Source organism: Lathyrus oleraceus, chromosome 1 (assembly GCF_024323335.1).
Source record: "Lathyrus oleraceus cultivar Zhongwan6 chromosome 1, CAAS_Psat_ZW6_1.0, whole genome shotgun sequence".
NCBI classification, from domain to species: domain Eukaryota; kingdom Viridiplantae; phylum Streptophyta; class Magnoliopsida; order Fabales; family Fabaceae; genus Lathyrus; species Lathyrus oleraceus.
Window position 1 is genome coordinate 93,679,169 of NC_066579.1, and position 60,948 is coordinate 93,740,116.

At 39.1% G+C, this 60,948-nt stretch overlaps 1 protein-coding gene across 1 annotated transcript; it reads right to left on the reverse strand.

The window, feature by feature from the left end:
- Nucleotides 1-42,549: 42,549 nt before the first annotated feature.
- On the reverse strand, nt 42,550-56,594 carry LOC127118617 (chloroplast envelope membrane protein). The gene is made up of 7 exons (XM_051048844.1): nt 55,887-56,594; nt 55,699-55,784; nt 55,313-55,486; nt 54,433-54,547; nt 51,206-51,303; nt 50,598-50,733; nt 42,550-43,074 (listed from the first exon to the last, which is right to left on the reverse strand). The coding sequence occupies exons 1-7, from the start codon at nt 56,442-56,444 to the stop codon at nt 43,006-43,008; spliced, it is 1,236 nt and encodes a 411-aa protein (XP_050904801.1). The 5' UTR covers nt 56,445-56,594; the 3' UTR covers nt 42,550-43,005.
- Nucleotides 56,595-60,948: the final 4,354 nt, after the last annotated feature.

Here is a 60,948-nt window from a genome sequence, read left to right on the forward strand (position 1 = left end):
TTCCAGTGTGTGTGTGTTTAGGTTCGGATGCTGATGTAAGTCCAGCAATTGGCATTCAGGCTCCATGTTTGCCTTTTTGTGTGTGTTTTGGTTCGGATGCTGATGTAAGTCCAGTGATTGGCATTCGGGCTCCACGTTTGCCTGTGTCTTGTTTGTTTGTGTGCGTGTCAGCCGAGCTACGAATGCTCTGATTCTTCTCTCGTCCGAGAAGATACGTATGCATAGGATGCGATATCCTAGCGAGCATGTGTCGTTTCCCCAGTCCGAACTACTTCGACTCTGATGTCTATGCCTGATAGACTAAGTAGGCCCAGGATGCGATATCCTGCCGAGTCAGTTTCAGTCAGTCTCTTGTGTCTCTTTCAGCCAGTGTGTGTGTGTGTTTGAGCAGTGTTTAGCAACCAATTTCCTTTCTAGTGTGCGTGGATCCCGTAGAGTACTACGGATGCGTAGGGGTGCTAATACCTTCCCTTCGCATAACCGACTCCCGAACCCATTCTCTTTGGTCGCGAGACCATGTTCTTTCCTAGGTTTACTTCGAGCGTTTCCTTTCCCTCTTTTGGGATAAATAACGCACGGTGGCGGCTCTGTTGTTTCTTTCTTTTCCCGCCGGTTTTTCGCGCGATGCGACACCCGGCAACGTCAATTATTCCCCAGAAGAGAGTGGCATTACTAGACAAATGGGTCATCTTTTCTGTCCCCAGCCAGGCTCTGTCAAGTGTTTCTACCATCAGACAGAAGTCAAATCCCCCAGTTAAGGGAGGGTCTTCCCTATAACTATCTCCGACCAGCAGACTGAGATTTATTTCCCCAGTAGAGTCCCCTGGAAGAACATTTCAGACGCATAGTGCACTCATTACATCATTTCACATCACATACTTACATACAGTTTTCATTCCGCATCATATGCATTACATCATTTCATGACATATGCATGCATACAATGCTCGCATTTATTCCAGATGCATAATTCACCCATCACATCATTTCACAGCACACGCATGCATATAACATTTGCATCTCATGCATCATGACATTGCATGAAACTAACTTTATTTTTTCAGGCTGATTATCCTTCTGTCAACATTCATTCTGACATCCTCCCAACGATGGCATCTATAAGCCCATCCCAGATATTCATTGCAAATACAGCATACACAAATACTATCAGATATAGCCTAGCGTACGGTTCATCCTGATTCAGCTCAACATCTGACCTTCAACAACTCAGATACGATCTAACGTATGATCCGCTCTGACCTTCAACAACTCCAAGACAGTCTAATGTACGACCAAGTTAGACCTTCAAGCCAGATTCTGCTCAGTGACAGTCTAATGTACGACCAAGTTAGACCGTCAAGTCCTCGGATTCTGCCCGAATACAGTCTAATGTACGACCAAGTTAGACCTTCATCTCCTCAGATGCTACCTTCGGACAGGTACGTTTCTGAATAGTAGTCTAGTATACGGCTACTCCCTTGCTCAGGTGCTACCTTCGGACAGGTACATTCCTGAATGGTAGTCTGGTATACGGCTACTCCCTTGCTCAGGTGCTACCTTCGGACAGGTACATTCCTGAATGGTAGTCTGGTATACGGCTACTCCCTTGCTCAGGTGCTACCTTCGGACAGGTACATTCCTGAATGGTAGTCTGGTATACGGCTACTCCCTTGCTCAGGTGCTACCTTCGGACAGGTACATTCCTGAATGGTAGTCTGGTATACGGCTACTCCCTTGCTCAGGTGCTACCTTCGGACAGGTACATTCCTGAATGGTAGTCTGGTATACGGCTACTCCCTTGCTCAGGGGCTACCTTCGGACAGGTACATTCCTGAATGGTAGTCTGGTATACGGCTACTCCCTTGCTCAGGGGCTACCTTCGGACAGGTACATTCCTGAATGGTAGTCTGGTATACGGCTACTCCCTTGCTCAGGTGCTACCTTCGGACAGGTACATTCCTGAATGGTAGTCTGGTATACGACTACCCCCTTTTATCATCAGATTCAGCCTAATGGACGGCTCATTCTGCTCAGATACGGTCTAATGTACGACCCAATTAGACCTTCGTCTCCTCAGATGCTACCTAGTGTACGGTACATTTCTGAAGTGTAGTCTAGTGTACGACTACCCCCTTTTATCATCAGATTCAGCCTAATGGACGGCTCATTCTGCTCAGATACGGTCTAATTTACGACCCAATTAGACCTTCGTCTCCTCAGATGCTACCTAGTGTACGGTACATTTCTGAAGTGTAGTCTAGTGTACGACTACCCCCTTTTATCATCAGATTCAGCCTAATGAACGGCTCATCCTGCAACTCCAATACAGTCTATCATAAGACCCATTTGGATCTTCAACTCAGAGACGATCTAGCGTACGATCCATTCTGATTTTTCATCCTCGGCAAAGTCATCTGCCTAACGAACAGCTCACTCTGGTATTCAGATACGGTCCAGTGTACGATCCATTCTGATCCCTTATCCCCAGCAGTATATAGCATACTCTGACTCCCCAGCGAAGTCGACAGCATAATGGATGACTCACTATACGGCCTAGCGTATGACCCGGTGTGACACCCATGTCTCCAGATATCGTCTAACGTACGACACAATCTGGAAATCTCGTCATCGAACCTCCTGGATGGCATCTTTAAGCCCATCTCCATCAAGACTAATGGACAAGCGCAAATTTTTGGGGCATTCTAGTGTTCAATAATCTTTCACCTCCAGACCACGAACGGCATACTCGCCATTCTAACTCTCTCGGTTCAAGAATATTGAACAGGGGCAGCTGTCATACCCCAAAATTTGCCCATTGATATTACAAAGCATTTTCCAAGACCCTCCGACTTGTTCCACAAGGCACTGACATCCCAAAGGAACGAAGGCCCAGCTCACGAATGGCCCAATCCAGAAAATGGCCCAAAACTGGCTTGTTCGCTACACGCTCGCCTAGCGAACGTTACGTTCGCTACACGCTCACCTAGCGAACGTTCGCTACACGCTCGCCTAGCGAAGTAAACGTTCGCTACCAGCTCGCCTAGCGAGGTTGACAGACAACAAAAAATTTCGGGCTTCATTCTGAGCCCATTAGGTCATGAAAAAGGGCATTATAAATACCAGCGCTTCAGTAATGAAAAGAAAAACGAAAAAAGGAGAGAGGAGAACCCTAGCAAGCAAACCCTAGCGCTCACAGACGGGAAACCCTAAAGGAAGCCCTGAAGGAAAAGCCGGCGGCAGCAAGGTCACTTCCGCTCAATTCGATCCGATCGGCCAACTCAAGGTTACAATTCGATTACAAACAGGTTGGCATAGCTATTACTACCTTATGTTCTTAATTTGCATATGATATCATGATTGAATTTATGAAACTATCTTAAGTTTTACATATGAATTTAAGTATGCATGAACACTTGAATGTCTAACCACATAATCTCTGTAATGAATGCTATAAAGTGTGAAGCTTGCTGCCATTATGTCGTTATTAAAACCGAAATCCGCAGCCGCTCGCTAGCACATCGCTAAGCGAGCATGCAGCGAGTATTCGCTAAGCCTTCGCTAGGCGAGGCAGGCGCGAACCTGACGGTAGCCAACTTTTCTGTTCTGATTTTTCATCCATGTTTTATCATAGCCAGGCATTGTTTATCTGATCCCATTATCGTTGTGATTTCTTTTGCGGTGTAATCTTCGATTACACCCCGATTTGGTATTCTAACCCGTTTGCTGAATTTTGCCAAGGTTCACATGTCCCAGGAAAAGATTGCCGTTAGGTCTTCCACTTTATTTGTGGGATACCCTTGTGGAGACTCACCCTAAATTACTTAATTAATTTTAATGTGTTAATTTTAATGTATTAATTTTACTGTATTAATTTTAATGTATTGATTTTAATATGGAGGCTCGTCCTAATTACCTAATTGACTTTAAAATATTGCCTTTAAATAAGTGATCTTGGACCTCTCTTTTGCCTTATGATATTACGGTATTACGGTCATGTCCCGCGAATGTGGGGATACACTTAGCAATGGCCCTTCGATTAAATCATCATAAAATAAATCATGGTCCCTCGGATGTTGCCTTCGAAAATACAATTTTGTCCCTCGATGACCCTTCGGTGTAGCCTACGGTTAAATGATGACCGTCCCTTCGAATGCTAAGGTATCCTTACAACTGTTGCCTTCAATGACCTATCGATGACCCTACGGTGACCCTTAAACATCCAAAGGGTAAAATTACCTACTTCTCAATAGTAAGGACAGTTTTACCCTCATAAGGATAGGAAACGTTCATAACGACCTTAGGAAGGTATAACTCTCAATTACTGGATCCTAACCTAAAACATTTTCCACCCCTCACACTTTACACTTTACAAATCCTAGAAAATCACCACTTGGTATACATTCATACTAGAATCATTACCGAGTTATATTTTTCTAAACCATTTTCAAAATCAAATGAGATAAATACTTTGTATACATTCATACGAGAATCATTACAAAGTTAAACTCTCTTTCAAACATTTTTTAAGCAATTCACCGACACTTTTCAGACAAAAATATAAGTGATCCAGTAATTAAGAGCCCATGGATAACCATGGATACAAAGGGTGCTAACACCTTCCCTTTGTATAATGTACCTCCCGAACCCAAAATCTATTGAGGTCTTTCCTGTTCTTTTCCACCTTTCCTTATTGGATAAAAGAAAAGTCGGTGGCGACTCTTGCTATCCGCGACATTGCGATAAAAAGCAAAATACCCCAAGTCAGTTCACCGTATGACACCTTTGCAGGAGTATCAATCACCATACTACCATGCATCTCAGATATCTCTAACTTAAGTTTCACAGCACAATCCAAAGATATAAAGGAATGAGTAGCACCGGTGTCAATAATAGCTACAAGAGGAAAGCCATTAATATAACACGTACCTCGGATCAAACGATCATCTGCAGAAGTCTCAGAACCCGATAAAGCAAAGACCTTGCCTCCTGACTGATTCTCTTTCTTCGGCTTAGGACACTGTGGACTGATATGACCCAACTCTCCACAGTTGAAACAAGTTACAGTCTTCAACCGACACTCTGCAGCCAAATGACCACCTTTTCCACACTTGAAACACTTCATCTCAGCACTGGTACACTCATGGACACGATGTCCAGCCCGACCACATCTATAACACTTAACAGGAGCACTAGAGTCTCCCCCACTAGGCCTCTTCATCACACCCTGCTTCTGAAAACCTTTGCCAACTGCATACGGTTTTCCACGATCATTTTGATTCTTGCCTTTCCTATCAACCCTCTGCTGATAGCTCTCTGCTCTGGCCTTGGAATCCTGTTCAAAAATCCTGCAACAGTCAACCAAGTCAGAAAACACTCTGATCCGCTGATATCCAATAGCCTGTTTGATCTCGGGACGCAACCCGTTCTCAAACTTCACACATTTCGAAAATTCTCCAGCAGCCTCATTATAGGGAGTGTAATACTTCGACAGTTCTGTGAACTTAGCAGCATACTCAGTAACAGACCTGTTACCCTGCTTCAATTCCAAAAACTCTATCTCTTTCTTTCCTCTGACATCCTCTGGAAAGTACTTCCTCAGAAATCTCTCTCTGAACACAGCCCAAGTGATCTCAGTATTCCCAGCAGATTCCAACTCAGTGCGGGTAGCAACCCACCAATCATCAGCTTCTTCTGACAGCATATGCGTACCGAACCTGACCTTCTGGTTATCGGCACACTCAGTCACTCGGAAGATTCTCTCTATCTCCTTCAACCACTTCTGAGCGCCATCTGGATCGTATGCTCCTTTGAACATTGGAGGATTGTTCTTCTGGAACTCACTCAGTTGACGAGCAGCTCCCATTCCCACCACATTCGGATTTCCTCCAAGTACTCCAGCTAGCATACCCAGAGCCTCAGCAATTGCAGCATCATCTCTACCTCTTCCAGCCATCTCTATTCTGAAAACCCAACAAGCTAAACAATAAGTACTGATAGGGTTACACAACACCTATCCCGTACAGGGGAAACAGAATAATTACGACTCGACTCGACCGACTATGCTCTGATACCACTAATGTAACACCCTTCTAAAATACCCCAAATATTTAATTAAAAATAATAAACATATAACAATTCAGAGTAATTATGCCATTCAAGGGTGTCACACATAATATTCACACCATTCAACAATATAACGGTCATGCTCTTTTATTAATTCAAAACATAAACATTTGCATAAAACGCAGCGGATAGAGATCTCCTCAATCATGTAAAACATGTAACATTCACATGTAAATTATTCAACAACATAAAACAACATAATTAAAAGGTTCCCTCCCGATGTTACATCTATCAGAGCACGACCCACTAAGGAGACTACACTAGACTCCAAGCATTCGCTTCTACTCAACTCATTTCTGGTTACCTGAAAAATAGTTGTAAGGGTGAGTTCCTCAATCAATATAATAAGCATTATAGAATATAATGTCATGTTAAGCAATTTAACACATTAATCACCCTTATCGCAACATACAATCAGTAACAGCACATCAGCTCAACATCATACTCAACACCAACATAAAGCACAAGTATAATCTCAAATCATACTCCACAACAACACAAACACACGTATAATATTGGAATACATCCATTCATATTATACGCCATACATACATTATGCAATGAGACTCCACACATGCGGTACCGACTATTCTTGAACATCTAGTTCAAGCTCACCGATCAAATCCAGATACGGCTACTAAGCTCACTAGTCCCCTCATTTGAGATCTAATGACTCACTCACTAATTCCTCACCATGGGAATTAGCTACAGCCCCGAAGGCTATGCTATGCACACTAATCATCTAGCATGCAAACATCAACAACAAATCCACAATGATTCACTCACTAATTCCTCACCATGGGAATTAGCTACAGCCCCAGAGGCTATGCCATGCACGCTAATCATCTAGCAATGCAACATCAACAACAATTCAAGAATAGACATATGCTCACACTCTAAGCCATACAACAGTCCATTCACACATACATGCATAATATATACATTCACGTCAGTATGCATATCATCATACATCATCAACACATGTATCAACACATCATTATCATGTAAATCAATTAAACACAGTATTAGCACACTCTACTAATACCGATACTGCTCAAAACAGCGGGATATAATCCCTATTACATCATACGCCAACATAGGCCAACTCTCAATTATGTACACAACATTAAAAAGCCAATTTTCCACTCTGCAACAGTGTTAACCGGTTAACGCCCTGGGTTAACCGGTTAACGCAGGCAAAAACACATTTTCTGGCAAAACGTAACAGTGTTAACCGATTAACGCCCTGGGTTAACCGGTTAACGCAGGCAAAACAACACATTTTCACAAATTATAACAGTGTTAACCGGTTAACGCCCTGGGTTAACCGGTTAACGCAGACAAAACAGCAGTTCCTGCGCTAACACAAGGCAGAATGCAGAATTCTCCGCATTTTCCGCCGTTGGAGGACTTCCGGACCTCCGATTCCGATTCCGTAAAAAGCTATACGTCCGGAATTTCACCACTAACCCAAACACAGATTCAATTACAGTCTAAATACAACTTGTCCAACATAATTCTTCAGCATCAATAATCCCAATTAGGGTCAAATCAACGGCTTATCACTACCCATTACATATTATCCCATAATACCCATTAATCGACGATAAACCCCCCTTACCTGATTAATCCGGCGAATCTCAAGCTCCAAGCTCTTCTCTTCTCCAACCTTCTTCCTCTTGCTCTGCCTCTTGCCCTTTTCCTCTTTCACGATCGCTTCTCTGCTTTTTCACGTAAAAACCTTTTTACTCAAAATGGGCTCTTTTCTTTATTTCCAACTTATATATATTTTCCAATAATAATAATAATCCAATAATAATAATAAATTTTCCAATTATTTAATTAAATTAATAATTATATTATTAACTCAATTTAAATAATTATTTTATTATTATCGGGGTGTTACAACTCTCCCCCACTAAAAGAGTTTTCGTCCTCGAAAACATACCTCAAGCGAACAACTCTGGGTAAGACTCCTTCATCTTACTTTCCAGTTCCCAAGTTACATTGCCACCTGCTGGTCCTCCCCAAGCTACCTTCACCAAGGCAATCTCTTTACCCCGCAACTGCTTCAACTCTCGATCCTCGATCCTCATAGGTGATGTTTCAACAGTCAGGTTATCTCTCACCTGTACATCATCTACTTGGACGACATGCGACGGATCATGAATGTACCTCCTCAACTGAGACACATGAAAAACCTCATGCAAATTCGCAAGCGACGGCGGTAAAGCGACACGATAGGCTACCTCCCCTATCCTCTCCAAAATCTGATAAGGACCAATAAATCGAGGTGTCAACTTCTTCGACTTCAAAGCTCGACCAACACCAGTTATCGGAGTAACACGAAGAAACACATGATCTCCCTCTTGGAACTCGAGTGACTTCCTCCTCTTATCATGATAACTCTTCTGACGACTCTGAGCAATTCTCATCTTCTCCTGAATCATCTTAATCTTTTCTGTAGTATGTTGAACAATCTCCGGTCCCACCACAGCACTCTCACCGGACTCATACCAACATAAAGGCGTCCGACATCTCCTACCATACAAAGCTTCAAACGGTGCCATACCAATGCTCGAATGAAAACTATTGTTGTAGGTAAACTCAATCAAAGGCAAATAACAATCCCAAGCGCCTCCCTTTTCCAAAACACAAGCTCTCAAAAGATCCTCTAATGACTGAATCGTCCTCTCAGTCTGACCATCAGTCTGCGGATGATATGCAGAACTCAATCTCAGCTTAGTTCCCAAAGCCCTCTGCAAACCTTCCCAGAACTTCGATGTAAATCTAGGATCTCTGTCCGAAACAATACTCGACGGAATACCATGCAAACTTACAATTTTCTCAATATACAACTCGGCTAATCTCTCTAACGGATAATCCATTCTGATCGGAATGAAATGAGCCGATTTCGTCAATCTATCAACAATCACCCAAATAGCTTCCAAATTCTTATTTGTCCTCGGTAAACCAGAAACAAAATCCATACTGATACTATCCCATTTCCACTCTGGAATAGCCAACGGTTGCATTAGCCCAGACGGCTTCTGATGCTCAATCTTCGACTTCTGACAAGTCAAGCAAGAATAAACAAAACTCGCAATTTCTCTTTTCATTCCCGGCCACCAAAATAACTTTTTCAAATCATGATACATCTTTGTAGCTCCAGGATGAATACTCAAGCCACTACGATGTCCTTCCTCCAGAATACTCTTTTTAAGTTCGGTAACATCCGGAATACACACCCGATTACCAAATTCCAAAATACCATTCTCATCAACTATGAATTCACCACCTTGGCCTTGATTCACTAAAGTCAACTTATCAACCAAAAGCACATCGGATTTCTGACCCTCTCTGATCTCATCCAGAATACCACTCGTTAATTTCAACATTCCCAATTTAACACTATTGTGAGTACTCTCGCACACCAAACTCAAATCTCTAAACTGCTCAATTAAATCCAATTCTCTAACCATTAACATAGACATATGTAATGATTTCCGACTCAATGCATCAGCCACTACATTTGCTTTACCCGGATGGTAATTCAAACCAAAGTCATAATCCTTCAGAAATTTTAACCATCTCCTCTGTCTCATATTCAGCTCTTTCTGATCAAACAAATACTTTAAACTTTTATGGTCACTGAAAACCTCAAATCTCGACCCGTACAAGTAATGCCTCCATAACTTCAGAACAAATACCACAGCTGCCAACTCTAAATCATGTGTCGGATAGTTCCTCTCATGAACCCTCAGTTGTCTCGAAGCATAAGCTATAACCTGCTTATTCTGCATCAACACACCACCCAAACCCAAAAATGAAGCATCACAGTAAACCTCAAATGATTCCGACGAACTCGGTAATATCAGAATAGGAGCACTAGTTAACCTTCTCTTTAACTCTTGGAAACCTTCTTCACATTTGGAGTCCCAAACAAACGCTTGTCCCTTTCTAGTCAACATCGTCAACGGTAACGCCAACTTAGAAAATCCCTCAATGAACTTCCTATAATAACCTGCAAGTCCAAGAAAACTCCTTATCTCAGAAACTGACTTCGGAGCTTCCCACTTAGATACCGCTTCTATCTTAGAAGGATCAACAGCAACACCACCTCTTGAAATCACATGACCAAGAAAACTAACCTCTTCTAACCAAAATTCACATTTAGAGAGTTTAGCAAATAACTTCTTTTCTCGTAGAACTTCTAAAACCACTCTCAAATGCTCAGCATGCTCTTCTTCAGATTTCGAATACACCAAAATGTCATCAATAAACACCACAACAAACTGGTCTAGGTACGGATGGAAAATTCTATTCATATACTCCATGAATACTCCAGGCGCATTAGTCACCCCAAAAGGCATTACAGAATACTCATAATGTCCATACCTTGTTCTGAAAGCAGTCTTCTGAATATCCTTAGTTTTTACACGTATCTGATGATACCCAGATCTCAAATCTATCTTGCTGAACACACTTGCACCAACCAACTGATCCATCAAATCATCAATCCTCGGCAAAGGATACCGATTCTTGATCGTCACTTTATTCAGTTGCCTGTAGTCCACACACAACCTCATAGTACCTTCTTTCTTCTTAACCAATAACACTGGTGCACCCCACGGTGACACACTCGGACGAATAAACTTCTTATCCAACAAATCTTCCAGCTGACTCTTCAATTCAGCTAACTCAACAGCAGACATACGATACGGAGCCATCGATATCGGCCTAGTACCAGGTACCAAATCAATCGAGAACTCAACTTCACGCTCTGGCGGCAATTCATTCACTTCTCCTGGAAACACATCAGGAAAATCACACACCACGGCTAGATCGCCAATCACCAGTTTATCTTTAGCCTCTAAAGTCGCTAACAGCATAAACAACTCTGCCCCATCTGCTACTTCCTCATTCACCTGCCTTGCTGATAGAAACAAACTCTTTCCTTCCTCACTCTCAGGAAATATCACAGTCTTATCAAAACAGTTGATAGAAACTCGGTTAAACACCAACCAGTTCATACCCAAGATAACATCAATCTGCACTAGGGGAAGACACACAAGGTCTATCCCAAAGTCTCTACCAAAAATACTCAAAGGACAATTCAAACAAACTGAAGTAGTAGTCACTGAACCCTTTGCAGGAGTATCAATCACCATACTACCATGCATCTCAGATATCTCTAACTTAAGTTTCACAGCACAATCCAAAGATATAAAGGAATGAGTAGCACCGGTGTCAATAATAGCTACAAGAGGAAAGCCATTAATATAACACGTACCTCGGATCAAACGATCATCTGCAGAAGTCTCAGAACCCGATAAAGCAAAGACCTTGCCTCCTGACTGATTCTCTTTCTTCGGCTTAGGACACTGTGGACTGATATGACCCAACTCTCCACAGTTGAAACAAGTTACAGTCTTCAACCGACACTCTGCAGCCAAATGACCACCTTTTCCACACTTGAAACACTTCATCTCAGCACTGGTACACTCATGGACACGATGTCCAGCCCGACCACATCTATAACACTTAACAGGAGCACTAGAGTCTCCCCCACTAGGCCTCTTCATCACACCCTGCTTCTGAAAACCTTTGCCAACTGCATACGGTTTTCCACGATCATTTTGATTCTTGCCTTTCCTATCAACCCTCTGCTGATAGCTCTCTGCTCTGGCCTTGGAATCCTGTTCAAAAATCCTGCAACAGTCAACCAAGTCAGAAAACACTCTGATCCGCTGATATCCAATAGCCTGTTTGATCTCGGGACGCAACCCGTTCTCAAACTTCACACATTTCGAAAATTCTCCAGCAGCCTCATTATAGGGAGTGTAATACTTCGACAGTTCTGTGAACTTAGCAGCATACTCAGTAACAGACCTGTTACCCTGCTTCAATTCCAAAAACTCTATCTCTTTCTTTCCTCTGACATCCTCTGGAAAGTACTTCCTCAGAAATCTCTCTCTGAACACAGCCCAAGTGATCTCAGTATTCCCAGCAGATTCCAACTCAGTGCGGGTAGCAACCCACCAATCATCAGCTTCTTCTGACAGCATATGCGTACCGAACCTGACCTTCTGGTTATCGGCACACTTAGTCACTCGGAAGATTCTCTCTATCTCCTTCAACCACTTCTGAGCGCCATCTGGATCGTATGCTCCTTTGAACATTGGAGGATTGTTCTTCTGGAACTCACTCAGTTGACGAGCAGCTCCCATTCCCACCACATTCGGATTTCCTCCAAGTACTCCAGCTAGCATACCCAGAGCCTCAGCAATCGCAGCATCATCTCTACCTCTTCCAGCCATCTCTATTCTGAAAACCCAACAAGCTAAACAATAAGTATTGATAGGGTTACACAACACCTATCCCGTACAGGGGAAACAGAATAATTACGACTCGACTCGACCGACTATGCTCTGATACCACTAATGTAACACCCTTCTAAAATACCCCAAATATTTAATTAAAAATAATAAACATATAACAATTCAGAGTAATTATGCCATTCAAGGGTGTCACACATAATATTCACACCATTCAACAATATAACGGTCATGCTCTTTTATTAATTCAAAACATAAACATTTGCATAAAACGCAGCGGATAGAGATCTCCTCAATTATGTAAAACATGTAACATTCACATGTAAATTATTCAACAACATAAAACAACATAATTAAAAGGTTCCCTCCCGATGTTACATCTATCAGAGCACGACCCACTAAGGAGACTACACTAGACTCCAAGCATTCGCTTCTACTCAACTCATTTCTCGTTACCTGAAAAATAGTTGTAAGGGTGAGTTCCTCAATCAATATAATAAGCATTATAGAATATAATGTCATGTTAAGCAATTTAACACATTAATCACCCTTATCGCAACATACAATCAGTAACAGCACATCAGCTCAACATCATACTCAACACCAACATAAAGCACAAGTATAATCTCAAATCATACTCCACAACAACACAAACACACGTATAATATTGGAATACATCCATTCATATTATACGCCATACATACATTATGCAATGAGACTCCACACATGCGGTACCGACTATTCTTGAACATCTAGTTCAAGCTCACCGATCAAATCCAGATACGGCTACTAAGCTCACTAGTCCCCCTCATTTGAGATCTAATGACTCACTCACTAATTCCTCACCATGGGAATTAGCTACAGCCCCGAAGGCTATGCTATGCACACTAATCATCTAGCATGCAAACATCAACAACAAATCCACAATGATTCACTCACTAATTCCTCACCATGGGAATTAGCTACAGCCCCAGAGGCTATGCCATGCACGCTAATCATCTAGCAATGCAACATCAACAACAATTCAAGAATAGACATATGCTCACACTCTAAGCCATACAACAGTCCATTCACACATACATGCATAATATATACATTCACGTCAGTATGCATATCATCATACATCATCAACACATGTATCAACACATCATTATCATGTAAATCAATTAAACACAGTATTAGCACACTATACTAATACCGATACTGCTCAAAACAGCGGGATATAATCCCTATTACATCATACGCCAACATAGGCCAACTCTCAATTATGTACACAACATTAAAAAGCCAATTTTCCACTCTGCAACAGTGTTAACCGGTTAACGCCCTGGGTTAACCGGTTAACGCAGGCAAAAACACATTTTCTGGCAAAACGTAACAGTGTTAACCGGTTAACGCCCTGGGTTAACCGGTTAACGCAGGCAAAACAACACATTTTCACAAATTATAACAGTGTTAACCGGTTAACGCCCTGGGTTAACCGGTTAACGCAGACAAAACAGCAGTTCCTGCGCTAACACAAGGCAGAATGCAGAATTCTCCGCATTTTCCGCCGTTGGAGGACTTCCGGACCTCCGATTCCGATTCCGTAAAAAGCTATACGTCCGGAATTTCACCACTAACCCAAATACAGATTCAATTACAGTCTAAATACAACTTGTCCAACATAATTCTTCAGCATCAATAATCCCAATTAGGGTCAAATCAACGGCTTATCACTACCCATTACATATTATCCCATAATACCCATTAATCGACGATAAACCCCCCCTTACCTGATTAATCCGGCGAATCTCAAGCTCCAAGCTCTTCTCTTCTCCAACCTTCTTCCTCTTGCTCTGCCTCTTGCCCTTTTCCTCTTTCACGATCGCTTCTCTGCTTTTTCACGTAAAAACCTTTTTACTCAAAATGGGCTCTTTTCTTTATTTCCAACTTATATATATTTTCCAATAATAATAATAATCCAATAATAATAATAAATTTTCCAATTATTTAATTAAATTAATAATTATATTATTAACTCAATTTAAATAATTATTTTATTATTATCGGGGTGTTACATATGTCGTCTTCCATAATCATAATGTTTTTTCTCTCAGCTTTTATAACCTCATGCCATCATGGAGGCGTTTCATAATCGTCCATTGTGAATGCTCACATGACCTCCTAGCATTGCTCATAGGAATGGAGTCGACTTGTTCCTCTGTCAGAGTTTACTACAAGGTCGACCTACTTGTATTGTCGGTATGTGAACCTTAACTGGATTTTGATTTGTGCAAGATTTGTGCTTATCTGACTTATCGGATTCCGGGATATACATAAGCCCCCTGATCACAAGGTTCTATTGGATTGAAGTGTTCGGTCAAGATAATCTTGGAATTCCATTTCCCTAAACCGGCCTCCTACTTGGAGAATCACTGAGGTCTCAGTCATATTAATGATGACAAATCTTTCTCTTTTCTCATCATGATGGTTTTTATGTAAACTCTCATTTGTCATCATTATTCTTTTCGATAGGATTTCTTGATCGTTACAAACTTGTTTTTAAAAAGAGTTTTTTTTTTTCATTTTGTTTATTACCAAAACTAGTGATCTTCTCCCCAAGTGTTGAGGATAAATTTTTACTTCATCCCTCACTCGATTCTTCTTCTATCTCAAGCCTCGTGTATCATTTTCTTTCCCTTTTTCTCTCTTTTTGTTCTTTTATTATGTCTTCAATACGAAGTTATAGTTACTCGGGAGAATGTTTGATTTCCCTTACTACTATTGGTAAAAATGGGGTTTGGAATGCTTGCATGCAAGAGTGTTAGGATTATTTGAGTCAAGTGGATTTTGATTAGATTATTAGAGAAGTTTATGGTGAAATCCGTTCAGCTATTAGTAACACTGACTCAGAGTCTTCGTCCCCGGGTTTTTTGGACATTCAAATGGAAGCTACGAGATCCTTGATAAATAAAGAAGTTCTAAGTTACAACCATAGTACCATTGGTAAAAGCTATATCTCGAAGTTTCATTCTAATACCCTAGTCTTTTCAACCGAAAATGAATAAGATGTTATATCAGCACCTTGTGCAGATGGTGAGAGTGTTTGCATTACTCGACCCAAAGGAGTGTCTGATGAATACTTCTATTTTTATTCATGAGTGATTGAAAACTTTAAAATTCGCATCCCGTTTATTGATTTTGAGTCTGATCTCTTCAAACCCCTAAATATATCCCATTCTCAATTATGCGCAAATGGTTGGGGTTTTATCAAGGCTTTTGAAATTGTTTGTGCCGCAATGGGTATAACGCCTACCCTAGGATTGTTTTTCTCATTTCTCAGGTTGAAAGGAGCGGAAAAAGGAGGTTGGGTTTCCCTCATTGGGATTCCAAGGAAGAGCTTCCTACAAGCTTATACTACTAATTATAAGGGTTTTAAGGATAAATTCCTTCGACTGAAGAGCAGGGAAAGGTGTCCCCGGGTCATGTATGTGTTGGACGGGAACCATTATTTCCCGATTTATTGGTCGGACAGTCCATTGTTGGTCTCCGGTTTCGACTATGACAATTTGAGCGCTTTGGAAGTCTGGTTTGGTCGTTTTGGATGCCTTTTGGGTAGTGAAAGTTAAGGATTTACTACAGATGGGTGAAGACCCGGGACAAATTTGTTTTTAATAACCTTATTAATCCTCATGTTTTTTTATTTCTGCTTGGTCCTTTTCTTTTCAACAAAAATGACAAACCTCAAGCTGTCAGAATAAAATAAATTGATGGTCAAAGCCAGAGCGAGGCGTGGAGATCAGTTTGCTTCTAAAAGTGATATGAAGAGTATTTAAACTCGGGCCCTTAAAAGGAGGAAAATGGATACCACCAAGGCAGCCCACGTTGTGTTAGAGCCCTAACCTACCTCTGTTCCTCCTCCTGGGAATTCCAAACCAGGTTCCCTAAGAAAATGAAGACCCTGATGAGTGACGATGTGAGCCAAGCCGATGTAACACTTACCACTTTGATGCAATATTCAGGTAGTAGTCATCCAACTAACAAATCTTCGGAATTCAAGTTTTGGTCCAACAACTTCAATGGTTTGAGATATCTTTATGATCATTTGAATGCGATCGAAGATGTTGAGAAGGTGAAGTCAATAGGCTTTCAGCAATTGAACTAAAATCTTAGGGCCTACTTGATGAGGTGCGCGGTCATGACTCGGTGTTTATTTTAAATAGGCGACACCTACGAATAGAGCGAGACTCTTCTTAATAAAGATATAACCCAGTTGAAAAACGACTTGACGGATCGGATCGTACAGATGTAGGAATTGACCAAGCAACTTTCGGAGATGAAAAAACAGAAGGAGACGTCAGAGTCCCACCTATCGAAACTGAATAAGTAGAAGGAAACTATTGAACCCAAATACTCAGAACTAGAAGTGACCACTGCCGGTTTGATCCAGGAAGTAGAACAAGCTCGGGTTCTTAGTGAGACTTTAAAAAATTCCTTTCAAGATGCCCGAGTAGATTTTCTCTCTGTTGGAGATGAAGCCTTTGAGAGAGCTCAAACTCAAGCTTTATGCATTTTTCCAGACCTAGACGTGTCAAAGATGTATTTTTTTCAAGGTTGTGGTGGATGGGTTGTTGGTCGACATAGAGGAGGCTTCCCCTGAGACAGAGGGTTCGAAGGATGTGATGGTGGATGCTCCAACACCTGAAACTCAGGTAGACGACCATCATGAAGTTTTAATTTGTTTATGTCTTATTGTTGGCCATCAGTGGTGATGTTCCTTTTTGTATCTTTGAACAATACTTTGTTTTTCTGTTAGATGTTTAGGCCCTTTCAGGGTCCTTTTTTATTAATGTTATCTCATTACCCTTCTATTTGTGTTTTAAAATCTTGACTATTTTAGCCATTTATGTGATTGATTGATTAAGTCCAAGACTTTAATTTCTGGCCATAAGTTCTTCTTACTTAGCCAACTTTATTGAACATAACTTGACCAGCGATTTATTGTTTACATAACATGTTTCATTATGTCGGAGGTTTCAATTGACTTAGCCCAGCCACGATTGATTATGTCAGAGGTTTCAATTAACTTCGACTTCAGTTATGCCAGAGGTTTCAATTCACTTAGCCTGGTTGCAGTCGATTATGCTAGAGGTATCAATTAACTTGGACTTCAATTAGGCCAAAGGTTTCAATTGACTTAGCCTGGCCGCAGCTGATTACGTGGAAAGTTTTGGCCTTCGGATGACTACTCACCTGCTCCGGGCTTAATCCTGAATCATGTTCTAGGACCGATTTGCCCACTTTATAAGTTTACTATACAATTGTTTTGATTGTGGGTGCCTCATTAAAAACCTTTCCCTTTCAAGGGAAAAGACTGCATTCCCAAATTTTATTCATGATGTTTATTACACAATTTAACTAAAATAAAACTTAAGGTTGGTTACATTCCAAGCCCTAGGTATTTATACACCCTCTAAACTTTCTAACTTATAAGCCCCATTAATCAACTTTTGACGGATACGGAAAGGTCCTTCCCAATTCGGAGCTAGCTTGCCCTTCTTCTTAGGGCCAGTCACCTTCTTCAACATTAGACCTCCTTTGTGAAATCTTCTCTGCCTTACTTTAATATTAAATCTCTTGAAAATCATTTATTTGTCTGCGAACTCCATTATGTGGGTTGTTTCCCTGACTTCATCCAATAGATCTGCAGAATTATCCAGACCTTCTAGGTTGGCGTTCTCATCAAAAGCAATACATCTCCAAATCGGAGTATTGATTCATATCGGTATCATTGCATCAGCTCCATAAACCATCCTTAAAAGTGTTTCCCTAATAAGGTGTAGTATGATAAGACCATAAGATCTCGTGCAAGTAATCGACCCATAACCCCTTAGCTTCACCCAGTAGATTTGCATAACTGTCCAGACCTTCTAGTTTAGCATTCTCATCAAAAGCAATATGTCTCCAAGTCGTAAAATTGATTTCTAGTGGTATCATTGCACTAGCTCCATAAATCATCCTGAAAATAGTTTCATGAGTAGTCGAATGAGATGTAGTATGATAAGACCATATGATCTCGTGCAAGTACTCGGACCATAACCCCTTAGCTTCATCCAATTTCTTTTTCATCCTGGATAGAACGATCTTGTTTGCTGCCTCCGCCTGACCATTCGCTTGAGGATGCTCTACCGAAATAAATCTATTATGTATCCCCAAATCCTTACAAAACTCTACTACTGACGAACTAGAAAATTGTATGCCTTTGTCTGGAAAAATGACTCTGGGAAAGCCGGATGACATATTATGTTTCTCTAATAAATTCGTTGTACCATTTCTTTTGTGATTCAGACCACTTCTTATGTTCCCCGGCTGGTCAACATAAACCTTATGAATTTCCCGGCTTGTACCATGAAAGTGCACTTGTCCGGGTTAAGCCTCGTGTTGTAACTTCTGATTAACGCAAATGTTTCTTCTAAATCTTTGACGTGTTTCCAGTTTTCCGGGGTTTTACTCACCATATCATCCAAATATACCTCCAAGTTATGTCCTATCTCATAATAACTATTCTTGTTCATTGTGAATGTCTTCTTATGAGCATCCCACAGATTGATTTGTATTTGATTATAACCTGAGTAAGCATCCATGAAGCTAAGAATATGAAAGTCGGAAACCCCATCAATGAGTCAATCAATGTGAGGAATCAGATAATGATCTTAGGGACATGCCTTATTCAAGTCAGTGAAACCCACGCACATTCTCTACTTTGTTGATTTATTTTTTACCATGATTATATTAGCCGACCAGGTAAGGTACTTAATCTCTTGAATAAAACCGGACTTTAAAAGCTTTCCGACTTCATCTTCTATCACTCTTCTCCTCTCCTCGCCATCTTTTCAATTTCTCTTAGACACCGACTTGATGGTTGGATCCAAATCCAGATGGTGGAAAATTATTGTCATACGGTGAACTGACTTTTTGTATTTTTGCTTTTAATCGCAATGTCGCGGATAGCAAGAGTCGCCACCGACTTTTCTTTGATCCAATAAGGAAAGGTGGAAAAGAACAGGAAAAGACCTTAATTGGATTTTGGGTTCGGGAGGTACATTATACAAAGGGAAGGTGTTAGCACCCTTTGTATCCATGGTTATCCATGGGCTCTTAATTGCTTGATCACTTATATTATTTTTCTTGTCTGAAAAAGGGGTTCGTGAATTGTTTAGAAAATGTTTTGAAAAGGAGAATTTAACTTTGTAATGATTCTCGTATGAATGTATACAAAGTGGTTATCTCGTTTAGTTTTGAAAATGGTTTAGAAAAATATAACTCGGTAATGATTCTAGTATGAATGTATACCAAGTGGTGATTTTCTAGTATTTATGAAGTGTGAAAAATATTTTTAAATTGTGGGTAAGCAATTAAGAGTTATACCTACCCAAGGTCTTGATGGGCATTTCCTATCCTTGTGAGGGTAAAACTGTCCTTACTATTGAGAAGTAAGTAGTTTTATCCTTTGGATATAAAAGGGTCATCGTAGGGTCATCGATTGGTCATTGAAGGCAACATTTGTAAGGATACCTTAACATTCGGAGGGACGATCATCATTTAACCATAAGCTACACCGAAGGGTCATCGAGGGACAAAAATCATATATTCGAAGGCAACATCCGAGGGACTATGATTTATTTTATAGGGACATGATGATTTAATCGAAGGGTCTTTGCTAAGTGTATCCCCACATTCGCGGGACATGACCATAATACCGTAAGGCAACAAAGAGAGGTCCGAGATCACATATTCAAAGGCAATATTTTGCAATTAAGTATTTAAGATGAATTTCCATATTATGATCAATTAGGATGACTCTCCACATTAAAATTAATTAAGATCAATTAAGCAATTTAGGGCGGATCTTCGCCATAAAATTAATACATTAAAATCAATTGAGTAATTCAGGGTGAACCTCCACAAGGGTATCCCACAAATAAAGTGGAATACCTACCAAGCAATCTTTTCCTGGGATATGTGAACCTTTACAAAACTCAACAAAACATGTCAGAACACCAAATCAGGGTGCAATCGAGGATTACACCACAAAAAAAAAAGATCACAACAGTAAATAGGGTCGGTTAAATGATGCATGGCTATGATAAAACATGAGTGAAAAATCAGAACAGAAAAATCAGCTACTGTCACGTTCGCTCCTGCCTCGCCTAGCGAAGGCTTAGCGAATACTCGCTGCCTGCTCGCTTAGCGATGTGCTAGCGAGCGGCTGCGGGTTCTGGTTTTGATATCAGTACAATTTCAACCAATTTTATGCCTTATGGCTTTCATTACAGCAACTATATGGTTAATCATTTAAGGTATTTAAGTACACATTAAAATTCACATGCCAAACTTAAGATGTTTTGATAAATTTAATCATAATGCCATATGCAAATTAAGAACATAAGGCGGTAATAGCAATGCAAACCTGTTTGCAAATTGAATTGCGACCTTGGATTGGCAAATCGGATTGAATTGGGCAGAGGTAAACCTTGATGCCGCCGAGTTCCTTCAGGGTTTGCCTCCCGTGAGTGTTAGGGTTTGCTTGCTAGGGTTCTCCTTTCTCCGTTTTCGTCCTTCTTTGTCTGTCCATTTTCGTGACTGAAGCGTCGGTATTTATAGTGATTGTGGTGACCTAATGGGCTCAGAATGAAGCCCAAAAATTCTGATATTCGCAAGCTTCGCTAGGCGAGCGTGTAGCGAAGGGTTCGCTAGGCGAAGGAGTTGCTCGCCTAGCGAGCAAGCCAGTTTGGGCCATTTTCTGGATTGGGCCACTCGTGAGCTGGGCCTTGGTTATTTTAAGGCCAGTTCCTTGCAGAATGAGTTGGAGTGCTTCGAAAAATGCCTTGTAATATTAGCGGGCAAATTTTGGGGTATGACAGCTGCCCCTGTTCAAGATTCTTGAACCGAGAGAGTTAGAATGGTAAATGCGCCATTCGTGGTCTGGAGGTGGAAGATTATTGAACATTAGAATGCCCAAAATTTTGCACCTGTTCATGGAGATGGGCTTAAAAGATGCCATCCAGGTAGTTTGATGATGAGAGCTTCAGAGTGCGTCGTACATTAGACGATATCTGAAGACATGGGTGTCATACCGGGTCATACGCTAGACCGTATAGTGAGTCATCCATTAGGCTGTCGACTTCGCTGGGGAGTCAGAGTGTGTCATACACTGCTGGGGATAAAGGATCAGAATAGATCATACGCTAGACCATATCTGAATAGCAGAGTGATGTGTTCATTAGGCGGATGACTTCACTGGGGATGAGAGATCAGAATGGATCGTACGCTAGATCATATTTGAGGGAATGAACATCCCAATGGGTCGTACGCTAGGCCGTATTGGAGTTGCAAAAGGAGCCGTCTATTAGGCTGTATCCGAAGGAATAAGGATCAGAATGGATCGTATGCCAGATCGTATCTGAATCGTAGAATGAGCCGTCCATTAGGCTGTATCTGAAGAGGTAAAGGTCAGAATGGATCGTACGTTAGATCGTGTCTGAGTAGCAGAATGAGTTGTCCATCAGGCCGGTGACTCCGCTGGGGATGAAATACCAGCCTGGATCATACGCTAGACTGTATCCGAGTTGCATAATGGGCCGTCCATTAGGCAGTATCTGAGAGGGGTAGTCGTATGCTAGGCTACACGTCAGAATGTACCGTACGCTAGGTAGTCTCTGAGAAATGAAAGGCCCAACTGGGTCGTAAATTAGACCGTATTGGAGTAGTTGAAGGTCAGGATGGATCATCCGTTAGATCGTATCTGAATGGAAGGAGTCATATGTTGAGCTGAATCAGAATGAACCGTACGTTAGACTGTATCTGATCGTATTTGTAGATGTTGTATTTGCAATAAATGGCCGGGACGGGCTTAAAGATACCATCCTTAGGAGGATAATTAACCTGAAAAATAAAGTTAGCTTCATGCCATGTCATGATGCATGAGATGTTTTATGCTTTCGACAATAAATGCGAACAATGTATGCATGCGTATGCTGTGAAATGATGTAATGAATGAATTATGCATCTGAAAAGTTCTTCCCGAGGACTCTACTGGGGAAATAAATCTCAGTCTTCTGGTTGGAGATACTGGTATCGGTGATCCTTTCTTAGCTGGGGATACTTGATTCTTGTCTGATGGTAGAAATATTCGACAGAGCCTGGCTGGGGATGGATGAGATGATCCGTCAGTCTAGTGATACCAATTTCTTCTGGGGAATAACTGGTTTTGTTGAGGAATAGAATTATCACCCGGATTCATTGAAACGCATGGTTAGACCTTCTCCTCGATCCTGAAGTCTCGTAGTAATTGTTATTTCCATTTTATGCGCACATTTTTGGTAAACATTGATCATATTCAAATGCACATATTAATTCGAATTAAATCAATGGACGTTTATGCAAACAAAACAGAAAAAAGTAAAACAAAAGCATCTTTTGAAATAACATTGTATGGATTTTGAAAGAGGGCCTATGAACAGGCAATTTGTGTACAAGGAGACAGAAATCCTAGTAAGAGGAAATCGTCAAGAAAACAAAGGAAAGCTATGAAGAAAAAGTCCTATTGATTTTAATTCTGCCACTGTCACTATGTCTTCAAGTATCTCATCTCCTACTGTCGGATAGAAGTGACTGGCTTGTTCAGTCCCTTGAACTTGGATGAAGCTGTCTGAGAACGGGACATAGTCATACGCTTTTAATCCCTAATTTTTGCCTGGACCGCCTTTTCAGGTTTTCAGTCCACCAGGATACCCTTTTTTGCCCAAGCCGCCTTTTCAGGTTTTCGACTTGCCGGGTGTACGTTTTATATGTTAATCCCTAATTTTTGCCCGAACCCTTTTAGTTCGCCGGGATGCCCTTACTTTTGCCTAGATACGTCGACCTAGCGGGTCTCGTTTATGCATAGTATTTTTTAACTATGTCTGCGTTCACGGGATGCGGGAAGTCTTCGCCATCCATTGTAGTAAGCATCATGGCTCCACCAGAGAATGCCTTCTTAACTACAAATGGCCCTTCGTATGTGGGAGTCCATTTGCCTCTGGGGTCACCTTGTGGTAGAATGATACGCTTGATCACCAAGTCGCCAATTTGATACACCTGTCTCTTGACCTTTTTGTTAAATGCCTGGGTCATGCGCTTCTGATATATCTGCCCATGACAAACAGCCGCAAGTCTCTTCTCATCAATCAAATTTATCTGATCGAGTCGAGTCTGAATCCATTCATCTTCATCTAAGCCTGCATCTTTCATAATTCTTAGAGAGGGAATCTGAACTTCCACTGGTAAATCGGCTTCCGTTCCGTAGACTAAAGAGAAAGGAGTTGCCCCTGTCGAAGTTCGTATTGAAGTGCGATAACCATGAAGAGCAAAGGGTAACATTTCATGCCAGTCTCTGTATGTTACCGTCATCTTTTGTATGATCTTCTTAATATTCTTATTAGCAGCTTCTACGGTGCCATTCATCTTTGGCCGGTACGGAGAAGAGTTATGGTGCTTTATCTCGAACTGCGTGCAGAGTTCAGTAATCATTTTGTTGTTCAAATTGGTGCCATTGTCAGTGATAACTCTTTCAGGGATGCCATATCGACAAATGAGGTTATTCTTGATGAATCGTGCCACCACATTCTTAGTGACAGAAGCAAATGAGGCTGCCTCTACCCACTTTGTAAAGTAGTCAATAGCCACAAGGATGAAACGATGTCCATTAGAAGCAGTAGGTTTAATCTCCCCAATCATATCAATGCCCCACATTCCAAAGGGCCAAGGAGCTGTCAACACGTTTAATGGAGCAGGAGGCACATGTACTTTATCCGCATAGATCTGGCACTTGTGACAGGTTCTGGAGTGATGGTGGCAATCAGCTTCCATGGTAGACCAATAATACCCTGATCTCAGAATCTTCTTGGCCATTGTATGTCCACTAGAGTGAGTCCCAAAAATACCGTCATGCATGTCTTCCATAATCTTTTCTGCTTCTTTTTTATCCACACAACGAAGCAAAGTCGAATCATGATTACGTTTGTATAATATTCCATTACTCAAAAAGAATTTAGCGGAGAACTTCCTCAGGAATTTTCTGTCATTGATGGATGCCCCTTCAGGGTATTTCTGAGCTTCTAAATATCTTTTTACTTCGTGGAACCAAGGTTTCTCTTCTACTTCAGCAGCGTTAAGTTCGTAACAATATGCTGGTTCATCTAATCGTTCAATGGTGATCCTGGGAGCTTCATTGTCCCATTTGACTCTGAACATAGATGACATGGTGGCCAAGGCGTCGGCCAACTGATTCTCCTCTCGTGGAATATGTTCGAATGCAATCTCTTCAAAGTATGGGATTAATGTCAACACCCGCTCTCGATAAGGGATGAGATTCGGATGTTTAGTGTCCCATGCTCCTTTGATCTGACTGATTACCAAAGCTGAGTCTCCGTACACACTCAAAAACTTGATTCTCAGGTCTATAGCAGCTTTGAGTCCCAAAATACATGCTTCATACTCGGCCATATTGTTGGTACAATCGAAACATAGTCTAGCAGTGAAAGGCGTATGGCAACCCTTGGGAGAAATAATTACAACACCAACACCGTTACCCAACGCATTAGAAGATCCATCGAAAACCATAGTCCATCGGGATCCTAGTTCGGGTCCTTCATCCGGTCCAGGTTCTTCATAATCAGTAACAAGCATGACATCCTCATCTGGGAACTCAAAATTCATAGATTGGTAATCATGCACTGCTTGATGAGCCAAATGATCGGCCATCACGCTTCCTTTGATTGCTTTCTGGGTAGTATACTGGATATCATACTCTGTTAAAATCATTTGCCATCTCGCTATTCTTCCGGAGAGGGCAGGTTTCTCAAATATGTATTTGATGGGATCCATCTTAGAAATCAACAAAGTGGTATGATTCAACATATACTGTCTTAGTCGGCGAGCAGCCCAGGCCAAAGCACCGCAAGTTCTCTCGAGCAGTGAGTATCTTGTTTCACCGTCAGTAAACTTTTTGCTAAGGTAGTATATGGCATGCTCTTTTCGACCAGACTCGTCATGTTGGCCCAACACACACCCCATTGAATTTTCTAACACGGTCAAATACATGATTAGAGGTCTTCCTTCAACTGGTGGTATCAGGATCGGAGGTTCCTGGAGATACTTCTTGATTTTGTCAAAAGCTTCTTGACATTCGTCATTCCATATCATCTCTTGATTTTTCCTCAGTAGTTTGAAGATGGGTTTGCAGGTAGCGGTTAAATGGGAGATAAACCGGGCGATGTAATTCAAACGTCCCAAGAAACCTCTGACTTCCTTATCTGTACGGGGCACTGGCATTTCTTGAATAGCTCTTACTTTAGCCGGGTCAACCTCGATTCCTTTACTACTGACAATAAATCCCAAGAGTTTACCGGATCTTACTCCAAAGGTGCATTTGTTCGGGTTCAATCTCAGCTTGTATTTCTTCAACCTCTCAAACAATTTGTACAAATGATCGAGATGTTCTTCTTCAGTATGAGATCTGGCTATCATGTCATCCACATATACTTCTATTTCATGATGAATCATATCATGGAACAAAACCACCATAGCACGCTGGTACGTTGCCCCAGCGTTCTTTAAACCGAATGGCATTACTTTGTAACAGAAAGTGCCCCATTACGTCACAAACGTAGTTTTCTCCATGTCTTCAGGTGCCATCTTAATCTGGTTATAACCCGAGAATCCATCCATGAAGGAGAATACTTTGTGTTGAGCGGTATTGTCTACCAGAACATCAATGTGCGGGAGTGGAAAGTCATCTTTGGGACTCGCTTTATTCAAATCTCTGTAATCGACGCACATTCGCACCTTACCATCCTTCTTCGGTACCGGTACCACATTAGCAACCCATTGAGGATAAGAAGTAACAGCCAGAAAACCTGCATCAAATTGTTTCATAACCTCGGCTTTGATTTTCTCAGACATTTCAGGACGCATGCGGCGGACCTTTTGCTTAACAGGACGACAATCTTCCTTCGTTGGCAAACGATGCACTACTATATCAGCATCCAATCCTGGCATGTCTTCATAAGACCAAGCAAAAATCTCTACATAGTCATGTAACATCTGAATCCATCTTTCTTTGATACTGTTTTCCAAGCCTGCTCCTATTTTGACTTCTTTCTTGTCTACTTCAGTACCCAGGTTTACAATTTCGATGGACTCTTCATGCGGCTGTATAGTCTTCTCTTCTTGCAGTACCAGTCTGGCAAGTTCTCCAGGTACTTCACAATCTTCCTCACTTCCATCCTCGGCTTGGTAGATCGGATTTTCAAAGTCATAATGAACAGTAGTAGAACTATTATCAACAGGATCCAGAGTGGGTATGGATCTGCAATTCGTTACGTGAGTATGTGTAAGAAAACATAGCTTTTTTGGAAGATGACAGGAAAGATAAAGAGCGCAATATTTGAATGCAAAAAGTCCATTGATTTATTGAACATGAATATGCTTATGAAAATGACAAAACCCTTAACAAATTAGCTATTGTGCCCCGGGCATAGACACAATGCTTTAAGAAGTTCAATTGTAAACATTAAAATTAAAAAAAAATTGCAACACTAAAATAGACAATAACAATTACTCCTGACTAAAGGAAATCGGGATAGTGTCTTCAGCCGTCCAATTATTGAGTCTGTCACCAATTGTTGGGAAAATCCAGCTATCCAGGTCGCAGTCGCTATCAGCATCTTCTACAGCATTAATCTGATCTTTGACTATCCTTTCAGAGTTAAATCCTAGACCAGACTTGTCAGACTTGTATGGTACGTTGATCAGTTGACCCCAACCAGTACGACCACCATTTTCAACCACGGCTTGGGCGTCCTTTAGAGAAATCATGGCAGGAGGAGCACGGATAACCTTGGGCACACAGGAAGTCGGCTTAAGGACAGGATTAGTCGGAGGGACTACTTCAAATGACTGAGTGGGAGTCTCAAAGAATTCGCCATCCATCTCGACGTATCTGAAGGACTGCACACTACTGACAATGTACTCTTCTTCTCCACACACAGTGACAATCTTACCCTCTATTGGATACTTCAGCTTTTGATGGAGAGATGAAGCTACGGCACTTGCCTCATGAATCCAAGGGCGTCCCAGCAAGCATGAATAGGCAGGACGGATGTTCATCACGTGAAAGGTAGTGTTGAAGACTTGAGGTCCTATCTTGATAGGGAGAACCACTTCACCATGGACAACACTTTTCGCACCATCGTAAGCACGCACCACAATGTCACTAGGCTTCAGTTCAATGCTTTTACAGTCAAGTTTATCGAGCACAGCTGTCGGCAGCACATTCAAAGAAGAGTCGTTATCGATCAACACATGAGACAAAGTGATCCCCTTACACTCAATGGAGATATGCAGAGCTTTATTATGATTCTTTTCGGCTGGTGTCAGGTCAGTATCAGAAAAGCCTAGGCCATTGTCAACAGTCAGGTTGGCAACATAGTTTTCAAACTGATCGACGGATGTCTCCTGAGGTACATGAGCAGTCTTCAAGAATTTTATCAATGCATTGGCATGAGATTCAGAAGATAATAACAAGGATAACATCGAGATCTTAGACGGAGTATGCCCCAGCTGTTCTACCACATCAAAATCACTCTTACGGATGATTTTCAGCATTTCTTCCATTTCTTGTTTGGCAACATCTTCAGTAGTAACTTCGACGGGTGTCCCTGACTGAGAAGGGTTAACTGGTTCCTTTCCTCGGGTTTCAGGGGCGGGAGGCGAGATTTCTAGAGAGAAGATCCTTCCACTTCGAGTAATTTTACTAGTCCCAACAATGTCATTAGGATTAGCAGAATTACCAACTTGCTTCACACCATGGATGTAAATATCACCTCCATAATTCCACGGAATGGCTTTGCTTGAGGAATACGGTACTGGGCCAGGTGCAGTAATGATTAGGGGAGCAACCTTGGGCTCGGAAGTAATCTTCACAGGTACTCTAGTAGCGGTAATCTTCACTGGAACTTTGGACCTAACAATCACAGATATTTCTTCAGTAGGGTTTTCCACCTTAGGAACCTTTTCAAAGAGAATTGTGCGATCCTCCATCAGCCGTTGAATACCATTCCTCAACTTCAAGCACTCGTTGGGTCGAAGTATGCAGCGATCGCAATTTTCAGCACAACCTGGAAATAAACCAGCTTGCAATAAATTCTTCTTGATGATCAGGAGAGGAGATGTTAACTCAGCTACATTAGAAATGTGAGAATTGTTATCCACAGCATTAACAGCCTTGTCATGGTTAGGCATAGGTGCAGTGATGACGTTAGGAGTCTCCGGAGGCTCAAATTCAATTTCTCCAGCTTCGATCATATCCTGAACCTTATTCTTCAATGACCAGCAATCGTTTGTATCATGCCCGGGGCTATCGGAGTGATATGCACACCTGGCATTGGGATTATAACGAGAAGAAGCAGTGTTGGGTTTCGTAGGAGGATCTCTGAGGGCGATCAGATTTGCCTTTAGCATTCCCTGCAGTGCCTGTGCCAAGGTCATATTGATCCTGGTAAACTGCCTTCTTGGCTTGTCTTGTTTGGGCTGGAAGTTTTGAGATAGCGGTGCTGCAATCGTAACCGCTCCAATGGTGTGGTCACGATTTTTCTTGTTACGACCCTTTTGACCGTACACTGCATTTGATTCATTCCTCCCCTGATAGGACCTTTTGGTGCTTGCAGAGGTAGCCGCCTGTATCTTTCCACTTCGGATGCCGCTTTCAACACGCTCACCTGTCAATATAAGTTCAGTGAAACCTGATGAAGAACTTCTTAGTAGATGGCTGTAGAATGGGCCAGTCAGTGTGCCCATGAACATGTCCACTAATTCTCGGTCAGTCATAGGGGGTTTGACTCTTCCAGCCAAATCTCTCCATTTCTGAGCATATTCTTTGAAACTTTCTTTGGATCCCATAGTCATATTCTGCAACTGTAGCCGAGTAGGCGCTAGTTCAGAGTTATACTGGTACTGTTTATAGAAAGTTGTTGCTAAATCAGTCCAGGTGCGGATGTTAGAGCTCTCGAGCTGATAATACCATTCCAACTGTGTGCCAGACAGACTCTCTTGGAAGAAATGGATCCATAGCTTCCTATCAGTGGTATGCGGCTGAATCTTCCTCACATAAGCTCTCAGATGCATCTGAGGACAAGACACACCATCGTACTTAGTGAAAGTGGGGATCTTGAATTTGCGAGGAATGGTCACATCGGAGACCAGACCCAAACTTTCGAAATCCAGACCGGGCGCCTTCTGACCCTCCATGGCTAGCATACGTTCTTCCAGCAACTTGTACTTATCATCTCTTGGAGAGTACTGTTCCTTTTCATAATCTTCATCGTCATCCTCAGGGTTGGAGAAATCAACATTCTCCTCCTCTGAATCATTCTCCGTCTCTTCTTCTGGACCATTCGGAATTCCAAACTTGACTCCCGCGGCCTGTCTTTTAAGCCTTCTTCCCGTGTTGATGTAACTCACAACTTTCTTGTCTTTCTTCTTTTCGAGCAGAAGAGCCTTCAGTTCCTCCTGCCCTTTGGATAAGCTCAAGATCAACTCCTGGAATTGAGCATTCTGAGTCTAGAGATCTTTGACAGTTTGTTCGAGGTCCATTTTTCTGTTTGCAATGAAGACCGTGAGAACATTGATTTTTTTTTATAATACCTGTTATGCAATGTTATGTCATGCTATGCAATGTATGAAATGTTTTCAAGGACTTTTGGATTTTAACTTTGCGTAAACCACCAAAAAGAGAGGAACTTTTTATTAATAATTTCTTTAATCAATGTTCATTACAAAAAGGAAAAATAAAAATACGATGAAAGCTCAGGTCTCCCAGGGACGGCTTCTTTTTGGGCGAAGATATGTATTGAGTCTTCGTTCCTCATTAAGCTGGCTGGTGAGCTCTAACACTTTCTTCCTTTCTGCAACAAACTGAGTCTCAAAAGTATCCCTTTCCTCTCTCAACTGGATCCAGGATCTCTTTAATTCTTCAACATCGGTAGGCATATCAGGATAAGGAATGATCTGAGGAGTACCTCCTTCAACTTCTGGTTCAACAATCAGCGGTCCGACTGCAAGGTATGGCATGACAAGTTCACGAGCTCTGGCTCGTACCCATCTGAGATAAGGTTCCATAGGAATAGAATTTTTCTGTCCTAAAGTGCTTCTTTTCATCATGCCCCAGGCTCGTACAAACCTTTGACGAAGGCCTTGGGAATCGCTGTCATAGTCAAACACAATGCCTTGGATGATTATTTCATGTGGACCATCTCTTCGAGCATAACCAAACTGACGTAGGGCTAAGGCCGGGTTACAAGTGATACCTCCTCTTATTCCTAGGAGTGGCACATTGGGGAACTCGCCACAACGGTCAATGGTGGTAACATTTTCCTTGAACTGAGGACACCAACAGATGTCTGAATGGGAGAGCGACATTATCCTTTGAGACCATTTCAAATTCTGCTCGTTCTTCAAGACTGATTGAGGAAGGTGCGAAACAAACCACCTAGACAACAACGGTATGCAGCACATGAGAGTCCCTTGCCTTTTCATAGTACGAGTGTGAAGGGAATGCAAAATGTCTCCAAGCAAGGTAGGCACAGGATTATGAGTGAGAAATATCTTAATAGCATTCATGTCTATGAATTGGTCTGGATTAGGAAATAACACCAAACCATAAATTAGTAATACTAGGACATCTTCGAAAGCATGGACATCCATAACCTTTAAGAATTCTCGGGCCTTATTTATCAGAAATTTGGCAAGTAAACCCTTAACTCCACTTCTTGTTACCCAATTAGCTTCAATGTCGGACTTTGTCATGTGTAAAGCTGCGGCAACTTCTTCAGACTTCGGAATCTTTTCTAAACCACCGAAAGGTATTTGATCAAGGATAGGTATCCCAAGCAGTCTGGAGAATTCTTCTAATGTGGGTACCAACTGATAATCTGGGAAGGCGAAGCAATGATGTTTAGGATCGAAGAACTGGAATAGAACTCTCATCATATCTTCTTTGAAACCAGTGGTAACCAAATTGAGAAGAGAACCATGTTTCTGGATGAACGGAGCATGATCGGGAAGTTCTGACACTAAATTCTTGAGTTGAGGAGAGATTGCTACAAGATTAATCCGGATAGTCTTCCTGGGAGCCATAGCCTTACAAAACAGAGCAAAGTTAAATCCTAAGTCCTTGAAATGGTTAGTACAATGCCACATGTTATGATGTTATGATGTTATGATGTTATGATGTTAAGTAAATAACAAGCACAAGCAAGTCACACAACAATCATTCCTAAGTTTTGAGGCTTGCATGAGTTCCATAGGTAAGTACCCTCCCCACTGAAGTTTGGTTGGTTCAACCTGTCCTAGAATAGTAACCGGGTTCTAGAAGGATCTCAAATCATCGACCTTTCTTTATGTCCACTTCAGTGCACCACCAAGTGGTTGACCAAAGCTTCCCTAAAGTCCAATCTCAAAGAGTGTAGTATCGAGTATCAACCAACCCCAGTCGGAACCGAAGTCAGTTATCTCACTACTTTCTAATGGCTAGGATGAGTCAATTAGGGTTCTAAAGGTCTGGTTAATGCTTTGATGACACCACGCGGAAGCCAAATTTTTCCTCAAGTAAACATGAGGAACATCAAGACATCCAAAGTGTCACATTAACCGTAGCCATCATTTTGACCATTCCAGTATACGCCGGATAGTCGCGATGATCTATTGCTACTTACCTAAGGTACATTAGATCCGGGTGTAGAATCTTTCACTCAAGCATAAAATACCCAAGCAATCCCTCAAAAGTAAATCAGACAATTTGAATAAGTGATCTTGTTTTTAAGGTAACCTCTCTTTTTAAGGTTCCCCAGCAGAGTCGCCAGTTCTGTCATACGGTGAACTGACTTTTTGTATTTTTGCTTTTAATCGCAATGTCGCGGATAGCAAGAGTCGCCACCGACTTTTCTTTTATCCAATAAGGAAAGGTGGAAAAGAACAGGAAAAGACCTTAATTGGATTTTGGGTTCGGGAGGTACATTATACAAAGGGAAGGTGTTAGCACCCTTTGTATCCATGGTTATCCATGGGCTCTTAATTGCTTGATCACTTATATTATTTTTCTTGTCTGAAAAAGGGGTTCGTGAATTGTTTAGAAAATGTTTTGAAAAAGAGAATTTAACTTTGTAATGATTCTCGTATGAATGTATACAAAGTGGTTATCTCGTTTAGTTTTGAAAATGGTTTAGAAAAATATAACTCGGTAATGATTCTAGTATGAATGTATACCAAGTGGTGATTTTCTAGTATTTATGAAGTGTGAAAAATATTTTTAAATTGTGGGTAAGCAATTAAGAGTTATACCTACCCAAGGTCTTGATGGGCATTTCCTATCCTTGTGAGGGTAAAACTGTCCTTACTATTGAGAAGTAAGTAGTTTTATCCTTTGGATATAAAAGGGTCATCGTAGGGTCATCGATTGGTCATTGAAGGCAACATTTGTAAGGATACCTTAACATTCGGAGGGACGATCATCATTTAACCGTAAGCTACACCGAAGGGTCATCGAGGGACAAAAATCATATATTCGAAGGCAACATCCGAGGGACTATGATTTATTTTATAGGGACATGATGATTTAATCGAAGGGTCTTTGCTAAGTGTATCCCCACATTCGCGGGACATGACCATAATACCGTAAGGCAACAAAGAGAGGTCCGAGATCACATATTCAAAGGCAATATTTTGCAATTAAGTATTTAAGATGAATTTCCATATTATGATCAATTAGGATGACTCTCCACATTAAAATTAATTAAGATCAATTAAGCAATTTAGGGTGGATCTTCGCCATAAAATTAACACATTAAAATCAATTGAGTAATTCAGGGTGAACCTCCACAAGGGTATCCCACAAATAAAGTGGAATACCTACCAAGCAATCTTTTCCTGGGATATGTGAACCTTTACAAAACTCAACAAAACATGTCAGAACACCAAATCAGGGTGCAATCGAGGATTATACCACAAAAAAAAAAGATCACAACAGTAAATAGGGTCGGGTAAATGATGCATGGCTATGATAAAACATGAGTGAAAAATCAGAACAGAAAAATCAGCTACTGTCACGTTCGCTCCTGCCTCGCCTAGCGAAGGCTTAGCGAATACTCGCTGCCTGCTCGCTTAGCGATGTGCTAGCGAGCGGCTGCGGGTTCTGGTTTTGATATCAGTACAATTTCAACCAATTTTATGCCTTATGGCTTTCATTACAGCAACTATATGGTTAATCATTTAAGGTATTTAAGTACACATTAAAATTCACATGCCAAACTTAAGATGTTTTGATAAATTTAATCATAATGCCATATGCAAATTAAGAACATAAGGCGGTAATAGCAATGCAAACCTGTTTGCAAATTGAATTGCGACCTTGGATTGGCAAATCGGATTGAATTGGGCAGAGGTAAACCTTGATGCCGCCGAGTTCCTTCAGGGTTTGCCTCCCGTGAGTGTTAGGGTTTGCTTGCTAGGGTTCTCCTTTCTCCGTTTTCGTCCTTCTTTGTCTGTCCATTTTCGTGACTGAAGCGTCGGTATTTATAGTGATTGTGGTGACCTAATGGGCTCAGAATGAAGCCCAAAAATTCTGATATTCGCAAGCTTCGCTAGGCGAGCGTGTAGCGAAGGGTTCGCTAGGCGAAGGAGTTGCTCGCCTAGCGAGCAAGCCAGTTTGGGCCATTTTCTGGATTGGGCCACTCGTGAGCTGGGCCTTGGTTCTTTTAAGGCCAGTGCCTTGCAGAATGAGTTGGAGTGCTTCGAAAAATGCCTTGTAATATTAGAGGGCAAATTTTGGGGTATGACAATTATGTTCCCCTTTAATATAATTATGATCTCGGTTTCCTCCTCTGGAGAGAAATTAGAACCAATCTGAGTTGTCTGAGATATTTGGTCACCAATATGCAACTTCTTCACATCCTCGATGGGCATCAGACCATCCTCCTTTGGGTCCTCTCCTTGATCAATATCAACTAGATTCACCTTTAAATGATCATTTTTTATTGGCTTATCACCTTGAGCTTTCTTTTTGAGCTTCAAATGTATTTATAATATTTCATTGCTAATCCTTGATCACATTTTATCACCCCTACATGGCCATCTTCAAGATGGTACTTTAGTGTGAGGCATAAAGTGGATAATGTCGTGTCCAAAGCATTGAATGATGGTTTTCCAATAATAATATTGTAAGGAGATGCATCATTGACAATCAAGTACCTGACCTTGACATTTTTTGTGTTGTCTCCATTATCAAAAGTTATTATCATCGGCAGATGTCCTAGAACTTGCACCTGTTCTCCAGAGAAACCGACCAAGGTACCTTTGGAAGATAACAACTCGGTGATATCAAAATTATACCCTTAAATGCATCCCAATACAAAACATCTATTGAACTTCCTAGATCTACCAAGACTCACTTTACACTCCAGTAATGAATTTGTACTTTAATTACCATTGGGTCGTTCTCATAAGCCAATACTCCTTCGGCATCTTTTCTAGAAAACTTATTACAGTTGGTTTTTTATCTTCTTCTGAAAGCGGCTTCTATCTAACATGCGTCACTGCCTAAGCATATCTTTTCCTGGATGAATTGGTTTCTCCTTCTCCTGTGAATCCTCCACTGATGGTATTTAATGTATGACGGGTCACTCGGGCTTCGCGAACCTCATATGTGTTCTTCCCCTTGTTTTGCAGAGGATTTTCCAAGTTGAAATCCTCCCTAGGAGGACTTCTCTTTCCTGGTTGTCCTCCGGAATCTTTCACATAGGGCAACAAGCGACCTCTTTGAATTAAGATCTCGATTTATCTTTTGAGTTAATGATAATCTTCCGTGTGATGACCACTAAGTCTGTGGTATGCACACCATGCATTCCCTTCTTTTCCCATAGCTACGTGGACTCCTTTTGGATGCCCCGGGATGGGGAGTAATTTGAGAAGATAGACTTCTTTCAAAATATCCTCACGTTTGGAATTCAGTGGTGTATACTCGACATCTTTGTCAAACGGTCGCCGAGATAGTCTCATCGTGGTCTGGTGTCTAGGTCCAGGCTTATGGTACTCCTTCCTATGTCCGACTCCCTCTTTTTTAGCTTGCATTTTTCCTTGGCGTCTCAAGATCTTCACTCCATGTTGCTTTACTCCCCTTTGATATATCATTCTGCTTTGATAATAACCTCATCCATGCTGGATGTTGGCTTTTATGCTAGGGATTCGTTGAATTGTCCGGCTTTGAGGCCATGTTGAAATTCCCCCACGAACATCTCCTGGTTTGGGTGAGTCGCCTTAATTATTTCTTCGTTGAAACTCACCAGATACTCTTTGAGAGGCTCCAAGTACCCTTGTTGGATGTTGAATAAATTGGTAGTCTACACTCTTCTATGCTTTCTTACTGAAAAATGTTGTACCATCTTTTTAGTTAGGTATTGGTAGCTGACGATTGAGGATCTGGGTAAGCACATATACCATTGCAAATCCCCTTCCTTAAAGGTACATGCCACGAGTTTACACTTAAGGGAGTCAGAATCCCCTACTATTTCCATCTGATTATTGATTGCAATAATATGCTCATGTGAGTTGATTTTACCATAAAAAGATACCAACAATGGTGGTTTAAAATTCTCTGGAACTTTATCATCCCATATCGCCTCATACAATGGTTGGGAATCTATAAGCTCCTCATTCGTATCCTCATCTTGTTGACTTTGTGTTTGTAAAACGTGGACATTATCTTGCAGTGTTTCATTCTGCTGACAAAGAGCATCCACCACTGCAAGCAATTGGGTTAAATATGGTGGCAGAGGTGGATCACTTCGGATGGGATATGATCCATACATCATACAACTGGGCCATTATATATTTTGATGATGATTCTTTGTGTGGCCTGGGAAACTTTTACCAAGGTCCCACGGTAGGCGCCAAATGTTCTTGCTAAAAACACTAAAAGGTTGATTTCCCTGATGCAAGTCAGGGAGAGTCTCAAATGATTGGTTAAGTGTCTGTAAATGTTTATCTCAGGTGGTCAATGTCTTTAAATTCCTCATGGAGGAAGTACCCCTTTTATACTCATTCAACCATTAATGCCCTCTTAAAGGAGATCTTCTTCATATTCCTCATTAAGGCAACTTAGAATAACGTTTGTCGTCTTCCATAATCATAAATTTTTTTCTCTAAGCTTCTGTAACCCCTTGCCATCATTGAGGCGTTTCATATTTTTCCATTGTGATTGTTCACATGACCTCCTAGCATTTCCCATAAGGTCGGAGCCAGTTTGTTCCTCTGGCAAAGTTTATTGCATGGTCGACCTGCTTGTATTGCTGGTATATGAACCTTAACCGTATTCCAATTTATGCAAGATTTGTGCTTATCCGACTTACCGACCTCCAAGTACTCAATTTACATAAACTCGACTTTTTAGGAATTTCGGGATGTATACTAATATTGTTGATGTGAAACAATATGAAAATCAACAAAGAAGTGATCAAGCAAAGCAATCCACCACGTGGACCTGTATTCAAGCTTAAGGATATCAAAATAGGATTGAAGAAACTTTTGAGAACATGATGCTCAAAATATTCAAACTCCTGTTTTGTTTGAAAGTCTTAGACAAAGGCCACTTCAACTGACCAAGTGAGGAAGTTCATCTGTAGCTAACCAAGGAAGCAAAGACTATGATGACTACTCTCTGTTCACTCACTTTCCTGAATTAAAGAGTTGGCTAAATTCTCTAAGTAGCCAAGAGATCATGCTTGAAGAGGATAAACCACAAAATGTGTATGTGACTCCTAAAGAAGCATCAACCAACACTGGAAGCATAGTCAAATTAATTCGAGAAGCCAAAGATGAACAGGTGAATTTGTGAAGTCAACCTATGTGCAGAAAGTGTCTAAAGTTGTCAAAAAGGTCATATACCTTCTCACAAGGAGCCATGTCAATTTAAATAGAAATGTTCTCTATTCAACGAAGAAAATCCATAGAAGGAATTCATCAAGTACAAGAAGAAAGCTCTGATGAATACATAGAGAAAATCTAAAGAAGATCATGTTTTAAAGAACAATCCAACATGGAACTGAGCACAGAAGCATTCAACTTCTCAAAAGAAGAAGCTAAAGAAGCACAAAAGCATTGAAGCGTTGAAAAATGTACTCTCACTTAAGTCTTTATTCTTCTTCAGTTGAAATTTTTTAAAAGAATCTGAAATTTCGGAAAAGTTTATTGAAACTGAGATAAATTCATATAGCTTTGTCTAAAGACCATTGTGAGCTAATAAAATAAAACTTTAATTTATAAAGATTGGTTATTCCCTTCAGATACCTAAAGATCCTCTTAACAGTTGTTAAGTGAGCCTCTCTAAAATCTGACTGAAATCTTACACACAAACAGCCAGTGAATAAAATATCTGAATTAAAATCCAATATTTACAATTATGTATGTGAATTTCTAATAATCATTACTACTTTAACTACATAAAAAAAAGTTCACTTCAAAAAAATTTATTACTCTAATAAATTTTCTTAATGCCTTCAATTTTTAATATAGGCTCTTATAGTTAGAGACCAATAAAGTAATTCTTTTTACCAGGAGATTAGTTACTCAGTTGCAATGGTGGTGCATAATCGATTTCACAAATTTTCATTTTTTAATAATAATGTGAGTTTTGTTGTTAGATTATTTAGAGAAAGAAAACATGTAACTTTTTCCATTTTTCAAAGCTGGAAAAAAGAAACTCTCAAGAAGAAGCACCTGGGGTGAGAATAGTCTGAACTGAACTATGCTTTGTCACACCTGAGTCTGACTGGTTAAAAAATTCAAAACTTAAGTCTAATTTATAGCCTATCATAGACTTATTTTTAGGCATAAGACTTCCATTTGAAAGCCTGACTAGTCTCTTAGCCTATTTAAAATCCTATTTCATTTGAACATTTGTAAATGAGCAATTCAACTAATGTATAAATAGACGAACACATTATAAGATTAATGTGATTAAATATTTGTTTGCATTGATTTATTCAAATTTACCTGGTAGCATACATTTTGTGATACTATTTATTTGAGACAACTTATGAAAATAACTTACGACATTATTCATAACATTTTTCAACTTATTTTCATAAGTTCTTCAAGATAACTAAACTTTAATTATATATTTTAATTCAAAGTACAAAATATAATATATAAATAATAACAAATTTATTCATAATTATTTGAATAAATCGGCCTGCTAAACGTAAAATATCTTTTTCATGGCCTCTGGTCCTGCCCCCCCCCCCCCCCCCCCCCTCCCCCGCAATTTTTCAATATTCCCAAAATACCCTTGCTAATATTTACACTTCAAATTTTACTTTTCTCCCATAATCTTTACTTTTTCAAACTTACTAAAATAAAATTTTTGGTACTCATTTTTTCGCATTTTTCACAATTCACACATTCATACTAGAAATTTTAAAAAATCCGATAAAAAATACCAAAAAAATTTAAAAATCGGGTATACAATACTGTAAATTCTCAAAATTTCCGTGGACAAACAACAAGTACCGAAATTTTCCAAATTTCCGGTATATCGGAAATTTTGAGTATATTTGAAATTTCTAATAACAGAGCAAAAAAATCCAAAAAATATTTTATTTGTGTGGTCCGGAGCCGACAGGGTCATCTACAGATTTGTGTAGCGATTGTACGCAGTTCTTCACCACATACAAAGTATTATTTGCTATGTAATAAGTTTAAATTAAATATTTTCTCGCCCTTATATGATATTAATAATATAATTTTTATGTGATGTAAATGACAGATATTTGAGTCATGATTTGAAGTATTAGTCTAGGGCACAAAATATTGTGACTGTTCATTCTGATACTACAAATGGTCAGCGAGGTAGGAAAGATAAATTGATTTTGGATTGTGAGAGAGGATGTAATTATAAAAGGAAGAATACAACTGAAAATAGTAAATCCTCAGAGGGCGTTTATAGTATCAAAGTGAAATGCCATTTTAGGCTGAGATCTGCATCGAGCGATAGTGGTTGGAAGGTGATGGTTAGGTGTAGGTTTCATAATCATAAACTATTTGAGGATTTAGATGGTCATGACATATTGGATCGTCTAAAAGTTCATGAGAGACAGTTTGTGAATGACATGACGAAGTACCACATGGTTCCACGATACATTATTTCTGCCTTGAAAGACAAAGATTCAGGAAACCTCGCTAGTGTTACCCAAGTGTATAAAGCTAGAGATGCATACAATGCAAGCAAAAGATGTTCATTAACAGAAATGCAAATGTTGTTGAGTTTTATTCATAGAGAGAAATATATGTTTCAAGACAGTGTATACAACATATAGGGAATGAAGTAGAAAGGGTAAAATTTGTTGGTACAAGCAAAAACGTTTGTAGTTGCTTCATTAGAACAACACATGGGTTATTTTGTGCATGTCAATTTGTCGGTTTCCAAATACAAGGCAAACTTGTTCCTTTAGATTGAATTCATGTTTTTTGGAAGAAGTTACACATTGAAGAGTATGATGTCAGTCATGAAGATACTGGTACAAAGCTGGATTTAGAAGTATAGTGTGAAGAGTTGAAGATATATTTCAATTCTTTGGATATTGTAGGCCAGAGGGTGTTGAAGGAAAAGGTTAGGGAACTAACATATCCATCCACAACTTCGATGTGTCTACCACCGGTGAAGTACAAGCCAAAGAGGGAAGTTAAGAAGAGCAGAAAGGATGAAGAGAGTGATGTGCACCGCGATCCTTCATAGTGGGAGTATGGTGAAGGCTCGTAGGGGAGTCAAACTACAAAGAGATCATGCCCGAAACTAAAAGGAAGTCAACCTTCAAGTTTGTCAGGTTAAAGTCAACCGGCCACAGCATCTTCGAGGCATCTTTACTTGTCTCAATTTCCTGGTTTCTTGCATTCATACATTGATGACATAGTTGATGTGGATGACGATGGAAATTGTGATTTTAGGGCTATTGCAATTTTACTTGGATGAGGCGAAGAGTCATGGTCGTTGGTTCGAACACAGTTAAATACTCAAGTTCATCAACACCCTAAATTGTTTACCAATTTGTTCTATGACACAGTATATGAAGTTATAAATGCCTTAAAAGTAGAACACTTGGGTGTGTAGGGTCAAGAAAAATGGATGACGATTTCTGATATGGGTTACCCTGTTGCTAGTAGGTATAATGTCGTATTTGTCTCCCTGTCAAAGAGACTTAACATTACATTTTTCCTCTTACATTGGCTCCACATACGTATACAAGCTGGCATAAAGTCATTGTTGTTGATTTTATCAATGACAATCATTGGGTTTAGGTAAAATTGAAACTTGATAGTCCATTGTCACTCATCACTGACCATTGGAGACAGAATTGTACTGAAGATGCAAAAGCATGAGAATCATCATATGCAGGACGAGTTAGACACTGGAAAGATGAAGTTAGGAAATCATCCTAAGTAGTGTTGTAATTTTTACATATAACAACTTTTGTGGTAAATATGTATCTATTATATGTGATGGGTTTTTAATCGAACCATTTATGCAGGTCGTTGCACCAAAAAAATTGAAATTTCATGTTTTTGAGAATTCAGAGAGTACCAAAAATTTGACATAATTTGCAATTTTCAATATACCAGGAATTCAAAATTTTCGGGATTTTTAACCATTTTACGCAAAAGTCATGATTTCCAGTATAACTCTTCTTGAAAATTTGAAATTTCCTGTACATGCCTTCCAGAAATTCAAAATTTTCGGTTCCTGTCTTACAACAGCGGTAAAACATGTAAATTCACAAAAAAATTGGTATCCACTTAAAATTTTCGATACGAAACTAGAAATTTCAAAAATTTCAGAAGTTTTTATAAGGGTATCAAGGTCATTTCGCTCCAAACGTGGGGTGCCAGATTTAATTGGGGGTGTCAAATGCTCTTAGTCTTTTTAACTAAAGAGACTTATAAAAAAATCAATGCCTTTTTTATTTTGAAAATAAACCTAACTTACCTCAACCTATGTAGACTAGACCGTAGGCCTCTATTAGTCGGTCTTACCTATTCCCACATTTACCTGCCACATACAAAATATAAAAAAATCATCTCATACTCCATTTATTTTCCTACCCCTACATTATATATTTTTTTAACTAAGATGTCTTCATATAAATAATTTATTAAAATTAAAAAAATATTAATAAATTGATTATCCGAACTTTTTTGTAAAGTCTTACGGTATACAAAATAAAAGTTAAAAAAATATTTAAAAAATGACTATCAGAACTCTTTTGCAAGAGTCTTCGGATATTCAAAAATAAAAGTTAATGTTAAAAATTGATTACCAAAACTCTTTTGTAAAGTCTTCTGATAGTAAAATAAAAGTTAAAAAATGTTTAATGAATTGACCACCAGAACTCTTTTATAAAATTTTCCGGTACACAAAATAAAAGTTAAAAAATATTTAAAAATTAACTACCAGAACTCTTTTGTAAATTCTTCTAGTTAATGTTAAAAACGGATTACCGGATTACAAAGTCTTCCGATACGCAAAATAAAAATTAAAAAATATTTAAAAAATTGATTACCGGAACTCTTTTGCAATGTCTTCAAATACACAAAATAAAAATTAAAAAATATTTGAAAACTGACTATCAAAACTCTTTTACAAAATCTTCTGATACACAATAAAAATTAATGTTAAAAACTGACTATTAAAACTCTTTTACAAAATCTTCCGATACACAATAAAAATTAATGTTAAAAACGGACTATTAAAACTCTTTTGCAAAGTCATCATGTATACAAAATAAAAGTAAACAAATATTTAAAAAATTAGTTATCAAAACTTTTTTGCAAAGTCTTCACACAAAATAAAAATTAAAAATAATATTTTGAAAAGTAAAATAATAAATTTGTTAAAAATAAATTTGGACAAAGTTGATATTTTTTTATAAATGATAGAAGTATAAGAATAAAGGTAGAAGAAGTATGAGGTAAAATTTTCACAAAATATTGACTTCAAATAAAAAATATTCCATCAAATTTTTTACCTTCAGAGACTCGATCTCTTATCCAGTTAATGATCATATTACAAAATATATATATTCCAGTAACATAAACGGAAGAATGAGTTGAATTTCAAGGTCATTACATATTTAAGCTTTATTGGCTGGTTTGAGTGAGACCATTCTCTTTGTGCACATAAACCACCTTGAACTGCCGTGTACTATAGAACCAGTCAAATACTCATGCGCTCGCACAAGTCCGGAAAAAGAGAGAAACATGAACCAGTAGCTGAACTTGCGCAAAAGTTACCATTACACCAAAGGCCAGACATTTCAATATCAATAAATGCATACAAGAATGAGGTAATGGTGAAAAATTGGAACTATTCTAATTGATAAAGCCGGAGCATACAGTCGAATCCCGGACATGGAATTTTCAACTAGTGACGCTTCACTTTCTGAAGTACACGCGTCACTTTCGGGGATAAACTTGGGAGGTATTTGTACATCTGCATCACAAAAACAAACAATAAGGGGTGATACACGCATTACCAACTACAAAGAAACTGACAGAACAAGTTTTTATAGCTCTACAGAACAGAATTTTCACATTCCTAGTAATGTTAATCAAAACAAAAGCAGCATGTGTTTTAGATTTCTATATCAGAATGTCACAAACAAAACAGTCTAATCCTACCACATGCTTCATTTTATTGAGGCTTGGCACAATGACAAGGTTGCTATTCTGTTACATGGTGGTCATGGACTATATCTTGAAAGGATTTTGGAATTGATATTAGATAATGGACCTCAGGTTAAAGGATAACATAATGTCGAAGTAAAATCAATAAGATTTCCTACAGTAGCTTCAAAGGTAACCAAAAATCATTATTAGACAACTGCTACATTATATTTTAAAATATAGGTTTGGTTTAACTCAATCATATAACTTATTAACCGATTTGTAAGATGAAAGATATCCACTAATAATAAACACGCCAAGGAACAGTTGGATAGTCTTTATTAACTGTATCATAGGAATAAACACACCAAGGAACAGTTGAATAGTCTTTATTAACTGTATCATAGGAATAACTATTTTTCCATTTACATTCATATAGAATATACCATTTCTTGTGAATATACAAGTTAATTGTTTAACTTATTTGCAAGGTTATAAAATATGAGTCTAGGTAATCTTGATAAGCCTACGTAGACCCGACTTGTAAAATTGTACTAAGTTAACTTAATATTAAAATAACTTTATTTATGACACGTTGAAGGCTATGTCCAATCCAACACTATTGAGTTTGGTGTGTGGATATGAATAGTGGGTGATCAATAGCGAAAATCTATAATAGATGGTCCAACAGATCTTGAACGGGACTTTGATACTATCTTAAGAATTGTGGTTGGACTTAACTCAACCTCACAAGCTTGTAAGATGAGGATTACACCCACTTACAAACACATATACAAGTCATCTATTGTCCGACATGGGACTCTTAACACTAATATTGCAATACATAAATAACTAAGCCAAAAATATTTGATGATATTGACATAAATTTAACATTTTAAGGCAAACAAATGTAGAATCTATTAACAAAAAAAAAAGAAACCGGTGTTGAAAAGGAACGTAGAAATGCTCCCTCATGTTGAACCCCAAATAAATTTTCCAGCAGTGGTATCAGAGCCTGGTTCGAGTGAGGGACTGATTTCCTTGTATCAAAAGTCCTCCCCACATGGTGGTGGGTAGGAGGCATGTCCTGTTGAAAAGTGTCAACGGTGGTACAAATGTATGTGGATGGAAGAGTTTCCACTTGAATGAGAGCATTGTGAAAAGACTTGCACTTGAGGGGGGGAGTGTTGAGAAAAACAAGTGTGAATTGGAAGTGTTGAGAATCAAGTGCGAGGTAGAAGTCCCACATTGATTAGAAAAGTGAAGATTGAGCAATTTATAAGTGAAATAACCCATACATCTATCACCTTAAGATTTTGGATGAGTATGTGATGTGTCTCTCACAAGGTATGTTGGTCATAGAGAAAAGCACAAAAAATGTAAAAATGTTCCCTCATACTAAACAATCAAAAGTTTGACAACCTTTCTTATTTGAACGTGCTCCCTAGGCCATATACCCTGCTGACACATGCTTGACGTTAAGAATGCTCTCATATATGGTGACTTATAGGAACAGATTTATATGTTGGAATTTTCGCCTTAATTGCGGCATTTGACTTGCCTCGGATTTAGTCTCACATTGCTTAGAGATACGGCCTATGTTGTGTTTATAAATGGAGGAAAACCTCACTCTACAAGCCGGTTTTATAGGGATAAGTTAGGCCCAACCCAAATTTTGAGATGGTATCAGAGCCTATCTTAGATCTATTGATGGGCTTCCCGTCATCGTCCACACTTCGGGCTCATTGAGGCCCAAGCGTGAGGGGGTGTGTTGGAATTTCCGCCTTAATTGCGGTCCGCCCCTAGTCGCCTTAATTATGGCTTTTGGCTTGCCTTAATTGCAGCCCCTAACACCTTCATTGTGTTGAGTTTGAAGCGTTGGATTTAGTCTCACATAGCTTAAAGATATAGCATGTGTTGTATTTATAAGTGGGAGCAATCTTCACCCTACAAGACAGTTTTGAAGGGATGAGTTAAGCCCAACCCAAATTCTGAGATTATATGTAGCAATTACCTAGGTTTGTTGCAAAGGGGAATTCATACATTATTTGTAGGTTATTGTTGATATTTGGCCTTAATTGCGGTCCGCCCCTAGTCGCCTTAATTATGGCTTTTGGCTTGCCTTAATTGCAGCCCCTAACACCTTCATTGTGTTGAGTTTGAAGCGTTGGATTTAGTCTCACATAGCTTAAAGATATAGCATGTGTTGTATTTATAAGTGGGAGCAATCTTCACCCTACAAGACAGTTTTGAAGGGATGAGTTAAGCCCAACCCAAATTCTGAGATTATATGTAGCAATTACCTAGGTTTGTTGCAAAGGGGAATTCATACATTATTTGTAGGTTATTGTTGATATTTGACTATTGTAGTGAATGTATTAAGTAAAAGCCGATTGATAGCAAAAGGGCACACTCAAAGTTATAGTTAGAACTACAATGGGACATGCTTGACATTAAGAATGCTCTCATATATGGTGACTTATAGGAGCAGATTTATATGTTGGAATTTTCGCCTTAATTGCGGCATTTGACTTGCCTCAATTGCAGTCCCTAACGCCTTCATTGTGTTGGGTTTGAAGGGGTGGATTTAGTCTCACATTGCATAGAGATACGGCCTATGTTGTGTCTATAAATGGAGGCAAACCTCACTCTACAAGCCGATTTTATAGGGATGAGTTAGGCCCAACCCAAATTTTGAGATGGTATCAGAGCCTATCTTAGATCTATTGATGGGCTTCCCGTCATCGTCCACGCTTCGGGCTCATTGAGGCCCAAGCGTGAGGGGGTGTGTTGGAATTTCCGTCTTAATTGCGGTCTGCCTCTAGTCGCCTTAATTATGGCTTTTGGCTTGCCTTAATTGCATCCCCTAACACCTTCATTGTGTTGAGTTTGAAGTGTTGGATTTAGTCTCACATAGCTTAAAGATATAGCATGTGTTGTATTTATAAGTGGGAGCAATCTTCACCCTACAAGACAGTTTTGAAGGGATGAGTTAAGCCCAACCCAAATTCTGAGATTATATCTAGCAATTACCTAGGTTTGTTGCAAAGGGGAATTCATACATTATTTGTAGGTTATTGTTGATATTTGTAAATATAGTATTAAGAATATTTGTATATCGAATAGTCCCACATCGACTATATCATGTAATTAGTTATAATCTCTCTATATATAATAAAGTTTCCGTAATGTTTTTCAAAACACACGGTTCATTCAAATATCTCTTAGTCTTTTGTATTCTCAACATGGTATCTAGAGCCTGCTAAGAGGCAATTCTTTCTTCGTTGTGTTTTACCCGATTGACCCACTGTCTTCCGGTGAGAAATTTTTTTTACAAACCGTGTCATCACTCCGGTTTGCCTCCCACTTTTCAAAATTCTCCGATAACCTACCAGTAGAAGCGCCTCTTTCGATCCATTTGTTCCCCACTTTTCATGCAGAAAGCTCTGCATGTGACAGCACGCTCGACTCTCCATAGGGCAACTGTTTCAGATCCGATACTCATGGCTACTCCTTATAACTTTACGCCAAACTACTATGATTTTCTCAGGTGATATCAGAATTATCAGAACTTAGATTCTACTGCTTCGGTAGCACACACTGGTAATTCATTTGCTTGTCTCTCTCAATCATCTTCTCTTGGATCTTGGGTCCTTGATTCTGGTGTGTCTAATCATGTTAGCGGTAATAAAAATCTTTTCTCTTCCATCTCTACATCCGGTTTCTTACCTACTATAACTTCTGCCAATGGTTCTCAAACCCAATCCGAAGGGATTGGTACTGTTCAAATTCTACCTTCTCTCTCGGTTACTTTTGTCCTCTATATACCTCATTGTCCATTTAATTTACTTTCAGTCAGTCGTTTAACTCGTTCTCTTAAATGTAGTGTAACCTTCACTAACAATGATATTACCCTGCAGGATCGGAGTTTGGGACAGATGATTGGTGTCAGATGTGAGTCTCAAGGTCTTTATTACCTCTCAGTGTCATCTCAGACATGCTCGGCCAAAGATTCTCCACTCACTATCCATGCTCAGTTAGATCACCCCAGTATTTCCAAACTAAATAAGTTTGTGCCAAATTTATAGAATGTATCTAATTTACATTGTGAGTCGTGTTAGCTAGGGAAACACACTCGTGGTCAGTTTCTCAATCGAGTCAATAAACGAGCTTCGTCCCCTTTTTCTTTAGTTCACATCGATGTTTGGGGTCCCTCGCGTACTATCTCTACTCTTGAGTCTAGGTATTTTGTCACCTTTATTAATGATTTTTCACGTTGCACGTGGTTATTTTTAATGAAGAATATATTTGAATTATTTTCTATTTTTGAACAATTCTATCAATAAATAAGAATTCAATTCGATGTGTTTATCCGTACCTTAAGAAGTGACAATGCCCGTGAATATTTATCCCAACAATTTCAGAATTTTATGTCACGCAATGGTATTCTCCATCAAACATCTTGCCTCACACACCTCAACAAAACGGGGTAGCCGAACGCAAAAATCGGCATCTTGTAGAAACCACTCGGACCCTATTTCTCCATGGTAATGTTCCACTTCGGTTTTGGGGGGATGTTGTGCTAACGGCATGTTACCTTATAAATCGCATGCCCTCATCTGTCCTTAACAAAAAAATCTCTCATTCAATCTTTTTTCCCAATTCCCCACTTCACCCAATTCCTCCCCGAGGCTTCGGATCCACATGTTTTGTACACAATCTCTCTCCTGGTCTTGATAAACTCTCAGCTCGATCACTAAAGTGTGTCTTTCTTGGTTATCATCGATCCCAAAAAGGTTATCGTTGTTATTCACATACTCTACAACGATACCTAGTATCGGCCGATGTTACCTTCTTTGTGTCGGTTCCATATTTCGAGTTCAGTCACATAACTCCATAACTCATTCAAGAAAGTACTCCCACACCTTTTCCAGCAGTTACTAATGTCCCGCCTACCATTATCCCCCATCAGTTTAGGGCTCCTGGCCCACCCACTTCTCGACCACTTCAAACATGTCAGCGTCGTCACCCAACGCCTGTCGTCCCTGTCCCTGAGGTTATACTTGTCCCTGAGGTCATTGCAGACTCTCCTCCGACGCCTCCACCATCACCGGATCTGATCCTGCAACCTGAGTCCGATCTTCTGATTGCCCTTCGAAAAGGTATACGTCAAACACGAAATCCTTCTCCACATTATATTTATTTATGTTATCATCGTCTTTCCCCTTTGCAGTATACTTGATTGTCTTCTCTGTCTTCTGTTTCTATTCCTAAAACTCCAGGTGAAGCATTATCTCACCCTGAGTGGATGCAAGCAATGATTGATGAAATGTGTGCTCTTCAAAACAGTGGTACCTGGGAACTGGTTCCTCTACCCCATGGAAAATCTTTGGTAGGTTGTCGTTGGCTTTATACAGTGAAGGTTGGTCCAGATGGTAAGATTGATCGATTTAAAGTTCGCTTGGTAGCCAAAGGATACATTCAGATTTTTGGATTGGATTATAGTGATATCTTCTCACCGGTAGCCAAGATGGCATCTATTAGACTTCTTCTAGCCATTGCAGCCATTCGACATTGGCCTCTTCATCAACTTGACATCAAAAATTCTTTTTTACATGGTGATCTTAAAGAGGAAGTATATATGGAGCAACCACCTGGATTTGTTGCTCAGGGGGAGTCATCGAATATGGTGTGTAGGTTACACAGGTCTCTTTATGGTCTTAAGCAATCTCCGAGAGCTTGGTTCAGCAGATTCAGCATTGTAGTACAACAGTTTGGTATGGTCCATAGTGAAGCTGACCATTCTGTTTTTTATCGTCACTCAGCTCAAGGGTGTATTTATCTTATTGTGTATGTAGATGATATTGTCATAAATGGTAATGATCAGCAGGGTATACTCCAGTTAAAGCAACATCTCTCGAATCAATTTCAGACAAAAGATCTTGGTAAACTTCGCTATTCTTAGGTATTGAGGTAACCCAATCTAAAGATGGTTTGGTGATTTCTCAGCGGAAATATGCTATGGATATTTTGGAAGAAACAGGTTTGTTGAATGTTAAACCAGCTGATACTCCTATGGATCTAAGTGTCAAACTACTACCCAATCAGGGGGAGCCTCTATCTGACTCAGGAAGGTATAGAAGATTGATTGGAAAGTTAAATCATCTTACAGTCACTCATTCAGACATTTCTTTTGCAATTAGTGTGGTGAGTCAGTTCTTAAACTCCCCTTGTTAGGAACACATGGATGTTGTTATCCGGATTCTGAGATACATCAAATGTGCTCCAGGAAAAGGTCTAGTGTATGAAAATAAAGGACATATTCAGATAGTTGGATACTCCGATGCTGATTGGGCAGGGTCACCCGTTGATAGACGATCCACCTCTGAGTATTGTGTACTTGTTGAAGGAAACCTTATATCCTGAAAAAGTAAGAAACAAAACGTAGTTGCAAGATCAAGCGCCGAGGCAGAGTATAGGGTCATGGCAATGGCAACATGTGAATTTATTTGGTTAAAACAGTTGCTCAAGAAACTTCAAATTGAAGAAGCAAGACCAATGACACTTATTTGTGATAATCAACCCGCATTGCACATTGCTTCAAATCCAGTGTTCCATGAGAGGACCAAACATATCGAGATAGACTCTCACTTTGTCAGAGAGAAAATCGAATCTGGTGACATCGTCACAAACTTTGTCAACTCTGATGATCAATTGGCAGACGTGTTTACAAAATCTCTGCGAAGCCCCAGAACTAATTATATATGTAAGAAGCTTGGTGCATTTGACTTATATGCTCAAGCTTGTGGGGGAGTGTTGATATTTGTAAATATAGTATTAAGAATATTTGTATAGTGCTTTTCAAAACACACGGTTTATTCAAATGTCTCTTAGTCTCTTGTATTCTCAACAGTTACAAAATCCTTGTATGGTCTAAAACAACCATCTAGAGTTTGGATAAAGAAGTTTAGCAAACTTATTCAGCAATTTGATAAGAATTTTGGTAAGGCAAATCAAAGTATATTCTTTAGACATTCACCTTTGAATAAAAACTTTTTTATCTCATTGATGTATATGATTGCAATTATAATATAATTGTTAGTTATTTTTTCAATTTATCATTTGATATAGTTTCCTGAGGTAGTTTAGACAGTGCTGAATTTGATCCTAATTTTGAGAATTTCTTTATGTCTTCCTTTGTATATGCATTGTATAATTTAACACAAGTAATTAGACCCTTCAACTAAAGTTCAAGTTGTTAGGTAGAAGCCAATTTTTTTAACAGATTTCTAGCGCTATCAAATACATAAAATCAATGAAATTTCACAATAACTAGAGAGAAGAAAATACCCAAAATTTCAACAATGTATCCGTGAAGATTGGGAACCAGCCAACAAAAATAGTAATACCAGACGGATCTGGATCAATCCCATAATGCTCGGCAATTGTCTCTAGCAGAGCTCGCCATCCAATTTCAGAATGATACCTGTAGGCATCCCAATATGCACAAAAGACTCAAGAACTCAAAAAGAAAGTCCAAACAAAATAGGCTAATTAAATCAAGTAGGAAACCTACAAGGGAATCCTATCAAAGATTTCTAATAGAAAAGAGATGAAAACAGCAACAATCATTATGAAATGTATTAAGTAGAAGCTGATCATTAAAACAAAAAAACATTTTGACCCAACTGTATCCTTTCATCCTAATCTTCTATAACTGGCCAATGCTCAGCCCTCTAAGTAGAAGCCGATCATTAACACAAAAAATATTTCCTTTTCACATACAAAATGTTTTTCCCTAACTTGTTAAAAGTAATCGTATTGTTCTTAGTGCTATAATACTTCCTTTGAATGCATGGATACCCTGTATAAGTGATATCACAGGCAACATTCAGCATTAATTAGAAAACAAAACTTATGTGATAGATAACAATTACCAAGATGGAAAAGGAAGTTACCCTAGTAAAGTATCTGCTATACATATAATTACAAACGCCTTCTCAGTATAAGAAATATTGTTTATAATTTTATAACCAGTAAATTTGAGTAAAGCTACCTGCACAATATGAGCAAAGAAACAAAATAAAGGATATTAATATGTATAATTTAGATGAAAGTACATAATAAATTATTAGTGAACATCGAAAACCAAAATAAGAAAACTTAGGATATATGCAACAGTAAATCATCTGCCGTAAAAAAGAGGCCTCATAAAAAGTAAGAGTGTCAGGCTCCAACCGGATGCACAAATATTAGTACTAACTGCACAAGCTATAAATGTACACAGGCTACATCTCGTCTAGTCTAATTAAAGATTTATAAGGAAATAGTATCGAACAAAATCTGTACAGACCAAATATGTCCTAATTGTGGAGACAAAATTGTGTTATACCAAATAGAGTCAAATCCTGCTAATTATTTGAATATTTGGCTCGAGCTCAGTCTACTTTTGATGGCCTAAAGCTTATGCTGGTTAGTTATAATCTTAAGGATGTATTAGCAAAGCTTGACAATGTATTCATGGTGTATATCCTTCCTGGTTTTCCTAAGGATCATGGTTCTGTTCGAGATCAATCTTTGACAAATAACACCATCCCTATGGTTGAAGAGTTTATTAATCCTCTTATCCGAGTTTCCTCAGAATCCTCTGCTCTTATTTCTAATTCTAGTGACTGTAGTAGTGGAGTCGTGGACGAGATTGTGGTTGAGGACGTGGAAGAGGTAACCTCCAATGTACTTCTTGTGGGATAGATAGGCACGCTCAATATCAGTGTTTTAGTCTGAATGGATTTCCAAGCAAAATTGCTAATGTTGTTCAATCCTCTGCAGAGAATGCGCCGAAGGCAGAATTCGAAACTTCTTTTTCTGCGAGTGAGTACAAAGAGTATTTGGAGTTGAAGGCAAAACGCCACCTTCTCGGCTGCTATAGCTCATACTTGTAATTCTCCGGCGTGTCTCTTTCATTCTACACCTATTGGATGAGGTTTTGCCTATTTCCTATTTTAAGTTTGTTGAGTCCAATCCTTAATCTTATGTTCCCTCTGAAGTACCAAATGGGTTTTCTTCTGAGTCTCCACCGCCTTTGAACTGGTATGGCATCATCTATGAGAGAAGGTTTGGACCACACGTTTCAGCTCTTGTTCCAAGTGTCTCCACACCTACTTCGGCTCCACCTGTGACTATTGACTTTCCTATTGCCATACACAAAGGTAAGCGTACAACCACTAGCCTGTATCTATTTATAAATCTCTTGTTATACCATTGTTTATCTCTCACCTATTGTGCTTGTATTTCTGCATTTTCATTTGTTTTTATTCCTAAGACTACTCAGGAAGCATTATCCCATTCATGGTGGAGAGAAACAATAACTGATGAGATGTAAGTTTTAGAATCTATTCATACATGGGAGTTTGTTCTATTTCCTTCTGGAACAATCACCCCGAGCATAGTTTGGAAGACTTAATAAAGTGCTACAACAATTTTAGGTGATCTGTTGTGAGGTGTTAGAATCAGTAGGTAGAATTGAGATTTCCATCTTGACTCTCTAACTAACTTTTTGATTTCTAAAATGTTAGCTAGTTACAAAAAGGGATCTGTTTTGCTTTATACTTGGCAAAACAGATGACTTGTTACACTCAAGCCAACAGGTGTCAATCTTGAGGCCTAGGCATTTGTTAATCAAGAATTACCGTCTTACACTAACTGTTCTCTAATACACCCCCACAAACTTATGGGGAGGAACAACCCTGAGTTTGTGTTTAAAAGCTAAGGATCTGGTGGATGGCAAGGGCTTGGCAAGAGAACCAGCCCATTGATCACTGTCAGGAATGTGGAGAACTGAAGCTGCTTAGCCATAACTTTTTCCCTGACAAAAAAGAGGTCTGTTTCCATGTGTTTAGTCCGCATGATGAGATTATGAGCCAATAACACTGCAGACTGATTATCACAGAAAATGGTAGGAACTTTGAAGAAGATGCTTAGTTCCTTAAGAAGAGTCTGAACCTATGAAGCATGGACTCTGACACGGACATTGGGACACAACATGACACAAACACTCTCACACCGATAATGTTAAAACAAAAAACACCGACACCGGTACATATATGATAGTATTTGAGTTTTATTTCTCCATCTATTATTGAAAGAGTTAAAAATATTCTAACTAAAGTTAATGTCTTTAATTTTTCATTGATAATATTATTTCAATACATGTTTAACCCTTTTAGATGTGTGAGATTTGTCAAAAAAATGTACAAGGTGTGTTGAAGTAAAGAGAAAACAAATTCTTTTTGAAACACAATTGTGTGACACATGTTGTATGAGTGTCATATGGGGGTCGGTCACCAATTTAAAGTGTGTCAAAGCAAAGAAAAAACCATTATGTTTGAAGACACTTGTTTGACTTTTACAACACCTGTCTGACTTTTCCGACACGTGTCGTACGAGTGTCATTCAAGTGTCGAACACCAACATTTGCCTGACACCGTGACACGCATACTCCTAAAGGTGTCCGTGCTTCATAGGTCTGAACCAGAGGAGGTCTGCAGTAGCCTGAGCAAGGCTTCTGTACTCAGCTTCGTTGCTAGGTCTAGCCACCACTTGTTTTTTACTGAAGCCAGTTGCAAAAATGGTATTAGTTTGATTGTTCTTGTAATGGCTTCAGTGAAACATTGGCCTTCGTGGTAGCTTGATATTAAAAATATCTTTTGGTGTAGAGACTTAGCAGAAGAGATCTATATGGAGCAACCACCTAGCTTTGTTTTTCAGGGAGAGTATGGCCTTGTTTGCAGGTTACATATACATACATCATTTTACAGTTTTAAAGATTCCCCTCAAGCTTGACTTTGATAATTAAATAAAGTTATTTAGAACATAACTATGTATTCTTTAGACATTCATCTATGAACAAAGGTATTAATCTTGTCATTACAGATAATGATCAAGAAGATATTGAAGACCTAAAACAGCATTTATTAAGCCATTCGCAGACCAAATATTTCCTAAACGTATCAAATGGAAGTCATCATGCATCCCAGTTTTGAAGCTGTCTGCTCCACTATCTAGGACTGGCAACATAGAGTAATGATATATCGCAAAATAACAATGATATTTATGGTAGAAAACACGTCCAACAAAATTGGCAATGCATACAAACATCTAGCAGAAGAAAAAAATGTGAACTTACTTTACTCTTATTGAAGTACAAAAGAATAAATAAAGACATCCCGGAAACTGTATCTGACAATATGTTGGCAAATGCTCTGCGATTCTCCAGTCTCCACTTATCTCTCAACTCTAATCTGTCAGAGCAAAAAAATAGAAAAGGGAAATAAGGCAACAAGTATACAACAATAGAAGATTAACAAGGTCATCTTACACAAATAACACTAGGCGATAACATGACAATACACTAACAAGTCGAAGACCAGATTTATTCTCTTTTTGCTCAAAGCCCCTACCAGTTTACAAGGTCTTTAGCATGATTATTTCTTTTGAAGTTTTAGAGCTTATGAGGAGAGAAAAAAGAGAAAGAAAACAAAGACTTTTATATTATGAACGTGGTTTGAAAGACAATATATAAACACTAAGCACTGGCACTTCAAAGAGGGAAACAAATCATGATAACAATTAAGAAACATAGAAAGTAACACTAAGAGATAATCTAAAATACTTAAAGATATAAAACTAATCATACGATAGGATCTTAGATATCAAAGATAAGAAGCTACCGCTATTAAGAAATATTCTAAAATAAGAATAAGACTTTTTCATATCTTCTATTGCAAAATAACAAAAACAAGTTAGAGAGCATATGAGTGAATTTTCATGTTATATACAGCAAAGCTTTGTTACTAAACACAAACATGTTAACCTATTTTCTATATTTACATAATACTGTACAAGCATACTGCCCAATTTGAATGATCGCTAACAGTATCTAATAATTTCTAATTTGGACTTTCCTGAATTCAAAGTACTACTTCATGTTCATTCTACAAACAGATACAGTAGGGGGAGAGAACCATTTAAGATAATCAGGAAAAACAGAGAAGTACTGATCTTACGCTTTATTCCTCAATTCCCACCAAACCTCGCTATCAGAAAGAGGGGGAGCTTTACCAATCTCTACCTCAAGCTCAAATCGTCCTTTCTCAATTTTTAATCCCTCAATTATTTCAAGTTTTTGATACTTTCTCACATCCAGCAATTGGGCGGCAAGTGGTACAGTCTTTACATATCTGGCAAAGGAAAAAGTTTAAACAGACCACAAGTAAAAGATCAATAATAAATAGCATATACTCAAGAACAAAGAACGCAAAAAAAAATGGCAAAAGTAATATGTTTCTTTATACTTCATAAATAAAAAACTTAGCTACATAAAGAATCATGAAAACTAAGAGGCGCTAATACTGGATAATCAGAACAAATATTTCTTCTCATACACAATTACCTGTCTAAAAAAGGCATGAGTACATAATCATGAACGAGAAAATCCATTGCCCAAGGTATAATAATCAACGCTGCCAAAAATTTAGCCTGTAATAACAACAATGGTACGTGGAATTGAGTTACTCGTTAGAGAATGTATTAAGCAAGCACTAGCACATTTGAAAGAAAGAGAAAAAAAAAAGCACTTACCGAATTTGAAGAAGCATACTGGAAAACACGATCTTCATAAAGCATGTCATCATCATTTCCGAAAATGAAAGCCCTAACCGACTTAACAATCCCTTCTTCGCGCGAATCCGGTCGAATCTCCTCCCTGTAATCCTTGATTCCTCCCTCCCAAGAAGAATTCGCAACATCCTCCTCTTCCTCCAAAAGCCAGTCTTCCCATTTCCTATGGTCCTGGTTCCTCCTATCTTCTTGAGCCTCCCTCACATCTATAATTGCTTCCGCTCTCCGCTTCCATGCCTCAAACTTTTCATCCTCGGACAACTCTTGTTGCTCTGCATAATCCTCTTCCATCTCCATCATATCATCCTCCTCGGAGAAAATTTTGAACCACCAACGCTTCCTTGAATTGTTACTATTATGGTTTTGCGCTTTTGTAATAAAGCTTCGACTAAGCCGCCGCCGTGTGAACGAGTGAAGAGTGGAGGAACGTTGTTGACGCGGCGGGAGGGAGAGGGAAGAGTTGCGGTGGTGATTTTTAAATAAAATGAAGTTGTTGGAAAATACAAGTGTGGAGCTCATGAAGAAGATTAATAAATGCCAACATCTTTCAGTTTAACAACCAAAGCCACATTTCCGTTCCAGTAAAGAGTAGTGTAGTTATACTATTATCCATTCCGGAAGAACAAACATTACCCCAGCGTAGTGATATGCATGGCTATTGTTACGCCACGTTCAAACCTCAAGTGTCTCTTTTTTTTTGGGTAATTATACAAAATAGATTTGTTTTTTTTAATTTTATAGAAAAAAATATGGAAGAAAAAAAGTGAAATTAATTCAAAAGACACTTTTAATCTTCATCTAAAAACGTCACTTATAAATATTACGTCTAGAAAAGATTTAAAGAATTAATCCCTCAAATATTCTTTTTAAATGTTTTATTTGTAAGAAAGAAAGTATTACGTCACTTTTAAAATTGAAAATCTTTGACGCCATTTTTGTAAATATTGTCGTGAAAAAGATAGGTTTGTATGCATTTGATAAAAAAACCATTTACAAGATAACGTTTAGATTTTTCCATTTGCTCTATTTTGTATTTTATAAAAGATCTTTAATTTTAGTATCTCATTAAAATTACTCAACATTTTTAATGATAGCATTGTCATATTGGTTTTTTTTTCTTTTCATAGTTTTCATTTATTTTGTATATGATATGTCTACTTATCAATTTATATTTAGTAAAATTAACTTAAATTTATTATTTTGTTTTAATGAATTAAAACAAAATAATTTATAATTACAAATATTTCATAGTCTAAAAAGCTACTAATATAAATGTGTGGAGTTCAAGTTCTTCTCAATCTTCTTGTCTATTTGTTCATATAAAGAGCAATATCTGATGATCTCTTTAATGTTGGTCAGGAGAGCTTGCATTTTTCTCTAGTATTTATGTGTCAAATTTTAAATCTCTTTCTCTTGTTGAGATATCCCTTTTGTAGTGATCTTTGAGAGACAAGATTATTATTGTCATAAACCAACATAATGTGCATTCATAATTTAAGCATTTATCACATAGGAGACATGTATGGACATCTTTATAAATGTCCATGAATGTATGTTTGTGGCGTTCCTATCTCATACTCATATAGGTTGCTTCTCGGTCTTCCTGATTTATATCGCGGATGCAAACCGTTCAATCATGTGATGCGATATTTGGGATGTACATAGTCTCCTAAGCATGATGCCCGGAGGGGTGAAGTGCTTAAGGTTCTTCTGTGCTTCATCATTTGAGATGCATTTGATCTGGGATGTCACAGATGTTATGATCCTGGTTTCTGGGATGTACATGGTCCCTCAAGTGTGAGGCCTGGAGGGGAGAAACGCTTTAGGTTATTTTGTGCTTCACCACCCGAGATACATTTGATCTGGGATGTCTCAGATGCAATGATCCTGGTTTTTGAGATATACACTTTTGTTCGAGCCTATGTGCTTTATTTTGTAATGACTATGTAGTTTAATTTTAAAATTTAACTGGTAATTCGTTTTTGGGTATCCAAAATTATGTTACTTGATTTTCAAGCCTCTTCAGATTTTTTCAGGTGAATTGAGCCTAACTTACTTGTTCATTGACGTTCCACCTGACATTTTTGGTAGTTTTTGCGTGTAAAATGAACACATAGAACCTGTTCAGACCCTATAACGCCCCCATGTAAAGGTCTTGGATTTAGCCGCTTAATGGTCGAGGAGAACCACAACGCCCCTTGTGGAGGTCTTAGGTTTTATTGCTTAATAGTCGAGGATAAAAATAGCAGTCCTTGGGGAGGTCTTGGGTTTTATTAATAGTCGAGGAGAACTATAGGTCCCCCCGTGGAGGTCTTGGATTTTGTCGCTTAATAGTCAAGGAGAACATTAGCGCCTTATGTGGAGGTCTTGGGTTTTGTCGCTTAATAGTCGAGGAGAACCATAGCGCCCCATGTGGAAGTCTTAGGTTTTGTCGCTTAATAGTCGAGGAGAACAATAGCGCCCCTTGTGGAGGTCTTGGGTTTTGTTGCTTAATAGTCGAGGAGAACCATAGCACCCTCTGTAGAGGTCTTGGATTTTGTCGCTTAATAGTCGGGGAAAACATTAGCGTCCCCTGTGGAGGTCTTGGGTTTTGTCGCTTAATAGTCAATGAGAACAATAGCGCCCCTGGGGAGGTCTTTGGTTTTTTACGGAGAACCCATAGGGATCATGTGGCATCAGATGTTCCTGCAAAAAACATCATTGTACCTCGCTAGTGTGAGACCGGTCGAGGCTCATTTTTAGCCCCATTGGCAAGGGCCACAAAGGACCTTCTATGGAGATTTTTATGTATCAATTGTCCTTATTAATAAAACTAACATATTTTGTATCAATGGGTGGGAACACCATTGATCCAGGATAATATCAACAAACTTTCCATCAACAAATTTTATAATGTTCACCGAACTTACATGAACTCCTTAGAAGTAAAACCAATTTTGCTTCCATATCCTATCTAAAAATGACTTTAAAAAAATTACCTACAACCTTTTGTTAAGAAGAGGACCTTGTACACAAAAGCAATATGATACACTACAAGAAAACAACGAATTTGTGGGGTGACTATGTCAGGTGTCAATCCCCTCGCAAAAAAAAAGGTAGTTACGGGGTGATATTCATGTCTTATTGATCCAGACGTTGGTCTTTATCTTTGGATGGAATCAGTTTATGGAAAGAATAAAAATGGAAAATTTTATGGTATTGGCTCGTGTACATCCCAAAATTCTCAAAGTCAGATTATAAGTCACTAGGGCCGAGTATGGAAAGTCGATATGTTGGGTATTCCAAGAAAGTAACGAGTGCTTGGTTGCTACATGTGAGATAAGTCGGAGCCTAATTTTATGGTTATTGGAGACAGGTTTTCGGATAATGTGTACAATCGGCGTAACGACATAGGGTAGTTCCATGGTTACACGGGAGTTACAAAAAGTGATAAAGAGAATGTTACATGATAATAATGAGAGACGGACGTTATGATCATCATTTGATCATGAAAATTGATGGGACACTTCTTAATGATATTAGGAAGTGGGATGGGTGTAAAAAGGATTCCCATTAAGGAACAAAGATGAGGGAAGCGCATATACAACAACAAAGCAATCAAGTAACATCAAAGTCTCATTACGTTTGTGGTCTCACCTGATTCTCTTCAGGGCGATTATCTAAAAGTGTTTATAAAAAAACATTTGCTGCCCATCGTGGGGTCTCGGTAAAACTTTCTCAGGCCGCACAAAAACATCGTAATAACACGATGTCTAGATCATCTCCCAACAGGAGTGAATCCTGCACTCCACCAAACATGGTATAACTTTTGACAATTCTAGAGAATTTGTGCCAACAGAATGATTCCTTGCAAGAAAGTGTGCAGACACTTCAGCAAACGCAAAGCATTAGGGAGGCGGAGGTTCCAAAAGCAAAAGTTGGGCCAAAAGTCATCTCAGGCCCAAACGAATTAAGAAAGCTGAAAAAACGCCTTTTAATCGATTAATCCTAAAATGTTAATCGATTGTGCCTTTATAAATTTCAATTTAGCATATTTTAATAAATTAAACCTACAACTTGAATCGATTAAATCTTAAAAAGTTGTGTGTCGCCCATCAATCAATCAGAAATCGATTTCCACTAATGCATTACTCAGTTAAATCCCTTTTAATCGATTAAAATGACTCTATAAAAAGATACTCTCATTTTCTCTTCTTATCATCCCTCCCATATTATCTTCTTGTTATCATCTCTTTTTGTTCTTGCTTTATTACATTCTTGTGCTACTCTTCTTATCATCGTCATCACCAAATGGCACCAAAAAGAATTTGCACCTCAACAACTTCATCATCTCCAGCCTATGTGTCTGGTGATTTTTTTTGTCCCAAAAGAAAGAAAAGAGATTCTATAAATACTTTGCTGACAAGCATCTCATCCCTCCATAATATATGGATGGGAGTATTCATGAAAAGTTTGAGTTCTTCAACTTCTTCGTCCAAGATGATCTCAAGAATCTCATCTACAATAAACTAGAAGAGATATTCCTAAATCTGATGAAGATGTTTTACGTTAATCTCAGTTATGAAGAACGGATTATCAAGACTGATGTATGTAAGCATGATATTTCTCTCTCTTTGAAATAATTTGTTGTTATCTGTGATATACCCTACTATGTCTCTCTCTTTTCCTCTGCTCCGCCAGACTTCCTAAATCAATTAATGATTTTGATTGTCTCTCTACTTCTTAATCACTTAAGATAGATCCAACTGTGGGTCATATATTTCCCCTTACTATGGGATGTGACTCCAAGTATTTGTCGCATCTAGTGTGTTGCAGCCCGTATTTTCATCCCAAGGAAATTCAAAACGATGTGGTAATGACATGAATACTAGCCAACAACCTTAAAACCAATTGGCCTAGTGGAGCAATCTACCGCATGATTGAATGCCAAAGGGAGGAAGTGTGTGGTTTCCATATGGTGACTTGATTACAAAGATTATAATGCATGTTGAATTCAATATATAATTAGAAGAGTCGATTGATA

Excerpts from the sequence above, each read along its gene's own strand:
- LOC127118617 (XM_051048844.1), bottom strand. The coding sequence starts at position 56,444 with ATGAGCTCCACACTTGTATTTTCCAACAACTTCATTTTATTTAAAAAT. Across the intron at positions 55,785-55,886 it reads AGTATGCTTCTTCAAATTCG|GCTAAATTTTTGGCAGCGTT; the intron begins GTAAGTGCTTTT and ends TTGTTATTACAG. Across the intron at positions 43,075-50,597 it reads ATACATTGTTGAAATTTTGG|ATGTACAAATACCTCCCAAG; the intron begins GTATTTTCTTCT and ends TTTGTGATGCAG.